This window comes from Malaclemys terrapin, chromosome 12 (genome assembly GCF_027887155.1).
Source record: "Malaclemys terrapin pileata isolate rMalTer1 chromosome 12, rMalTer1.hap1, whole genome shotgun sequence".
Classification (NCBI taxonomy): Eukaryota; Metazoa; Chordata; order Testudines; family Emydidae; genus Malaclemys; species Malaclemys terrapin.
Genome location: NC_071516.1, coordinates 41,462,473 through 41,534,561, shown reverse-complemented (window position 1 = coordinate 41,534,561; position 72,089 = coordinate 41,462,473). Strand labels below are relative to the sequence as shown.

At 44.2% G+C, this 72,089-nt stretch overlaps 3 protein-coding genes and 1 pseudogene across 3 annotated transcripts; 2 read left to right on the top strand and 2 right to left on the bottom strand.

Moving 5' to 3' along the window:
* Nucleotides 1–1,290: 1,290 nt before the first annotated feature.
* On the bottom strand, nt 1,291–2,232 carry LOC128847050 (olfactory receptor 14A16-like). The gene has a single exon (XM_054046378.1). The coding sequence runs from the start codon at nt 2,224–2,226 to the stop codon at nt 1,291–1,293; it is 936 nt and encodes a 311-aa protein (XP_053902353.1). The 5' UTR covers nt 2,227–2,232.
* A 15,572-nt stretch (nt 2,233–17,804) lies between these two features.
* Nucleotides 17,805–18,422, top strand: LOC128846041 (olfactory receptor 14A16-like). The gene has a single exon (XM_054045125.1). It carries the CDS (start codon nt 17,805–17,807, stop codon nt 18,420–18,422), a length of 618 nt encoding a protein of 205 aa, XP_053901100.1.
* Nucleotides 18,423–25,540: 7,118 nt separating this feature from the next.
* LOC128846953 (olfactory receptor 14A16-like) lies at nt 25,541–26,482 on the bottom strand. The gene has a single exon (XM_054046238.1). It carries the CDS (start codon nt 26,474–26,476, stop codon nt 25,541–25,543), a length of 936 nt encoding a protein of 311 aa, XP_053902213.1. The 5' UTR covers nt 26,477–26,482.
* Nucleotides 26,483–43,539: 17,057 nt separating this feature from the next.
* Nucleotides 43,540–44,474, top strand: LOC128847129 (olfactory receptor 14A16-like; annotated as a pseudogene).
* The last annotated feature ends 27,615 nt before the right edge of the window (nt 44,475–72,089 follow it).

Sequence of the window (72,089 nt, the reverse complement as noted above, 5' to 3'; positions counted from 1 at the left end):
ATCCTCGTGTGGGTGAGAGTGACATTGGCCAGATCCCAATCTATCCTTTGAAGCAAATAGCTAAATCCCATTTGTTATGGTTTTGAGGTTAGAATAACCTCTGCTTTCTGCTCTGGTCTTTGAGTGCACACCCCATTCTCCGTCTTGCACCTGTCCTTCTCTTAGAGTTGAAACACGTGATTTTCCCTCTCAAATTGGGTCCCAGGCTATAGCAATTTGTGCACCCACCATTATTTCTCCCACTGTGCTCGGTACCTGCAGTTCTTCCCACAGGAGCTATGACCAGTAGTAAGTTGAGTGACTAGCTCAGCCTTCATCATACAAAGTACAAGTTATTTACCACTGTAGGAACAAAGCATAACATAAGAAAAAATATGAGCGATTCCAGATTGATCACTGCAGTTGTTTCGCAGGATAAACATTTATGTTTATTACTCAAACTCAGTTTGTCTTTAGGAAATATTGCAATAGCTTTCTCTTCCAAAATGCCTTTTCACCATAGCAAGAAGAATACAGTATTTATTTATTTAAATAAAAAAGATAATATACATCATTTTATAAGGAGTAGGTGTCCTATCCCATCATAAATAAGACAATACAATCCCATCAGCATTAAAACAATAATTTAAACAGGAATGCAGCTATCCACACACCTACAGAAACTTTTTTTAATTCTTCATCATTGGGGAAAGAAAAATTCCAAGTCACCCAGAAAATCCTTTCAAAGACATTATGACATTGACACCTTGAATAGATGATAAAATAAATGGATATCCACATTTAATCAAACATATTCCACCCTGCAAATTCCTACCCCCCCAAAAGTCACCTGGAAGAAAGAAGCAAGTCAACCAATGAATAAATAAAATGAAACAACATGAAAAAGAAACAATCAAGCAAACAAACAAGCCAAACCTCTCATACCCCGATCACAAATTTTATCCACCTCAAAAAGGAGAAGCACCAGAAAATTAATGAATTCCACTGGTGACGTAGCTATGGCTACTGATATTCTGTGCAACACGTTCAGATAGCAAAGTGATGTTAGCAGTATAAGACAGATAGATAGGTGCGTGTGTACATTTATGGATAGATATTTAGAGTCTTATCTTTTTTACACTGGTGTAATTCTAAATTAACTCATTTTACTTCAGTGGAGTTAGTCCACATTTTATGATTTCATAAACAAATTGCACACTATTTTCTCAAGGAGACAATTTTGTCATCAGTTGATTATATTCATAAAGAAGCTCAGAATGAAATCTCAATCAAGTACCAATGATGGACATTTTAATTCTTGGTGAATAGCCTCCACACAATCAGTTTCTTTAATGCAGCTTTGATCTCCTTGTTCCTCATGCTGTAGATGATCGGATTCATCACTGGAGGCACCAGGGAATAGAGAACACCTATCGTGAGATCCATATTTGATGCTGAGCTGGAGGTGGGTTTGATGTACTCAAAGAAGCCAGTGCAAAGTAACAAAGAGACCACAGTGACGTGAGGGAGGCAGGTGGAGAAAGCTTTACCCCGGCCCTGCTCAGAGGGGATTCTCAGCACTGCTTTGAAGATCTGAACATAAGACAGAATTATAAAAACAAAGCAGCTTAAACCTAAAATCATACTAAAGGCAATAGCCCAAACTTCACTGAGGTATGAGTCAGAGCAGGCGAGCTTGAGTAGGTGGGGGATTTCACAGAAGAACTGGTTGATGACATTGGACTGGCAGAAGGGCAACCTGAAAGTGTTCCCAGTGTGCAGTGCAGAGTAGACACTACCAGCAATCCAGGCACTGGCTGCCATTTGGACACAAGCTGTCCTGTTCATCACTGTCTCATAGTGCAGTGGTTGGCAGATGGCGACATATCGGTCATATGCCATGATGGTGAGTAAGGCAAGATCAGCTGCAATGAAGACTAATAAGAGAAAGACTTGGGCGACACATCCAGGATAAGAAATCGACCTGGTGCTCATGAGGGAGTTGGCCATGGATTTGGGGATGGTGACAGAGATGCAGCCGAGGTCTATAATGGACAGATTCACCAGGAAGAAGTACATGGGGGTGTGAAGATGGTTGTTGACAGCTATGGCCGAGATAATGAGAAGATTCCCCATCAGGCCTGCCAGGTAAATCAGTAGGAACATTACAAAGTGCAAAATCTGCAGCTCCCGAACATCAGAGAATCCCAAGAGAAGGAACGTGGTCACAGAGGTTTGGTTGGACATTGTCTTTCTCAGTTAATTGTGTGATGGCTGTGGAGGGAAGGACATAGACAGTGGTGGGGATTAGAGTGAGAGAGGGAGTGGCCCTGATTCCCTGCAGCAATATCTCATGATGTGAGTGTCAACGATGCACAGCACTCATCACTGCTATTAACTAGGAGTGGTGAGTTATCACACACGTGCAAATTGACATGGCTTCCTTAAAGTCAATGGAGCTGCATCAGTTTGCACCATCTAAAGATCTGCCCCAGGATGTGGCTTGATAAAATGCCGTGTGGAGGATGGAGCAAAGTACTATCGTAGTGCAATATTCTAGGCAAGCTGGATCCTTTCTTGCTACAAACAGCAGGCTCTGTTAAAATGCCAACACAGCCTGATATCCACTCTCTGGGGAAATATGACACAGACTTGCTAGCATCGTGTATGAGAGCTTGTCTTTAATGATTCCACTGCAGCACCACATAGATGACTTGCTGCCTGCGTACGTATTGATTTGTGACACAAGATCCCACTTCAATCTAAGTGTAACAATGGACTAGTAGCATCGCTCAGCTACCTCTTTGCTGCGACGTTTGTGTGGGTCACTGGCCATCAGGAGACTTAGGGTCTATTCTTTGCTCTGCCACTGACCTGCTCTGTGACCTTGGGCCAGTCACTTCCCCCCTGTGCCTCTGTTTCTCATCCCACCCTTTCTCTGTCTGGTCTGCTTGGACTGTGAGCTCTGTGGGGGATGGGCTGTATCTTGTTATGTGTATGTTTGATGCCCCCATTTACAGCATACGTGTTTAGCTGGCAGCAGTGTGGGACAGAGTATATGGCTCTAGAGCAGGAGATCTAGGTTACAATCACATTCACCTCCTCTATATCTAGGGGCAGGGTTAAGAGAGGCAGGCTTTGGCGTGGACTTCAATTCACTGTTCCCCATCTAAGGCATTAGTATGCTTAATAAATATGCTGTAGGCTACCAACTTTGCTGCTTACTCAGTATTGCCATTCAATAAGTGTACCTTTGAAACAGAAATATACACAGTTGCAATAGAGTGTCTGGGTTCAAATTTTACTATTACCAGATAATGTTAATATTCCCAACCTGATTGAAATCAAAGTTTCCAATCTGGAATATTCAGATATTTTCCATTTAAATTATTTCAAAGGAAAACTGGGGGTGTGAAGATGGTGGTCGAGGGCTATGGCTGTGATGATCAGAAGATGGCCCATCAGGGCTGCCAGGTAAATCACTAGAAAAACCAAGAAGTGTAAAATCTGCAGCTCCCGAACGTCAGAGCATCCCAGGAGAAGGAACTCAGTCATGGTGGTTGGTTGGACATTTTTTTCCTCAGTTCATTGTGTGATGAATGTGTTGGGAAGAACAAAGACAATGGTCGGGGTTACAGTGACAGAGGATATGGCCCTGATTTCCCTCAGTAATCTCTCACTGTAGGAGTGTGAAAGGTGCACAGCATTCATCACTGCCATTGACTAGGAGAGGTGAATTAACACACGAGTGTAAATTGGCATAGGCCCCTTAATGTCAATGGAGTTGCATCAGTTTACACTATTTGAAGGTCTGGCTCAGGATGCGGCTTGATAAAATGCTGTGTGATGGATGGAGCAAAGCACATCCAACCCAATGATCTAGCCAAGCTATTTCCCCTATTGGGGAAATATGCAAACTTGGATGTGGAGGTAATGTATTAAAAAGCAAATGCTGCCAGATTTCCAGTTTCTGAAGAAATATTACATGGACTCAGAAAGCATCCCCAATGACAGCTCAGTTGTAAGTATTCCACTGCAAGACCACAGAGACAGCCTGCTGCCTGTTTCCAAAATTGATCTATGGCACCAAATCCCAGCTGCATTTCCATCGCTGTGTGATGAGAGACTAATAGCATCTCTCAGTTACTTCTAAGTTTTGTCATTTCCCTCGGTGACTGTATATCTGGCCTTTGCCTTTCAGTGGCCATCAGGAGACTTGGTTGCTATTCTTGGTTCTGCCACAGATTTACTCTGTAACCTTGGGCCTTCCTGTACCTCTATTTCTTCTCCCTATCTTTTTCTGTCCTGTCTACTTCAGTTGTAAGCTCTCTGGGACACAGGCTGTGTCTTACTATGTTTGTGTGCTGTCCACCTGTTAAGAATATTTCCGGTTAGCAGGCATCAGTGTGAAACAGAGGATGCGGTGCTAGAACAGGAGATCTGGCGTCTAGCCACATTGCCCTCTTCTCAGTAGTTGAGCAGAGACAGGTTTTGGCTGCGGGCTTCACCTCTCAGTGCCTCAGTTTAAAGATGCCTTTATGTATAAAACATAGTCTGAGGATACTAACATTGCCACTTACTCAGTTTTACCATTCTGCAAGAATCTTTTTGAAAGAGCAATAAATGTGATTGGAATAGAGGGACATTGTTATTGGACAATATCAATGCTGGCCCACTGGCTTAAATATTAGTTTTCAATATGGGGAATTCAGATATTTTCTATTTAAATTATTTCAAAGGAAAAGTGGGCTTTAAATTGAAAAAAAATATGATAGGTCTGTGCTATCCTTAAAATCAATGTATGTATTGGAAAAATCTTTTTCTTTTTTCAAAACATTCAGTGAAAAATTTTCAGTTTTCAGTATTTTTTTCCAGCAATTGTTTGGTTCTCGATTCACAAAACCAAAAAAATGGTTTCTACAATTTCAATGACAATAGAAATTTTTATGCTGGAAAAAAATGAGCAGCTCTAAATATTTCAAAGAGTTCCAATTGTAACTCATAGTTCTAATATTACATTGCTCCAGTATATTAGCACCCACACATATTTAACTGAAATAGCAGACTTACAGTATTGGTCTTTGTGGAATGTTTCCCTGCCTCTGAAGCATTGGACAGTCCAATGCCAGGATTCTTCAGTCACTGTCTCTCTTTGCACCTGTCAGTAATGCCTCATCACTGTGTTATCCAGCTGCTGTCTCCAAGTCTCTTCGCGATATTCACTGAGTTGCTGGGTCTCTCTGCAGTTCCTAGCAGACAGGGACCTACTCCACAGATGGGTGCCCCTCTTTGGGCAGTCTTGGCTGAAAAGTGAAGGACTAAATGGAATGGGGATTGGAAACCCCTCACATCTCTGAAATTGATCCTTGCCTGTGCAGAATTCAGACTCAGTCATAGCCAAGGATATACCTTGTCTGGAGCTAAATAGCTAAATCTGATCTCACCTCAGGAACAAACCACCCTGACAAGCTGCCCTAGCTGACCCTAACCCCACAGAGGGGGAAGAGCACCCAGCCTGAATCTCGCACAATGGCAGCATCCCTGAAAGGACCCTTGGTTAAAAACAAGGCAGGGCTGAGTCCCATGTGGCATCCCAAGGAGATTGCAGAATAGAATAAATATTGGTAGCACAGATATCTGACCTACAATAGCTCAGAGCCCAGTGGCACCAGAGCCCCAGCTGGCCTGTAATAGCCTGTTCCTTCATTAATGCCACATGAACAGCTCTGGGGGAGGAGAGATTTTTTTTCTCCTGCATTTTGTCAGCAGCTCTTGGGATGCAGACACCAGAAGAACCCACAGCTCAGGCTGCTCTGGCTGTTTGATGTTGGTCACTAAGAGGTAGCCGGAGGCAAACATTAATAGCTCAGTGCAATGTCCTGAAATGGTGTAAATTGATATAGTTCCGTTGAGTTCCAATGAGTTAGGGCTCTTTACACCAAGTGGAGATGTGGGCCTTTGATTTCAATGGAGCTACTTTGTTTCACATTAGCTGGGGATCTGGCCCTAAAACAGCGATGAAGCTATGTCAGTTTTCACCAGTTGGGAATCAGGCCTCATTAACTCCACTGGAGCTACTGCTGATTTACACCAGCTGGGGATATGTCCTCTAAAACAATTTAAAATCAATTTTATTTGCCTGTGAATCTGAACTGAATGAAAGACAAAAGTTTCTATCCAGTCAACATATTCTCAGCTCTTTGCCCATGGGATTAATTGCCAGAGTGTAACTTTTAATGGCTAAGGAGCGATTCATTTCCACTGGGGACAGAACTTTGGAGGAATTCAGTGTTGCAGAGATTTTCTGTATCTGAATTTCAATTTTTATAGGGCTTGATGGCCCGACCTTTCTTTCTTTCTTTCTTTCTTTCTTTCTTTCTTTCTTTCTTTCTTTCTTTCTTTCTTTCTTTCTTTCTTTCTTTCTTTCAGCAATTCTATGAATGCGAACACGAAAATAAAAGGCACATCAGTCTGCAGGTGAAATGCTGTATGCCATCTTAAAACTGTTTATTTCACACTGATTGTAGGTATGTCAGAGAGACTGAACAAATAAGAAGGGTCAGATCCCCATGTGGTGTAAATCAGTTGTAGCTCCAATGGAGTCAAAGGGGCCAGATCCATATCTGTTGTACATCAATCCTGCCCACACACACCCTTTGTGTAAATCTGTCACAGTACCATTGGAGTCAATAAAGCCAGATGCCCAGATGGTATAAATTTGCCTAGTGCTATGGAGCTATTCCAGTTGACGTGACCTGAGTATCTGTAGCATGATGCCTAGTTTTATGTTTGTTTCTGTATTTGAGATTCTTATTGCTTAGAACCTCCATCCCATTTTAATAGCCATGAAATAGTCTAAGATCTTGAGATCATGGTTCATAGAAAGAAATGTGTGAGGTGGGCACTCAGCTGGGAAATTGGCTGATGAATATATACACATTAGGTCTGCGGCGGATAGATAACATAACAGGGATATTGAGAGATAAGAGAGTGGGGAAAGGCCCAGACATAGACATCCACCCAGAGAAAACACCTACTTCAACATGAGACAGGCAACTTCAGAGGTACTCCCAGAAAGAGTGGGGAGAAGTGGTGGCACATATGTAAATAATTGGGTTGTATCTCCCAGAATTGATCCATGTGGTAGTGTTAACTCCCCATCTGGAGTTAACATTTTCACAGTATCAGGCTCTCTGCAGACTCAGGCAGAGGTTGTATTAGTTACGTTTGCTATCATCTCAGTTATGGGTTGTTTTCAAGCTTTCTAGCCCATAAAGAATAGAAAATTACATTTGTTTAAAAAAATAAAACACTGAGATTCGGCTGTAATTTCATGACTTCTGGAGCTGGGGCCCTGCACTAGGTCTACAGTGCTTAACCCTTAATCCAGTTACTAATGCTATCCTAATGTCACATTTCCATATGAACAATTTCTGTAGCTTGTGCTGGGATGTTATGTGATGTTGAATGGGCAACGTGGATAGTCCCCATACTTTCATCTGGATGGAGAGGCAGTGGATCACAAATGAGAGAGAAACCTTCCACAACACAATCTCTCTACTGGTGTACAGTCCATGTGCTCTAAAAATAGTCTGAGAAATTCAAGACAGAGAAGTCTGCAGAGGTGGGTCACTTTTCAGGATTGGGACCAAAGAAGAGCAACATTTGAAAATAGGGCTCAAAATAATTATTGCAAATATTGTCTTACTATTAACAAGATGGCAAATGCTAACGCTGAAGGTTCTCTAAAAAGACGTGGAATAGGCTGCAGCTATACCGCTGTAGTGTTAAAAGCGTAAAGAAGTCCTTAGACTTCCAAGTTACTAAGGCCAAGTTTTAAAGATATTTAGATGCCTCTAGGAAATTATTGGGGCACTTTTGAAAATGGGAGTTCAGCTCCTTAAAGCATTTGAAATTTAGAGTAATAAGTAACATTTTTACTCAGCAGCGTGGTGTCTGAAGCCATGGAGACACCAAGGTCCCAGAAACCTAATTGTTCACAAAGGCCAGAGAGAAAAACTGAGCAACTGTCCCAACTACCAAAATGTAGTGGTGCAGTAGCACGCAGTGAGCCAAATCCAGTCATGGTATGAAAGGGCTCATCACCACCTGAGTGTTGCCAGGTCAGTTTACCTGAGATATGAATTTGTGCTGCTGTGCAAAAGGCCAACAACTGCAAGTCTGGAGTCACCTCTAAAACACACAGGTGGTGGAATGCCATAGAATCCAGGGACAGCACTATCTGCATTATTTATTTATACAGACGGATAAGAAAGCACATACTCCAAAGTGTAGGCCTCTGTACAACATCTTGTGTTGTCTGATCTATTGATTAGGTATTGATCAGCCAAATTATTTGGTGTTCCCATTTAAAACTTGAATTAGTTAGCTTCTTGTCCCAAGATCAGGCCCAGTATTATCAGAGTTACTGTTTAGTTGGGAGCCCTACACCTACGTAGCCTTGTCTTCTGTTGCCTGGTCTATTGATTAGTTACTGATCACTCTAATTATTTAGGTTCCGAATTAACACTCCAAAATATGGTATTTTCTTGTCCAAGATCAGGTTGAGTATTATCAGTATTACTGTTTAGTTGGGAGCCCCATTGTGCATGTCAGTGACAATAACACCAACATGCTGGGAAGACATTTTGGGATTGCAAAATTTTTATTATCACTATGATTTGTCTTGAAAGTAAAACAATCCACACATGTAAGGAGAAATAATTCAACTCTGTAATAATGTCCAGCACCATTACCTAGAGTATATTCACTGTAAACTCTGAGAGCTCTGGAAGGGTTGAGACAGATCCTAGTTTGACTCTAGAATGCCGATTGAGAATTCCAATGAGCCTACCCATGTCAAGAATTTATAGGCCTTGCTATTCATCATGAATATGCATGAATAATTTCTTCCTCTTTTACCATATCTAAACCGCCTCACCCTCATAGGATTGGGGTATTTTCATCATACAGGTTAGTGGATTGTTAGGAGCGTCAGTGATGATAATGTAGTATTCAGGCCTGTATATTTGACTGAGATAAAAGTTTGGGTCTTGATTGCCCAATAAAAAGAACAAAGACACTGTATGTTACATCTGCCCACAAGCAGATGGGGTGAAAAGAGATAAGAGATACAGCTAATGTGTTCCTGGGAAGAGTAGGAGTTTAATATACAAGTGTACACTTGAAGCACAGTCCTCCCTCAACTCCTCTCACGAGATAAGATCAAGCAACCAGTTGGGAGTGGTCAGGGGGATTGGGCGGAATGTATAAGAAACACTAAAACCAAAGAAATGGCTGTCCCTGACTGAAGCATAACCTCACTCCTTACCCCCCCATGGGATACAAAAGAGGTGTTAATGAAGACCCCAGACTCACAACCCTCCAAAACGGAACATGACCATAAATTGTAAGGGGTGTGACCAGGGATGTGCACTGGAGGTGTAATTATTCCTGCTAAGTAAGTTGAGGGGGACACAGGGAAGGCTCTGTGGCATGTATAGCTATGGATATGTTTTCTTGATTAACCCCAATAAACATCACATTGCCTGCACTTCAGACTTACCATCTTCTGCTTTCTGTCTGCATGAAAGAACTAGGGCAGGGTGAAGGGAAAACTCCCTAACATCTTGGTGCCATGATTTGGATGCATCACGCTGGACAAGTGAGTAGCAGCAAAGTAAGTCCCTCTCACCAATTGTCCGTGCAGCTGCATGGCAGGGGTATGGAGAGCTCTCATGATGGTACTTGTAGGTTCTTGCAGGCCAGGGTAATGGACTTTTTAAATAAATGGATATGGAAGAATCAGGGACCATACAAGATATGGGGGTCCACCTGGGATGAGATTGAAAAGGAGATGGGGTAGATTTTGGGGGACCCCAAGGGAAAGGAATACTGGAAAAAAAGAATGGTGTTACATGGTCTGTGTGCTGGGGTGGCATACTTGGTAAAATGGTAACCTGATCGCCTCCAACATATGAAAGCTTTGTAGGGGATAGTGGACCAACAATGGATTTTAATGGAAAAGTCCATACTAGCAGTGGAGGTAGCTAATTTAAAGACAAGGGACACTGCAAGGGCAGAGAAGTCCTGTGAGGCAATTCAGCAGGAGAGGGATGAACGGATGGGGATGGTTGCAGATTTACAAAATGAGCCGTATCGGTGTAAGCATGGAACATAAGAACATAAGAAAGGCCGTACCAGGTCAGACCAAAGGTCCATCTAGCCCAGTATCCTGTCTACCGACAGTGGCCAATGCCAAGTGCCCCAGAGGGAGTGAACCTAACAGGCAATGATCAAGTGATCTCTCTCCTGCCATCCATCTCCATCCTCTGACAGACAGAGGCTAGGGACACCATTCCTTACCCGTCCTGGCTAACAGCCATTAATGGACTTGACCACCATGAATTTATCCAGTTCTCTTTTAAACTCTGTTATAGTCCTAGCCTTCACAACCTTCTCAGGTAAGGAGTTCCACAAGTTGACTGTGCACTGCGTGAAGAAGAACTTCCTTGTATTTGTTTTAAACCTGCTGCCTATTAATTTCATTTGGTGACCCCTAATTCTTGTATTGTGGGAATAAGTAAATAACTTTTCCTTATCCACTTTCTCCACATCACTCATGATTTTATATACCTCTATCATATCCCCCCTTAGTCTCCTCTTTTTCAAGCTGAAGAGTCCTAGCCTCTTTAATCTCTCCTCATATGGGACCCGTTCCAAACCCTTAATCATTTTAGTTGCCCTTTTCTGAACCTTTTCTAGTGCCAGTATACCTTTTTTGAGATGAGGAGAACACATCTGTACACAGTATTCGAGATGAGGGCGTACCATTGATTTATATAAGGGCAATAATATATTCTCAGTCTTATTCTCTATCCCCTTTTTAATGATTCCTAACATCCTGTTTGCTTTTTTGACCGCCTCTGCACACTGCATGGACATTTTCAGAGAACTATCCATGATGACTCCAAGATCTTTTTCCTGACTTGTTGTAGCTAAATTAGCCCCCATCATATTGTATGTATAGTTGGGGTTATTTTTTCCAATGTGCATTACTTTACATTATATAAATAATATATAACTGAACCATCTCCACCACCGATGGCAGAAAATGAAGCACACTTCCCCCTGTGTATATTGTACCCAAGACTGCCAGTGGATGTTATAAGTTAGTTATCCACAGTCAGAATCCTCTACTCCATAGGAGCTCCAGGAGTTGGGAATAATAGTCCCCAATGGGGGTTGGGGACAGGACCAGGCTCCTCAAATAGTAGTCCAGGCAGAGATTCATCCCTTGTCCCAAAAGGACCAGGATGCATTGCTGAGTCGGCTGGGGAAGGTGCCCCGGGATGATTGGGATCAGTTTGTGCTGCAGCTTGTAGATGTTGTTAGAGAGATGGAGGGTTTAACTCGTGAGGACCAGGTGGCCATATGGCACAGTCTGTTGGAACAGGGCACACTGGGCATTGATGTGGCAAGGTTGGGGAATATTTTTCTGATCCTGGGGCAGGTCATGAAACAGTTCTTCAGGGTGTACTTTCGTACTGCAGGGATGAATACGATAAGATGAGGAGAATCCACGGGGAAATAAAGGTGGGATATACTTAATCACAGACAGGCATAGGCACGGCCCTGGGTGGATCCCCTCGACGACCCATGGGCAATACCCAAGGTGGGGGTGCTGGGACCTGGTGTTGCTGGAGAAATGGTTGGAGCTGAGTGATCCGCAGTTTGTGGGACACTTATGACTGGAGCACCCTGAGCTGGTTCCCAACCAGCTGCCTCAGTTTTTGAAGCAGGTGGATGTGTGAAGGCAAATGCATCAGGGAGGAGAGCCAATCCATGTTATCACCCGGAGGGGTTAATCCTGGGTGGAAAGTAGTGGGTTGGCTCAGAGGGAAGGGTCTATGGGAAGGCGCTGTGGTTTCGGGGAGGGGGTAGTCAGGGATGAGCAGACAGCAATAGAACAGCAGATTCAGAGACTTCAGATAAACTGGCTACTCAGGATCTTACCAGATTGGAAGGCCAGTGGCAACAGAGACCAGGAGATTGGAATTTCCTGCAGTGAAAGGCACACAATTTTGCTAGGAGACAGTAGTGTGATTCCCCCCCACACACACAAAGCAGGTGCAATGACTGACATTTTAATTCTTGGGAAATAACCTCCACACAATCAGTTTCTTCAATGCAGTTTTGATCTCCTTGTTCCTCATGCTGTAGAAGATTGGATTCATCACTGGAGACACCACGGAATAGAGAACACTCACCATGAGATCCAGACCTGATGCTGAGCTTGAGGTGGGTTTCAGGTAGGCAAAAGATGCAGTCCACCTAACAAAGAGACCACAGTGAGGTGAGGAAGGAGGGGGAGAAGGCTTTATTCTGGCCCAGCTCGGAGGCAATTCTAAGCACTGTTTTGAAGATCTGAACATAAGACACAATTATAAAAAAGGAGCAGTTTAAACCTAAAAACGCACCTAAGGCAATGGCTCCAATTTCACTGAGGTATGAGTCAGAGCAGGCAAGTTTGAGTATCTGGGGGATTTCACAGAAGAACTGGTTGATGACATTGGAGTGGCAGAAGGGTAACCTGAAAGTGCTCCCAGTGTGCAGGGCAGAGTACACAATACCAGTAATCCAGGCACTGGCTGCCATTTGGACAGAAGCTCTCCTGTTCATCACTCTCTCCTAGTACAATGGTTTGCAGATAGCGACATATCGGTCATATGCCATGACGGTGAGTAAGGCAAGATCAGTCACAGAAAAAACTAAATAGAGAAAGACCTTGGTGACACATCCAGGATACGAAATTGACTTGATGTTCATAAAGGAATTAACGATGGATTTGGTTATAGTGACCAAGATGGAGCTAAGGTCAAGGATGGCTAGATTCACCTGGAAGAAGTACATGGGGGTATGAAGATGGTGATTGAAGGCTACAACCATGACGATGATTAGATCTAGGTTCTAATCCCATTCACCTCCTCTATGTCCTTGGGAAGGGATAAGAGATACAGGCTTTGGCTGCGGGTATCAATTCACTGTTTTCCATCTAAGGTGCTAGTATGTTTAATTCCTATGCTGTTGGCTGCCAACTTTGCTGATTACTCAGTTTTATGAGTCACCAAGTATGCCTTTGAAACAGAAATAAACACCATTGCAGCACAGTCACTAGGTTCAAATTTTACTATTATTGGACAGTATCAATGTTCCCACTCTGGCTTACATCTAAATCTGGGGTATTCAGACATTTTCTGTTTCGATTATTTCAAAGGAAAACTCATGTATGAGAAAACTCAAAATATTTGGTTCCTTATTTAGGTGAAAATGTTTCAGTTTCCAGCAGTTTACCTGAACTTGTCTGGTTCTCAATGAACAAAAACAAAAGAACAAAACAATTGGTTTTTACAATATCTTTGAAAAGTCAACAGTTTGCTGCTGGGGAAAAATAAATAAAAAACCCTCTGAGCAGCTCCAAATGTTTGATTACATTATATAAAAAGCCTTGAAGATTTCCAATTGTAACTCCTAGTTCTGTTATGAAATGTGCCCTGCATATAAATACCTAAACATGTGTGACTGAAATAACAAACTTACTGTGCCAATCTTTGTGGAATGTTTCCCGGCCTGTGATGCATGGGACACTTCACAGCAAGGATCCTTCAATCATTGCCTGTGTGTATACATAATGCCCCAATCACTGTGTTATCCAGCAGCTGTTTCCCTCTCGCTACACCATGTTTCCAAAGTTGCTGGGTCCAGGGCCGGCTCCAGGCACCAGCCCACGAAGCTTGTGCTTGGGGCAGCACCTGGAGGGGGGCGGTGCGGCGCTCCGGCTCCGGCCGGGAAGAGCGGAGCCGCAGTTGGCTCACCGCCCTCCCCCGGCGCTCTCGCTGCCGGGGGAGAGCAGAGCCCCGGCCGGGCTCGCCGCCCTCCTCCAGGCACTCTGGCTGCCGGGGAGATCGGAGCCCCGGCCGGGCTCTCCAGCCTCCTCCCGGCTCTCTGGCTCAGAGGGGCTGGGCTCGGAGCTGGGAATCAGGGCTGTAGGGGGATGGGGTCGGGGGGTGCCTGGCTCAGAGGGGCTGCACTTGGATCTGGGGGTCAGGGCTGTGGGGGGATGAGATGGGAGGGTGTTGGCTGAGAGGTGAACGACTAAATAGCATGGGGGTAGAAAGCCCCTCCCAGCACTGAAACTGATCCTGGCTTGTTCATGCTGCAAACATGGTCAAAGCCCAGGATGTCCCTGTTCTGGGGCTAAATAGCTGACAGGGCCACCCAGTGGATTCAGGGGGTCTGGGGCAAAGCAATTTTGGGGGCCCCTTCCATAAAAAAAAGTTGCAATACTATAGTAACATGTATTTGGAAATGTAAAAAATAACCAGTGAAATACATTCAAAAATTAATTTTTAATAATTTGAAAATACACTAAATACATTATTTAAAAACATTAAATGCTTTAATGGTATGTGTACATTTGCAATTACATAATGGGCTGTCCTTGGGTGATGATGATGGTTGGTGCCAATGGGCTGTCGCTGCCTGGGGGTGGCGCTACTGTTGCCCAGGGCTGGGTGGGGAGCTGGGCTCTGGGTCAGGGGGTGCCCAGCTCAGAGGAGCTGGGCTCAGAGCTGGCTGTCAGGGCTCTGGGGGAGGGGGATGGGGTTGGGAGGTGCCCGGCTCAGAGAGGCAGGGCTTGGAGCTGGGGGTCAGGGCAGCGGGGCATGGGGTTGGGGGGTGCCCAGCTCAGAGGGGTTTTACGCTGGCTGAGAGTCACTCTGGTCTAGAGAACAGGGTTGCATCATCCCCTTCGGGGGCGGATGCCCGGGGGATCCAGAGCAAGTGGACTTCCTGAGAGGGCCCATGGTGAGAGACAGATGTGCTAAGGCTCAGAGAGGTGCGGCTCCAGGAGGTGGTGGGGCCTGACCCCAAGAGAGAGTGGACCTCCGAGAAGGGCTGTCTCACTGAAAGGGGCACCCCCCACGGACCGTACGGGGCCAAGAGTGGGCACAATCTGTGAGTCCTTGACAACCGCTGCCTAGCCACTTGGTCCATAGTCTGTAGCAGTGAATGGGATTCTTCCTTCCTAAGCGCAGGACTCTGCACTTGTCCTTGTTGAACCTCATCAGATTTATTTTGGCCCGATCCTCTAATTTGTCTCAGTCTATCTGTATCCTATCCCTGTCCTCCAGTTTATCTACCACTCTTCCCAGTTCAGTGTCATCTGCAAACTTGCTGAGGGTGCTATCCACGGCACCCTCCAGATCATTAATGAAGATATTGAACAAAACCGTCCCCAGGACTGACCCTTGGGGCACTCCACTTCATACCGGCTGCCAACTAGACATGGAATCATTGATCACTACCAGTTGACCCCGACGATCTAGCCAGCTTTTTATCCACTTTATAGTCTATTCATCCAAACTGTACTTCTTTAACTTGCTGGCAAGAATATTGTGGGAGACTGTATCAAAAGCTTTGCTAAAGTCAAGGAAAAACACGTCCACTGCTTTCCCCTCATCCACAGAGCCACTTATCTCATCCTAGAAGGCAGTTAGGTTACTCAGGCATGACTTGCTCTTGGTGAATCCAGGCTGACTTTTTCTGATCACTTTCCTCTCCACTAAGTGTTTCAAAATGAATTCCTTGAGGACGTGCTCCATGATTTTTCCAGGGACTGAGATGAGGCTGACTGGTCTGTAGTTCCCCGGATCCTCCTTCTTCTCTTTTTTAAGTATGGGCACTACATTAACCTTTTTCCAGTCATCTGGGACCTCCCCTGATCGCCATGAGTTTTCAAAGATAATGGCCAATGGCTCTGCAATCACATCCACCAACTCCTTTAGCACCCATGGATGCAGTGCATCCAGTCCCATGGACTTGTGCATGTCCTGCTTTTCTAAAAAGTCCTGAACCACTTTTTTCTCCACAGAAGGTTGGTCACTTCCTCCCCATACGGTGCTGCCCAGTGCAGTAGTCTGGGAGCTGACCTTGTTCGTGAAGATAGAGGCAAAAAAAAATCATTGAGTACATTAGCTTTTTCCACATCTTCTGTCACTAGGTTGCCTCCCCCATTCAGTAAGTGGCCCACACTTTCCCTGACCTTCCTCTTATTGCTAACATACCTGTAGAAACCCTTCTTGTTACTTTTAACATCCCTTGCTAGTTGTAACTCCATTTGTGATTTGGCCTTCCTGATTTCACTCCTGCATGCCTGAGCAATATTTTTATACTCCTCCCTGGTCATTTGTCCAAGCCTCCACTTCTTGTAAGCTTCTTTTTTGTGGTTAAGATGAGTAAGGATTTCACTGTTAAGCCAAGCTGTTCGGCTACCATTTTTACTATTCTTTCTACACATCGGGATGGTTTGTTCCTGGAACCTCAATAAGGATTCTTTAAAATACAGCCAGCTCTCTTGGACTTCTTTCCCCCTCATGTTGTTCTCCCTGGGGATGGTGTCCATCAGTTTCCTGAGGGAGTCAAAGTCTGCTTTTCTGAAGTCCAGGGTCCATATTCTGCTGTTCTCCTTTCTACCTTTTGTCAGGATCCTGAACTCGACCATCTCATGGTCAGTTCCTCCCAGGTTCCCATCCACTTTTTCTTCCCCTATTAATTCTTCCCTGTTTATGAGCAGCAGGTCAAGAAGAGCTCTGCCCCTAGTTGGTTCCTCCAGCACTTGAACCAGGAAATTGTCTCCTACACTCCCTGGATTGTCTGTGCACTGCTGTATTGTTCTCCCAGCAGATATAGGGGTGATTGAAGTCCCCCATGAGAACCAGGGTCTGTGATCTATTAACTTCTGTTAGTTGCTGGAAGAAAACCTCGTCCACCTCATCCCCTGGTCTGGTGGACTATAGAAGACTTGGTGATTACCTGTTCTGCTCATTCCTTCTGGTGCACCTGGCATTGGTCACTGTAGGAAGATAGGATACTGGGCTAGATGGACCTTTGGTCCGACCCAGTATGGCTGTTCTTTTGTACTACTGATCTTACTGCTATTAAGAGCACTGTGCAGTATTTCTACAATATTTAACAGTGTAATCATATGGTGTAGTGATTAAGGTGGGTGGCTTGGAGTCAGGACTTCTTGGTTATATTCCCAGCTCTGGGCTCAGCACGTAAGCCAATGATTATGGGAGGGGCAGCGGGGTCATGGGGTGCTATAGGTTATAGAAGTGAGAAAGCAGCCTGGGACATTTTTCTTCTGTTTTGGGTAGATAGTGTTGTGTCATGGCTAGAACAGCTGACTGGGATTCAGGATCCGTTCTGCGTTCTGTTCCTGATTCTACAGCTCAGTCATTGCATAGCTGTGAGTGAGCTCTTTTGCCTCGGTGGTAGATTCTACTCCCATTTGCAGCAGTGTAAATGCAAAGTAATTCCACTGCTTTCAGTGACATTACCTGAGATTTACACTGATGTATCTGACAGCAAATTCTAGCTCTCTGGTCTGCATTTTCCTGTCTATGAAATGAAGATAAGGTTCACCTAACTTTATACTTCTTTGAGTGGAAAGGTATGCAGACCCCTACAAAGCAATTGGTGCTTATTCTGTTTTCCTTCAGCTTAGGGTAAATCTGCAGCAATCTCATTCGGTCAATGGGCCAGACTATCCTCTCACACTGCCCAGTGTAAATCCAGACTAACTCCGCTGGAGTCAATGGTTCCTACACTCCCCTTCCCATTTTACACCGATCTTCACAAACCAAGCATCTGACTTGTGTGAATTAAGGAGGTTTTCACAAAAGGAGAGTTATTTTACAGATGTAATCCTGACCATTGCCCTTCTCCTTTCCACCAGAGGCAGTGCATGATGTCTGAGGAAGAAAATGTCCAACCGAACCACCTTGACCCATTTCCTTCTCCTTGGATTCTCTGATGTTTGGGAGCTGCAGATTTTGCACTTTCTGGTATTCCTGGTGATTTACCTGGCAGCCCTGATGGAGAACCTTCTCATCATCCTAGCTGTAGACCTTGCCCACCATCTGCATACTCCCATGTACTTATTTCTGGTGAACCTGTCCCTTATAGACCTCAGATTGATCTCTGTCACCATCCTCAAATCCATGGTCAATTCTCTAATCAACTCCAGCTCAATTTCCTATGCTGCATGTGTTACCAAAATCTTTTTCCTCATCTTCTTGATGGGAGCAGATTTTTCCCTTCTCACTATCATGGCGTACAACCGATACATCACCATCTGCCAACCACTGCACTACGAGAGTGTGAAGAACAGGAAAGCTTGTGTCCAAATGGCAGCCAGTGCCTGGATCGGTGGATTTCTTTACTTTGCACTGCACACCGGGAACACATTTGCAGTAACATTCTGTGCAGGCAACATGGTGGATCAGTTCTTCTGTGAAATCCCCCAGCTCCTCAAACTTGCTTGCTCTAACTTGTACTTCAGTGAAATTCGGGCTCTCATCTTTAGTGCATGCATAGTCTGAAATTGTTTTATTTTTATAATTGTGTTGGATGTTCAGATCTTCAACATAGTGCTAAGAATTGTGGTCTCCTTGTTTGTTTGCACTGGCATCTTTGCCTACCCGAAACCCACCTCCAGCTCAGCATCAGGTCTGGACCTTGTGGTGGCTGTTCTCATTCTGTGGTGCCTCCAATGATGAATCCGGTCATCTACAGCATGCGGAACAAGGAGATCAAATCTTCATTGAGGAGACTGAGTGAGGGGAGGTTATTCACCAAGAATTATTTTTCTGTCTTTCTCAAATAAATACTATTTCAGTTTGTGTCTCTGCCAATCTGACTCCAAAGATGGTGATCTGTTAGACCTTGAGCATGTGGGCAAGACCCAGCAGGCAGATACCTGGGAAAGAATTCTCTGTAATAACTCAGACTTTTCCCCATCTAGTGTCCCATCTCCGGAAGTTGGGGATTTTTGCTACTGGCAGTTGCCGATGGCCAACATACCATTGTAGGCAGTCTCATCATTCCATCCCCTCCATATGCTTATCAAGCTCAGTCTTGAAGCCAGTTAGATTTTTTTGCCCCCACTGCTCACCTTGGAAGGCTGTTCCACATGGCGTCAAAGAATTCAGACTGGCATAAAAATGGCATATGTAAGAAAATAATCAGACCTTAATATTTAGGGCTAGATCCTTAGCAAACCAGTGTAGTTCTATTCACTTTGATAGCACTTAACCAATTTATAGCCTATGGGGATCTGGATTCCTAATTTCAATGGAGATACATCCATTTACATCTATCCTTGATAGAAGCTATGTACGTGTTGATTTTTAAGCATGATCCCATACTACCTATGCTACAAGCACTAAGTGAACTAGTACAGAGACAACAGCAGACTCATAAGCTGCTGTACAAGCTCTGACCAGTAGAGGGGGACAAGGAGCCACACTGTGTTAGTCTGGGTTATGTGCATTTTGATCTGAGTGAGGATCTGAGTGAACGTGTATACCTGAGAATAAACTGCAATAACAATGACATGGGAATAGTGGAAACGTCTGGCATCCAGGATGTGTGTGGTGAATTGAGTTCAGATAAAGCAGCCGCACAGAGTCACTTGTACAAATGCCACCCACTGGTCTTTGTATGTTACAAATCCCCTCTGCTTCCCAGCCCCAGAGCCCATGAGTCTGTCACACCCCTACCAGAGAGCCTGTCTGTTTAGTTCAAGCTGCAGGGACTCCTACCCTTACATCTGGAGATCCCTGGTGCAACCACAAGGTACCAGCCAAGATGATGACCATCATATAAGTGAAACAGGGGCCCTATTTCTATATTTATCATAGAATCATACAATCGTAGGACTAGTCCAGTCCCCTGCACATATGGCAGGGCTAAGTATTATCTAGACCATCCCAGATAGGTGTTTGTCTTACCTGCTCTTAAAAATCTCCAATGATGGAGATTCCACAACCTCCCTAGGCAATTTATTCCAGTGCTTAACCACCGTGACAGTTAAGAGGTTTTCCCTACTGTCCAAGCTAAACCGCTCTTTCTGCAATTTAAACCCATTGATTCTTGTCCTATCCTCAGAAGTTAAGGAGAACAAAATTTTCCCCTCCTCCTTGTAACAATCTTTTATGTACTTGGAAACTGCTATCATGTCCCTGTGACACTCTGTGCTCCAAAAGAGTACCCTGGCACCCCCATATTTTCCATGGGGATATGACTATGATAGGTTTTGTACAAAATATGCCTTGTGAGGTATCATTTCAAAAATCTTAATATCAAAAAAAAAAACATTAATATGCTGTTGCATTGTATGTGCTATCACTGTATGGGAAGTTACAAAGTTTTCTATGTGTGTGTTACTGAAATATATTGTAAGATTGGAAACACCCATGGCCAGCCTTTCAGGTACAACATTGAAGAAGCCAGCCAGTGTTGGTGGCCCATTAAGGGGAATCCACACTACCAAGGACTATCACAGGATCTGTATACAATGAAGGCTTTTCAGAGAGAGAACATAGAAAATGGAGGCTGCTTTACTCACATCATACCAAAGGAAAAGCTGGAGGAATCTATAAAGTGGGGAAGTGACATCATCACTTGGTCTCACTGCCCCCACAACTCAACACCTGGAAAGACATCTTGTGGACAAAGTCTTTGAAGTGGGAGGTGGTCCAAGGCTGAAAAGAGGAATCCCAGTCTGTGTCTGAAGGAACTATACCATCATGGTGAGACACTGTTTGAGTCAAATCCTGTCTAGTTTGTAGGCTCAGATTATAATTTTGCTTTTATTTCTTGGGTAACCAACTTTGATCTGTACATTTATTCCTTATAATCACTTAAAATGTATCTTTCTGTAGTTAATAAATCTGTTTTATGTTTTACCTTAAACTGTGTTTTGCTTGAAGTGCTTCAGGAATCTGCTCAGTGTACAGAAGCTGGTGCATGTTGACTTTCCTTTATAGAGTGGCGGACTGGGTAATAAACTTTCACCGGTGAGGATTCTGACCAGGTGTGATGGGGTGTACCTACCCTGAACCAGCCCCTAAAGGATTAACAGTGCTTTTCAGGCTGAGTAAGCCCCGGCTCTCTGACTCTGCTGGGCATGTTCAGCCTGGAGGCAGACTATAAAAGGAAGCAGCCCAACTCAATGTGGGCAGGTTGCTGAAGGGGGAGGATGCAGACTGCAGGCTCTCTCCAGGGAGCTGCTCCAGGATCCAAATACAGATCCACAGTATGCAGAGCTCCAGACTGACCCCAGACCACCTGAGGAGCCCAGAGAAGAATCCATGCCAGCAGGAGCTATGCCACTTGAGGACCCCAGAGACCCAGGGGAGCCGTAGAGCATCGCCGAGGGAGAAAGGGTAGGAAGCAGCCCAGGGGACTTAGACTTTTTCTCCGGTGAGTGAACTGGGGAACCAGTCAGCGTGTTTCAGGAGGATGCCCACTGACTCAGTGCTGAGTACCCTGACCACTGCCAGGGCCCAGGGCTGGGACTTGGAGAAGAAGAGAGGGCCCGAGTCCCCTTACCCTGGAAACCACACACCCCTGAGTGGTGCCTCACTTCCCCATGGGCCAATAGGCCACACAATTCCACAGAGTGGGACAAATTTATTGACTCTGGACACTAGGTCATGCTGCCCTGACTGGAAGGGCCACTTTATTGATTCTGGCCATATGGCTGCCTGACCTGGATTCCCAAAAGGTATACTGTCTGCCAGAGGCCTGTATCTGAGAGATTATGGAATGATTCTCGAGGATCATATGATCCTCTGATTACAACTACTACAACCATGTTGGAAGTAATGGTATCTGCAAGGTATGTCCCTGAGCAGATCAGCTGTGACTACTGGGATCTGGAAGTGAGACTGAAGGAGTTGGGGGCAGGTGATGTTATCTTTGATCCTCCAGATGAGGGTAGGGGCCCAGGCAAAGACAGATACATCCATGAGGTGAATGTCTGGCTGCATGGATGGTGTTGCCAGGAAAGCTTCAACTTCCTAAGCCATGGGATACTGTTCTGAGAAGAAGGACTGCTGAGCAGAGTTGGAGTCCATCTATTGAAGAAAGAGAAAAAGTATCTTTGGCTACAGACTGGCTAACCTATTGAGGCTGGCTTTAAACTAAGTTTGAAGGGGGCAGGAAACAAGATCCCACGGGTAGTCCAGAACATGGAGAACTGGGTGAAGGGTTGGAATTTGGGGGAAATGTGGGAACAAAGGAGACATGAACAAAGGAGACACAAGAGGGAACACAGAGGGGAAATCTAACAGACAGCTTAGATGTATGTCTTCTAATGCGAGCAATTTAGGGAATAAAAAGGAAGTACTAGAAATACAAGTAAAAAGATTGGTGTTGTGCATCAACTCCTTGGCATATCATGAGTGGGCTCATCAACCATCCCAACCATCCAAACTGGAACCATTCGACTCCATATGAGCAGCCGCAGCAGAGACCAAGGAGCAGTCCTGATCTGAAGGGAACACCTCAGAAGTGGGAGAGGTTAGTTCAATCTCCCAGACCCAGTCACTTCATCTTCTCTCCATGGAGACTGTGATATCCATCAAAATGGACAATTGTTGCCAATCAAACGTTGTGGTGGGTTATGTAGGGATGAGTTCAAAGCTGGGACATACAATACATCATTGTGTTCTGTGACACCTCCAGGTCATTTTAGGGATCTGTCAATGTTTGTATTTGATGTCTTGTTGTTATTAAGGCAATATTTGAAATAATTGTTTGGAGGCATATTTGCAAATGTAACTCTTTTGCAACACAAATTGCACCATATTTGCACATGCAAATTAAATATTTAGGCTGGAAATTCAAAGGAGGGTGAGGTAGTTTGTGCACTAGATAGGAATTCAGAGGAACTTGATTCATGCCAGGTCCTCAAAGGTTTTTAGCCACATAACTCCAAGTTTGCCTATCACACCTACATCCACAATATTGGCAATAATATTAGCCCTTCTGGTCTGTTACTGTGGAGAAGTCCAGGGTCATGAAGAAGGGAATCCTCAGACAGACATTATTTAAATTTCGATGTCCAGACAACTTGTTTATTTCTGCAACCCAAATTACACCATATTTGCACATGCAAATTAAATATTTAAGCTGGAATTTCAAAGGAGGGTGAGGTAGTTAGTGTGCTAGATAGGAATTCAGAGGAACTTGATTTAGGCTAGATCCTCAAAGGATTTTAAACATGTAATTCCCATGGGCCTTGGTTCCTTGTTTTGCAACTGGCATATTTAGAGACTTTGGGCAATAGACAATACCTAAGAGTTGGATGTCTAATTATGATAGGCCCAGCTGAACATCACATCCATACCCCAAAGCCCCCCCCCCAAAAAAAAACATAGGTTTAGCTGTAAGCCTTCAATGGGCCTTCTTTAATATTTAAAGTTAAGCACTCACTTATGCGTTTTTCAAGATTAGTACCTTAGTTCAGAATATTCAAAGGAGCTACATTTTAAATACATATGCAGTATACACAACCGTGCACAAACATGGTTTAATAAATGAATAATAATAATAACAAAAATAATGCAGCCAACTTCTGTGATCTAGACGCAATTGGATCCTTGTGTGGATGAGAGGCCAAATCCCAATCTACCCTTTGAAGCAAATGGCTAAATCCCATTTGATATGGTTAAAAGGTTAGAATAACCTCTGCATTTTGCTCTGGTCCTTGAGTGCATGCCCCATGTCTCCATCTTGCTCCTGTCCCTCTCTTAGAGTTGAATCACGTGATTTTCCACCTCAAATTGGGTTCCAAGCTATAGCAATTTGTGCACCCACCGTGATTTCTCCACCATGCTTAGGACGTGAAGTTTTTCCCACAGAACCTGTGACCAGTAGTCAGTTGAGTGACTAGCCCGGCCTTCACCATACAAAGTACAATTTATCTACCACTGTAGGAACAAAGCGTAACATAAGAAAAAATATGAGCAATTCCAGATTGATCACTGCAGTAGTTTTGTAGGATAAAAATTTGGGTTTATTACTCAGACTCAGTTTGTCTTTAGGAAACATTGCAATAGCTTTCTCTTCCAAAATGCCTTTCTACCATAGCAAGAAGAATACAGTATTTATTTATTTAAATAAAAAAGATAATACACATAAATATAAAAGGATGTAGGTACCCGAACAAATCATAAATAAGACAATAAAATCCCATCAGCATAAAAACAATCATTTAAACAGGAACTCAGCTATCCACACACCTACATAAACTTTTTAAATTCTTCATCATTGGGGAAAGGAAAACTCCAAATCTCCCAGAAAACCGTTCAAAGATATTATGACATTGACACCTTGAGTAGATGACAAAATAAATGGATATCCACTTTTAATAAAGCATATTCCACCCTGCAAATTCCTACCCCACTAAACTCACCTGGAACAAAGAAACAAGTCAACCAATAAATCTATAAAATGAAACAACATGAAAAAGAAACAACCAAGCAAACAAACAAGCCAAACCTCTCATACCCCAACCACAATTTTTATTCAAAAAAAGGAGAAGCACCAGAAAGTTAATGAAGTCCACTAGTGACTTAGCTTTGGCTATTGATATTCTGTGCAACATGCTTAGATAGCAAGGTGATGTTAGCAGCATAAGACAGATAGATAGTTGTGTATATACATTTATGGATGAATATTTAGATACTGATCTTATTTACACTGGTGTAATTCTAAATTAATTCATTTTACTTCAGTGGAGTTAGTCCAGTTTTTATGAATTCATAAACAGACTGCACCCTATGTTCTCAAGGAGACAAGTTTGTCATCAGTTGATTATATTCATAGACTCATAGACTTTAAGGTCAGAAGGGACCATTATGAACATCTAGTCTGACCTCCCACATGATGCAGGCCACAAAGCCGTCCCAACCCTTTCCCTTGACTCTGCTGTTGAAGTCCCCAAATCCTGTGGTTTAGAGACATCAAGTAGCAGAGAATCCTCCAGCTAGCGACCCATGCCCCATGCTGCGGAGGAAGGCGAAAAACATCCAGGGCCTCTGCCAATCTACCCTGGAGGAAAATTCCTTCCCGAACCCAAATATGGCGATCAGTAGAACCCCGAGCATGTAGGCAAGACTCACCAGCCAGACCCTCATTGGCCATTGATACTATTTACCAGCGATGGCACACTGTTCATTTGACTAAAATCACTTTATCCCATTAAACCATTCCCTCCATAAACTTATCTAGCTTAATCTTAAAACCAGACAGGTCCTTCGCCCCCACCGTTTCCCTCGGAAGGCTGTTGCAATATTTCACCCCTCTGACGGTCAGAAACCTTTGTCTAATTTCAAGCCCAAACTTCCCCACAGCCAGTTTATATCCATTTGTTCTCGTGTTCACATTAGTACTGAGCTGAAATAATTCCTCTCCCTCCCTAGTATTTATTCCTCTAATATATTTAAAGAGAGCAATCATATCCCCCCTCAGCCTTCGTTTGGTTAGGCTAAACAACCCGGGCTCCTCGAGTCTCCTTTCATACGACAGGTTTTCCATTCCTCTGATCATCCTAGTGGCCCTTCTCTGTACCCATTCAAGTTTCAGTTCATCTTTTTTAAACATCAGAAGCTCAGAATGAAATTTCAATCAAGTACAAATGATGGACATTTTAATTCTTGGTGAATAACCTCCACACAATCAGTTTCTTTAATGCAGCTTTGATCTCCTTGTTCCTCATGCTGTAGATGACCGGATTCATTATTGGAGGCACCAGGGTATAGAGAACACCCATCATGAGATCCATATTTGATGCTGAGCTGGAGGTGGGTTTCAGGTACTCAAAGAAGCCAGTGCAAAGAAACAAAGAGACCACAGTGAGGTGAGGGAGGCAGGTGGAGAAGGCTTTATGCCTGCCCTGCTCAGAGGGGATTCTCATCACTACTTTGAAGATCTGAACATAAGACATAATAATAAAAACAAAGCAGTTTAAGCTTAAAAACACACTAAAGGCAAGAAGTCCAACTTCCCTCAGGTATGAGTCAGAGCAGGCGAGCTTGAGTAGCTGGGGGATTTCACAGTAGAACTGGTTGATGACATTGGACTGGCAGAAGGGTAACTTGAAGGTGTTCCCGGTATGTAGTGCAGAGTAGACAATACCAGTAATCCAGGCACTCACTGCCATTTGGACACAAGATCTCCTGTTCATCACTCTGTCATAGTGCAGTGGTTGGCAGATGGCGACGTATCGGTCGTATGCCATGATGGTGAGTAAGGCAAGATCAGCTGCAATGAAGACTACGAAGAGAAAGACTTGGGTGACACATCCAGGATAAGAAATTGACCTGGTGTTCATGATGGAATTGACCATGGATTTGGGGATAGTGACAGAGATGGAGCCGAGGTCTATAATGGACAGATTCATCAGGAAGAAGTACATGGGGGTTTGAAGATGGTGGTCGAGGGCTACGACTGTGATGATGAGAAGATTCCCCATCAGGCCTACCAGGTAAATCACTAGAAACACCACAAAGTGCAAAATGTGCAGTTCCTGAATGTCAGAGAATCCCAGGAGAAGGAATTCGGTCACCATGGTTTGGTTGGACATTTTCTTTCTCAGTTAATTGTGTGATGGTTGTGGAGAGAAGGACAAAGACAATGGTGGGGACTACAGTGACAGAGGAAGTGGCACTGATTCCACGGTGCAATATCTCATGATGTGAGTGTCAATGATGCACAGCACTTGTCACTCCTATTAACTAGGAGTTGTGAGTTATCACACATGTGCAAATTGGCATGGGTCCCTTAATGTCAATGGAACTGTATCAGTTTACACCATCCGAAGATCTGGCTTAGGATGTGGCTTGATAAAATGCTGTGTGAAGGATGGAGCAAAGCACATCATACCCCAATGTTCTTGCCAAGATATTTGAACCATTGGGGAAATATGCAAACTTGGATGTTGAGGTAATGTATTATAAAGGTAATGCTGCCCGATTTCCAGTTTCTGAGGAGATATGACATGGAATAATAGAATCTTAGAATATTAGGGTTGGAAGAGACTTCAGGAGGTCATCTGGTCCAACTCCCTGCTCAGAGCAGGACCACTCCCCAACTAAATCATCCCAGCCAGGGCTTTCTCAAGCAGGGCCTTAAAAAGTTATGGACTCGGAAAGCATCCCCAATGACAGCTCAGTTGTAAGAATTCCACTGCAACACCACACAGTCGGCCTCGTGCCTGTTTCCAAAACTGATCTGTGGCACAAAATCCAAGCTGCATTTTTATCTCTGTGTAGTGAGGGGCTAATAGCATCGCTCAGCTACATCTGTGTTGTGTAATTTCCCGCTGTGACTGTATATCTGGCCTTGGCCATTCAGTGGCCATCAGGAGACTTCGTTTCTATTCTTGGTTCTGCCATTGACCTGCTATGTTACCTTGGGCCAGTTACTTACCCTCCTCATACCTCTATTTCCCTTCTCTCCCTTTATCTGTTCTGTCTACTTCAGTTGTAAAATCTCTGGGACATAAGCTGTGTCTTACTATGTTTGTGTGCTCTCCACCTGAGTATTTCTGTTTAGCAGGCATGAGTGTGAGACAGAGGATATGGTTCTAGAACAGGAGATCTGGGTGCTAGTCACATTGCCCTCTTCTATGTAATTTAGCGGAGACAGGCTTTGGCTGGGGGCTTCAATTCTTTGTGCCTCGGATTAAAGGTGACTGCTCTAGGTGTTTGCTTGAATGATAGTAAAGGTTTCAAAGAGTTCCAATTGAAACTCATAGTTCTAGTATTACACTGCTCCACTATATTAGGTCCCAAACATATTTAACTGAAATAGCAAACTTACAGTGTTGGTCTTTGTGGAAGGTTTCCCAGCCTTTGAAGCACTGGACAGTCCACCGCCAGGATTCTTCAGTCACTGTCTGTCTTTGCACCTGTCAGTAATGCCTCATCACTGTGTTATCAAGCTGCTGTCTCCCAGAAATGTAAAAAAAAATTCCTGAGTTGCTGGGTCTCTCTGCAGTTAATAGCAGACAGGGACCGACTCCACAGATGGGTCCTCACCTTTTTGGACAGGCTTGGTTGAAAGGTGAAGAACTAAATGGGATTGGGGATTGGAAGCCTCTCCCAGCTCTGAAATTGATCTTCAACTGTGCAGGATTCAGACACAGTCATAGCCTAGGATATACCTTGCTGGAGCTAAATAGCTGAATCTGATCTCACCTCAGGAACAAACCACCCTGACAAGCTGCCCTAGCTTACCCTAACCCCACAGAGGGGGAAGAGCACCCAGCCTGAATCTCATATGATGGCAGCATCCCTGAAAGCACCCTGGGTTAAAAACAAGGCAGGGCTGAGTCCCATGTGGCATCTCAAGGGGATTGCAGAATAGAATATATATTGGTAGTACAGACATGTGACCTACAACCGCACAGAGACACTAGAGCCCCAGCCGGCCTGGAATAGCTTGTTCCTTCATTAATGCCACATAAACAGCTTTGGGGGAGAAGAGATTTTTTTTTTTCTCCTGCATTTTGTCAGCAGCTCTTGGGATGCACCCACAAGAGGAACCCACAGCTGAGGCTGCTCTGGCTATTTGATGTTGGTCACGAAGAGGTAGCCGGAGGCAAACAGTAAAAGCTCAGCGCAATATCCTGAAATGGTGTAAATTGACACAGTTCCATTGAGTTCTGATAAGTTAGGGATTTTTACACAACTGGAGATGTGGGCCTTTGATTTCAATGGAGCTACTTAGTTTTACATTAGCTGGGGATCTGGCCCTAAAACAGCGATGAAGCTATGTTTTCACCAGTTGGGAATCAGGCTTCATTAACTCCACTGGAGCTACTGCTGATTTACACCAGCTGGGGATATGTCCCCTAAAACAATTTAAAATCATTTTTTTTGCCTGATAACCTGAACTGAAAGGACGACTAAAGTTTCTATCTAGGCGACATGTACTTAGCTCTTTGCCCCATGGGATTAATTGCCAGAGTGTAACTTTTAAACGTTAAGGAGCGATTCATTCAAACTCATGACAGAACTTTGGAGGAATTCAGTGTTGCAGAAATTTTTCTGTATCTGAATTTCAACTTTTATAGGGATGAATGACCCAGCTTTCTTTCTTTCTTTCTTTCTTTCAGCAATTCTATGAACGCAAACACGAAAATAAAAGGCACATCAGTCTGCAGGTGAAATGCTGTATGCCATCTTAAAACTGTTTATTTCACACTGATTGTAGGTATGTCAGAGAGACTGAACAAATAAGAAGGGTCAGATCCCCATGTGGTGTAAATCAGTTGTAGCTCCAATGGAGTCAAAGGGGCCAGATCCATATCTGTTGTACATCAATCCTACCCACACACACCCTTTGTGTAAATCTGTCACAGTACCATTGGAGTCAATGAGGCCAGATGCCCAGATGGTATAAATTTGCCTAGTGCTATGGAGCTATTCCAGTTGACATGACCTGAGTATCTGTAGCATGATGCCTAGTTTTATGTTTGTTTATGTATTTGAGATTCTTATTGCTTAGAACCTCCATCCCATTTTAATAGTCATGAAATAGTCTAAGATCTTGAGATCATGGTTCATAGACAGAAATGTGTGAGGTGGGCACCAAGCTGGGAAATTGGCTGATGAATATATACACATTAGATCTGCGGCGGCTAGATAACATATCAGGGAGGGTGAGGGATTAGAGAGCGCGGAAAGGCACAATCACAGTCACCCAGCCAGAGAAAGCACCTACTCCAGCATGAGACAGGCAACTTCAGAGGTACTCCCAGAAAGAGTGGGGAGAAGTGGTGCCACATCTGTATAAAACTGGGTTGTATCTCCCAGAATTGATCCATGTGGTAGTGTTAACTCCCCATCTGGAGTTAACGTTTTCACAGTATCAGCCTCCCTGCAGACTCAGGCAGATGTTGTATTGGTTACATTCGCTATCTCTTAGTTATGGATTGCTTTCAAGCTTTCTAGCCCATTAAAAATAGAAAATTATATTGGTTTTAAAAAATAACCTGAGATTCTGCTGTAATTCCATGACTCCTGGAGCTGGGGCACTGGGCTAGGTCTACAGTGCTTAACTCTTTATCCAGTTACTAATGCTATCCTAATGTCATATTTCCATAGGAACAATTTCTGTAGCTTGTGCTGGGATGTTATGTGATGTTGAATGGGCAATGTGGGTAGTCCCCATAATTTCATCTGGATGGAGAGGCAGTGGATCACAAATGAGAGAGGAACTTTCCACAACACAATCGCTCTACTGGTATACAGTGCATGTGTTCTAAAAAATAGTCTGAGAGCTTCGAGACAGAGAAGTCTGCCGAGGTGGGTTACTTTTCAGGATTGGGACCAAAGAAAAGCAACATTTGAAAATAGGGCTCAAAATAATTATTGCAAATATTGTCTTACTATTAACAAGATGGCAAATGCGAACGCTGAAGCTTCTCTAAAAAGACGTGGATTAGGCTGCAGCTATACCGCTCTAGTGTTAAAAACATAAAGAAGTCCTTAGACTCTCAAGTCCTTACGAAGACCAAGTTTTAAAGATATTTAGGTGCCTCTAGGGAAATATTGGGGTACTTTTGAAAATGGGAGTTCAGCTCCTTAGAGCATTTGAAATTTTGAGTAATAAGTAACATTTTTATTCTAACAACATTCCTTATCCTCATTCCCTTTAACTTAATAGATTGAGCTCCTTAAGTCTATCAATAGATGGCATTTTTCCAGTCCTTTAATCATTCCCATGGCTCTTCTCTGAACCTGCTCCAATTTATGTACAACTTCTTGAACTGTGGAGAGGAGAAGAGTATTCCAGCAGCAGTAGCACCACTGCCAAATGTACAGGTAAAACAACTTCTCTACTCCTAATTGAGTGTCCCTTATTTCTGCATTCAAGGATTGCATTCATCTCTATTGTAGTGGAAGTTCATGTTCCACAACTCGCAAATCTCAGGATAGAGTTCCCCATCCTGTCAGTATGGCCTAATTCTTTGTTCCTAGATGTTCCTATATATTTATATTTCGTCATATTGACATAATAGCCTATATAATATTGGATATTGATATAATAGGCATCACAGAAATTTGGTACAATGAGGATAATTAATGGGATACAGTAAAACCTGGGTACAAAATATATCAGTATGACAGAACAGGCTATACAAATAGAAAAACTCAATAATAATGATGGATTTCAACTATCTCCATATTGACTGGGTACATGTCACCTCAGGACAGGATGCAGAAATAAAGTTTCTTGACACCTTAAATGACTGCTTCTTGGAGCAGCTAGTCCTGGAACCCACAAGAGGAGAGGCAATTCTTGATTTAATCCTAAGTGGGGCACAGGATCTGGTCCAATAGATGAATATAGCTGGACCGCCTGGTAATAGTGACCATAATATAATTAAATTTAATATCCCTGTGGCAGGAAAAACACCACAGTGGCCCAACACTTTAGCATTTAATTTCAGAAAGGAGAACTACACAAAAATGAGGAGGTTAGTTAAACTTTTAGAAGACATGATATTAAAGGCTCAACTTAAATGTATATCCCAAATAAAAAAAAATAATAAGAGAACCAAAAAAGAACCACTGTGGCTAAACGACAAAGTAAAAGAAGTAGTGAGAGGCAAAAAGACATCCTTTAAAAAGTGGAAGTTAAATCCTAGTGAGGGAAATAGAAAGGAGCATAAACACTGGCAAATGAAGTGTAAAATTCCAATTAGGAAGTCCAAAAAAGAATTTGAGGAACAGTTAGCCAAAGACTCAAAAAGTAATAGCAGGAAGCCTCCTAAACAATCAGTGGGCCACTGGACGATCGAGGTGCTAATGGAGCACTCAAGGATGATAAGGCCGTTAAGGAAAATTAAATGAATTCTTAGCATCAGTTTTCACGGCTGAGGATGTGAGGGAGATTCCCAAACCTGAACCATTCTTTTTAGATGATGTATCTGAGGAAATGGCCAAGACTGAGGTGTCATTAGAGGAGGTTTTGGAACAAAACAATAAATTAAATAGCAATAAGTCACCAGGACCAGATGGTATTCACCCAAGAGTTGTGAAGGAACTCAAATGTGAAATTGCAGAACTACTAACTGTAGTCTGTAACCTATCATTTAAATCACCTTATGTATCAGATGATTGGAGGATAGCTAATGTGATGCCAATTTTTTAAAAGGGCTCCAGAGGTGATCCTGGCAATTACAGGCCTGTAAGCCTGACTTAAGTACCAGGCAAACTGATTGAAACTATAATAAAGAACAATATTGTCAGACATATAGATGAACATAATTTGTTGAGGAAGAGTCAATATGTTTTAGTAAAGGGAAATCATGCCTCACCAATATACTCAAATTTTTTGACGGGGTCAACAAACATGTGGACTAGGGGGATGCAAGGTCCCTCACCAAAGGCTCTTACGCAAAGTAATCTGCCATGGGATAAGAGGGAAGGTGCTCTCATGGATTGGTAACTGGTTAAATGATAGGAAACAAAGGGTAGGTATAAATGGTCAGTTTTCGGAATTGAGAGAGGTAAATAGTGGTGTTCCCCAGGGGTCTGTTCTGGGACCAGCCCTATTCAACATATTCATAAATGATCTGGAAAAAGGGATAAACAGAGAGTCATCAAAATTTGCAGATGATACAAAATTACTAAATATAGTTAAGACCCAGGCAGACTCAAAAGGATCACTCAAAACTGGGTGACTGGACAACAAAATGGCAGATGAAATGTAATGTTGATAAATGTAAAGTAATGCAGTAAAGTAATGGGAAACATAACGCCAACTATAAATATAAAATGATGTGGTCTAAATTAGGTGTTACCACTCAAGAAAGAGATCTTGGAGTCACTGTGGATAGTTTTCTGAAAACATGCACTCACTGTGCAACGGCAGTCAGAAAAGCAAAAAGAATGCTGGGAATAATTAAGAAAGGGATAGATAATAGGACAGAAAATATCATATTGCCTCTGTATAAATCCATGGTACGCCCACACCTTGAATACTGTGTGCAGATGTGGTCACCCCATCTCAAAAATGATATTTTGGAATTGGAAAAGGTTCCGAAAAGGGCAACAAAACGATTAGAGGTATGGAACAGCTTCCGTATGAGGAGAGATTAATAAGACTGAGACTTTTCAGTTTGGAAAAGAGAGGGATAAGGGGAGATATGATTGAGGTCTATAAAATCATGCCTGGTATAGAGAAAGTAGATAAGGAAGTGTTGTCTGCTACTACACCTCTACCTCGATATAACGCTGTCCTTGGAAGCCGAAAAATCTTACCTCGCTATAGGTGAAACCGCGTTATATCGAATTTGCTTTGATCCACCGAAGTGCGGCGCCCCACCCCCCCGGAGCAGTGCTTTACCGCGTTATATCCAAATTTGTGTTATATTGGGTCACGTTATATCGAGGTAGAGGTGATCATAACACAAGAACTAGGGGTCACCAAATGAAATTAATAGGCAGCAGGCTTAAAACAAATAAAAGGAAGTATTTCTTCACACAACGCATAGTCAACCTGTGGAACTCCTTGCTAAAGGATGTTGTGAAGGCCAAGACCATAACAGGGTTCAAAAAAGAACTCGATAAATTCATGGATGATAGGTCCATCAATGGCTATTAGCCAGGATGGGCAGGAATGTTGTCCCTAGCTTCTGTTTGCCAGAAGCTGGGAATGAGCTACAGTTTGGAACATTTGATGATTATTTGTTCTGTTCATTCCCTTTGGGCACCTGGCACTGGCCACCGTCAGAAGACAAGATACTGGGGTAGATGGACATTTGTCCTGACCCAGTAGGGCCTTTCTTATGTTCTTATATTCGTATTGTTTGCATGTCCCATTTAACAATTGATCCAGATAACTCTGTATCAGCGGCCCATCCTCTTCATTATTTATCGCTCATCCAATTTTTGTGTTACCTGCAAAGTTTATAAGTCATGATTATGTTAAATTCCAGGTCACTGATAAAAATGTTGTCTTGGGCCAGGAACCAATCCCTGCAAAATGTCACACGGTACCACCTCAAATGCCTTCCAGATGTCTAAATATATTAGATCAACATCCATCTCTTTATCAACCCAACTTGTAATCTCATCACAAAAACAGATCAGGTTAGTTTGACAGGATCTATATTCCATAAACCCATGTTAACAACGTTAAATTCTTTATTGAAATAAGAACAGGAGTGCTTGTGGGACCTTAGAGACTAACACATTTATTTGAGCATAAGCTTTAGTGGGCTACAGCCCACTTCTTTGGAGGCATTTTTGTGTAGTTCCCCTTTCTGAAATTAAATGCTACAGCGTTGATCCACTGTGGTGTTTTTCCTGACACAGGGATATTAAATTTAATTATATTATTGTCACTATTACCAAGCGGTCCAGCTATATTCATCTATTGGACTAGATCCTGTGCTCCACTTAGGACTAAATCAAGAATTTTCTCTCCTCTGGTGGATTCCAGGACCCATTTAAGGTGTCAAGAAACTTTATCTCTGCATTCTGTCCTGAACCCAGTCAATATGGGGATAACTGAAATCCCCCATTATTACTATTGAGTTTTTTTATTTTAATAGCCTCTCTAATCTCCCTGAGCATTTCACAGTCACTATAACCTTCCCGGTCAGGTGTTCGGTAGTATATCCCCAATGTTATGTTTTTATTATTCAAGCATGGAATTACTATCCATAGAGATTCTATGGTATAGTTTGGTTCATTTAAGATTTTTATTTCATTTGATTCTATGTTTTCTTTCACATATAATGCTACTCCCCCACCAGCACGATCTGTTCTGTCTTTCTGATATATTTTGTATCCAGGTATTACTGTATCCTATTGATTATCCTATTCTACCAAGTTTCTGTGATACCTATTATATCAATATCCAATATTATATAGGATATTATATCAATATTCATTTTGATATGGCTAAATGTAAATGTTAAGGAACATCTAGTAACAAAGAATTAGGCCATACTTACAGGATGGGGAACTCTATCCTGAGATTTGGGGGTTGTGGAGATACTCAGTGAAACATGAACTTTCAATACAACAGAGGTGAATGTAGTCCTTGGATGTCAAAATAAGTGACTCTCAATTAGGAGTAGAGAAGTTGTTTACCTTTGTTACCGACCGAGACCAGTGGGGTACAGGAGTCTGGTAGGGGGCAAATATACTGGTCACTGGATGAGTAGTTTTTTGTTCCCTGAGTGACCAGACCTATTGGGATCCTGCTAAAGGATCACCCCCAGCCTGAGGGGGGGTCCACAGGACCTGGAGACCAAAAAATTACGGGGGACAACTAATAAAAGAACAGGGACAGGAGTGAGGTCAAAGGGTCAAATGAAGCGAACCAGATGGGGATACCGAGCAGAGAACCTCGGACAGTGCCCACTGCTCCTCGAAGGCGTCAAGGGAGCCAGTGGACACTGCCCAGAGGAACTCTGCCCGGATACGTGAAAGAATGAAGGACCTGAAATATGCCCCACAGTCACAGGAAACTCCATCGGCCAACCTCCTTACTCTAGTTTTATAGATGTCCAGTTTCGCTAGGGCCAGAAGGAGGTTGACCAGGAGGTCCCGCGACTTTGTGGGGCGATGGATAGGGAGTGCATAAATAAAAAGGTGAGGGGAAAAGTGCAACCAAAATCTTAACAAAATATCCGTGAGGAGCCGGAATAGGGGCTGCAACCTGGCGCACTCCAGGTAAACATGCGCCAGGGTCTCCCTCACGCCGCAAAAGGGGCAGGTGTCTGGGATAGAGGTAAACTGCGCCAAGTACACGCCCGTGCTCACGGCTCCGTGAAGGAGCTGCCAACTGATGTCCTCAGTGGGCTTCAGGATCAGAGCAGAATAAAGGCTGGCCCACCGGAGCTCCTCACCCTCCTGAGGTGGCAGAAGGTCCCGCCACTTCGTATCGGGGCAGGACGCGAGGGTGAAGACATGAAGAACATGGAGCATGAGCGTGTATAGATGTTTCCTTGGCACGGTCCGGAACAGAATCGGCTGCAGATGGTGCAGCTGGCTCATGGCGAATGGATGGGGAGGGGGCTGGTTGGGTCCACGGGGCAGGGGTCCGATGAAAAAGTCTGGAGGGCTCGGAGTGGAGGGTGGGCGGGGTGTGCCCTCTCGCAGGACCCGGTCGAGATAGTCCCAAGCAGCGAGCGGCAAAGCGGCCCTCACCTCCTGAATACGCGTCGGAGAGTACGAGGTCTGGAGAGCCCCATGCGCTGAGCGAGCGTCAGGGGATCCAGCCAGTCTCCCCGGTCATAGTCCAGGAGGTCTCCGACTTTGGTGACTTCTGCTAGGACCAACCTCTGGCACACCATGGGGGACTCCGCCACCTGCACACGAAGCTGGGGGTTGTGTAGCAGGGGCTCCGCGAGGAGATCTGCCCCCACGGTGGCTGCCATGGACCTGGTCACTGAGAACAGTTTCCAGGTCCGGAGGAGGTCCTGGTAGAAGACCGGCAGCTCAGAGAGGCCTCGCGGAAGACCTCTCGGATGGAGACAAAGGAGCTGCCGGTCATATTGGAGCCCTCGGAAGCGGCGCAGGAAGGCGTGCGCCAATACGCTCCATGCCGGACTACCTGCACCATAAAGGAGCCTCTGCAGGGCCTGGAGGTGGAAGACGTGGAGCTGAGCGTGCAGACACTTCAGGCCCTGCCCTACTTCCTCCAGGGGTAGATGGAGAACCCCCACAGAGACCCAGTGCAGTCCTGACCAAAAGAACTCCAGAATCAACGTCCGGAGGGTGGTCAGGAAGCCCGGGGCCGGGACCAGGGTGTTGAGATGGTACCAGAGCATGGACAGGACTAGTTGATTGAGTCCCAGTGCTCTCCCTCAAAGGGAGAGACACCAGAGCAGTCCTGTCCATTTCCGGAGAAGCTCCGACACTCTGCCCTCTAAACCTAGCAAGTTCACTGGCGGAGACGGATGCGTGGCAGAATGGTAAACGCCGAGATAGAGCAGCGGACCCGCACTCCACCGGATGGCCTGAAGCGCAGGTGGGAGGGAGCTCCCCTGCCACCCGCCCCCTACCACCAGGCCAGAGCTCTTGACCCAGTTGACCCGGGCAGAGGAGGCCACCGAATAGATGGTCTGGCAAGCCTCCACCCGCACCAAGTCACCCGGGTCCTGGACCACGAGGAGCACGTTGTCGGCATACGCCGACAGGACCAGCCGCAGCTCCGGCTCCCGCAGCACCAACCCTGCCAACCTCCTACGGAGGAGACAGAGGAAGGGCTCGATCGCCAGAGCATACAGCTGGCCCGAGAGGGGGCACCCTTGATGTACTCCTCGCCTGAAGCTGACCGGTTCGGTCAGGCTCCAGTTGAGCCTGACCAAACACTCTGCGGAGGCGTACAGCACCTGGACAAAACCCACAAACTGGGGCTTGAAGCCAAACGCTCACAGAGTGCCCAAGAGATACCCGTGATCCACCCTGTCGAACGCCTTCTCCTGATCCAGGGACAGGAGGGTGAACGACAGACCATCCCTACACCCGAGTTCCAATAGGTCCCGGACCAGATACAAGTTGTCGAAGACGGTGCCGCCCGGGACGGTGTAGGTCTGCTCTGGGTGGATCATGTCTGCCAGCATGGACCCTAGCCGCAGCGAGATGGCCTTTGCTACAATTTTATAGTCCGTGATGAGGAGCGAGATGGGACGCCAATTCCGTAAATCGCGGAGGTCCCCCTTCTTCGGCAATAAGGTCAGCACGGCTCACCTGCATGAAAGAGGGAGGACCCCGCCCTGCAAGGACTCACCCAGACGGTGACAAGGTCCGGGCCGAGGACGTCCCAAAACACGCGGTAGAACTCCACGGTCAGCCCGTCCATGCCGGAGATTTATTGGTGGGCATGCGGCGGAGGGCTTCTGAGAACTCGGCCAGAGTGAGAGGCAGCTCCAGCTGGTCTCGGTCGCCCACGCTGACCGTCGGGAGTTCATCCCAGAGCATTCTGCAAGCGTTAGGATCGGTCGGATCCGGGGAGAAAAGGCCTGCGTAGAAGGCCCTGGCCCTCCCGCACATTTCTGCCGGATCCGTGAGGGGGGTGCCGTCCTCTGCTAGAAGGCAGGTGATGTGCTTCCTAGCCCCCCTCTTTTTCTCCAGGGCATAGAAGAAGCGGGAACCGCAATCCATCTCCCGAAGGAGGCGGATGCGGGATCGAACAAAGGCACCTCGGGCCCGATGGTCCTCGAGGGTCCGCAGCTCTTCCCGCTTTTCCTGGCATGCTCCACAGAGGGATGGATCACCGGGGCTGGTGGTCACTGGCTGAACAGTTGTCTGTTCCCTGAGTGACCAGAGCAGGAGCTGCACTAGAGTAATCAGGAACCTGCTAGAACCAGTTCAGGCAGGCAGGCTAATTAGGACACCTGGAACCAATTAGGAAGAAGCTGCTAGAATCAATTAAGGCAGGCCAATCAGGGCACCTGGGTTTTAAAAGAAACTCACTTCAGTTTGTGGTGCAAGTGTGAGGAGCTGGGAGCAAGAAGTTGAGAGTGAGAGGGTGTGCTGCTGTGGGACTGAGGAGCACAAGTGTTATCAGACACCAGGAGGAAGGTCCTGTGGTGAGAATAAGGAAGGTGTTTGGAGGAGGCCATGGGGAAGTAACCCAGGAAGTTGTAGCTGACATGCAGCTGTTACAGGAGGCACTATAGACAGCTGCAGTCCACAGGGCCCTGGGCTAGAACCCGGAGTAGAGGGTGGGCCCGGCTTCCCTCCAAACCTCCCAATTGACCTGGACTGTGGGTTCTTCCAGAGGGGAAGGTCTCTGGGCTGTTCCCCAACCCACATGGTGGATCTCTGAGTCAAGAAAATATGCCAATAAGTGCAGGACCCACCAAGATAGGAGAGGAACTTTGTCACACTGTATATTTTGCAGTGGTGCTACTGCTGCTGGAATACTCTTCTCCTGCCTACAGTACAAGAAGTTATAGATAAATTGGAGAGGGTTCAGAGAAGAGCCATGAGAATGATTAAAGGATTGGAAAACTGCCATCTATTGATAGACTCAAGGAGCTCAATATATTAAGTTTAACAAAGGTATAATTAAGGAGTGACTGTCAGAAAAGTTATTTTGTTTTGCTTTGTTTTGTTTTTTCTCTTAAAAACTCTCTTCAGCTAAAGGGAAAGAGGATAAAGAATGTTGTTAGAATAAAAAAAGTTACTTATTACTCTAAATTTCAAATGCTTTAAGGAGCTGAACTCCCATTTTCAAAAGTGCCCCAATAATTTCCTAGAGGCACCTAAATATCTGTAAAACTTGGCCTTAGTAACTTGGAAGTCTAAGGACTTATTTATGCTTTTAACACTAGAGTGGTATAGCTGCAGCCTATTCCACGTCTTTTTAGAGAACCTTCAGCGTTGGCATTTGCCATCTTGTTAATAGTAAGACAATATTTGCAGTAATTATTTTGAGCCCTATTTTCAAATGTTGCTTTTCTTTGGTCCCAATCCTGAAAAGGGACTCAACTAGGCAGACTTCTCTGTCTTGAAGTTCTCAGACTATTTTTTAGAACACATGCACTGTATACCAGTAGAGCGATTGTGTTGTGGAAAGTTCCTCTCTCATTTGTGATCCACTGCCTCTCCATCCAGATGAAATTATGGGGACTACCCACATTGCCCATTCAACATCACATAACATCCCAGCATAAGCTACAGAAATTGTTCATATGGAAATATGACATTAGGATAGCATTGGTAACAGTATTAAGGGTTAAGCACTGTAGACCTAGCCTAGGGCCCCAGCTCCAGGAGTCATGGAATTACAGCAGAATCTCAGGGTTTTTTTGTTTTTTTAAACAATTATAATTTTCTATTCTTCGTGGGCTAGAAAGCTTGAAAACAACCCATAACTAAGATGATAGCAAATGTAACCAATACAACATCTGCCTGAGTCTGCAGAGAGCCTGATACTGTGAAAATGTTAACGCCAGATGGGGAGTTAACACTACCACATGGATCAATTCTGGGAGATACAACCCAGTTTTATACAGATGTGGCACAACTTCTCACCACTCTTTCTAGGAATACCTCTGAAGTTGCCTGTCTCATGCTGAAGTAGGTGTTTTCTCTGGGTGGGTGTCCGTGACTGTGCCTTTCCCCACTCTCTGATCCCTCACCATCCCTGTTATGTTAATTAGCCGCCCCAGACCTAATGTGTATATTCATCAGCCAATTTCCCAGCTGGGTGCCCACATGATACATTTCTTTCTATGAACCATGATCTCAAGATCTTAGACTATTTATTCAGTCTCTCTGACATACCTACAATCAGTGTGAAATAAAGTTTTAAGATGACCTCCAGTATTACACCTGCAGTCTAATGTGCCTTTTATTTTTGTGTTGGCGATCCTAGAATTGCTGAAAGAAAGAAAGAAAGAAAGCCAGGCCATCCATCCCTATAAAAGTTGAAATTCAGATACAGAAAAATCTCTGCAACACTGAATTCCTCCAAAGTTCTGTCCTCAGTGGGAATGAATTGCTCCTTAACCATTAAAAGTTACACTCTGGCAATTAATCATAGAGTTAGAAGGGACCTCAGAAGGTCATCTAATCCAACCCCCTGCTCAAAGCAGGATCAATCCCCAACTATTTTTTTTTTTTGCTCCAGATCCCTAAGTGGCCACCTCAAGGATTGAAATCACAAACCTGGGTTTAGTAGGCCAATACTCAAACCACTGACCTATCTCTCCCCCCAAATTTTAATAATACCAGTATATTGAGATATACCTATCTCATAGAGCTGGAAGGGACCTGAAAAGGTCAACAAGGCCAGCCCCCTGTCTTCACTAGCAGGACCAAATACTGATTTTTTAGCAGGCCAATGCTCAAACCACTGAGCAGTCTCTCCCTTCCTCCCTCCTATGGGGCAAAGAGCTAAGTCCATGTCAACTGGATAGCAACTTTAGTCTTCTATTTAGTTCAGGTTCACAGGCAAATAAAATGATTTTAAATTGTTTTAGAGGACATATCCCCAGCTGGTGTAAATCAGCAGTAGCTCCAGTGGAGTTAATGAGGCCTGATTCCCAACTGGTGAAAACTGACATAGCTGCATCGCTGTTTTAGGGCCAGATCCCCAGCTAATGTAAAATTAAGTAGCTCCATTGAAATCAAAGGGCCACATCTCCACTTGGTTTAAAAAGCCCTAACTCATCAGAACTCAATGGAACTGTGTCAATTTACACCATTTTAGGACATTGCGCTGAGCTTTTACTGTTTGCCTCCGGCTACCTCTTAGTGACCAACATCAAACAGCCAGAGCAGCCTCAGCTGTGGGTTCCTCTTGTGGCTGCATCCCAAGAGCTGCTGCCAAAATGCAGGAGGAAAAAAAATCTCTTCTCCCCCAAAGCTGTTTATGTGGCATTAATGAAGGAACAAGCTATTCCAGGCCAGCTGGGGCTCTAGTGCCTCTGTGCGGTTGTAGGTCACATGTCTGTACTACCAATATATATTCTATTCTGCAATCCCCTTGAGATGCCACATGGGACTCAGCCCTGCCTTGTTTTTAACCCAGGGTCCTTTCAGGGATGCTGCCATCATATGAGATTCAGGCTGGGTGCTCTTCCCCCTCTGTGGGGTTAGGGTAAGCTAGGGCAGCTTGTCAGGGTGGTTTGTTCCTGAGGTGAGATCAGATTCAGCTATTTAGCTCCAGCAAGGTATATCCTAGGCTATGACTGTGTCTGAATCCTGCACAGTTGAAGATCAATTTCAGAGCTCGGAGAGGCTTCCAATCCCCTTTAGTTCTTCACCTTTCAACCAAGCCTGCCCAAAGAGGGGAGCACCCATCTGTGAAGTCGGTCCCTGTCTGCTAGGAACTGCAGAGAGAGCCAGCAACTCAGGAAATATGGTTAAGGTTCTGGGAGACAGCAGCTTGATAACACAGTGATGAGGCATTACTGCAAAGACAGGCAGTGACTGAAGAATCCTGGAGGTGGACTGTCCAGTGCTTCAAAGGCTGGGAAACTTTCCACAGAGACCAACACTGTAACTCTGCTATTTCGGTTAAATATGTGTGGGAGCTAATATAGTGGAGCAATGTAATACTAGAACTAGGAGTTTCAATTGGAACTCTTTAAAACCTTTACTATCGCTCAAGAAAACATGTAGAGCTGCTCATTTTTTCCCAGCATAAGAATTTCTATTTTCATTGAAATTCTAGAAACCAAACCATTTTTTTGGTGTTGTGTATTGAGAACCAAACTATTGCAGTTAAAAATGCTGAAAACTTAAAAATTTTCAGTTTTTTTTTAAAGAAAAAGATTTTTCCAATACTTACGTTGATTTTAAGGATAGCACAACCTATCATAAAAATGTTTTCAATTTAAAGCCCATTTTTCCTTTGAAATAATTTAAACAGAAAATATCTGAATTCCCATATTGAAAACTAATATTTAAGCCAGTGGGCCAGCATTCATCTTGTCCAATAACACCCTCTATTCCAATCACATTTATTGCTGTTTCAAAGAGATTTGTGCAGGATGGTAAAACTGAGAAAGAGGCAATGTTAGTATCCTCAGACTATGTTTTATACATGCAGTCACCTTTAATCCCAGGCACAGAGAATTAAAGCCCCCAGCCAAAGCCTGTCTCCGCTAAATTACATAGAAGAGGGCAATGTGACTAGCTCCCAGATCTCCTGTTCTAGAACCATATCCTCTGTCTCACACTGATGCCTGCTAAACAAAAATACTCAGGTGGAGAGCACACAAACATAGTAAGACACAGCTTATGTCCCAGAGATTTTACAACTGAAGTAGACAGAACAGAGAAAGGGAGGGAAGGGGAATAGAGGTATGAGGAGGGTAAGTAACTGGCCCAAGGTAACATAGCAGGTCCATGGCAGAACCAAGAATAGAAACGAAGTCTCCTGATGGCCACTGAATGGCCAAGGCCAGATATACAGTCACAGCGGGAAATTACACAACACAGATGTAGCTGAGCCATGCTATTTGCCCCTCACTACACAGAGATGGAAATGCAGCTTGGATATGGTGCCACAGATCAGTTTTGGAAACAGGCACGAGGCCGACTGTGTGGTGTTGCAGTGGGATTCTTACAACTGAGCTGTCATTGGGAATGCTTTCCGAGTCCATAACTTTTTAAGGCCCTGCTTGAGAAAGCCCTGGCTGGGATGATTTAGTTGGGGATTGGTCCTGCTCTGAGCAGGGGGTTGGACCAAATGACCTCCTGAAGTCTCTTCCAACCCTAATATTCTAAGATTCTATTATTCCATGTCATATCTCCTCAGAAACTGGAAATCGGGCAACATTACCTTTTTAATACATTACCTCAACATCCAAGTTTGCATATTTTCCCAGTGGTGGAAATATCTTGGCAAGATCATTGGGGTTTGATGTGCTTTGCTCCATCCTTCACACAGCATTTTATCAAACCACATCCTAAGCCAGATCTTCGGATGGTGTAAACTGATTCAGTTCCATTGACATTAAGGGACCCATGCCAATTTGCACATGTGTGATAACTCACAACTCCTAGTTAATAGGAGTGACAAGTGCTGTGCATCATTGACACTCACATCATGAGATATTGCACCGTGGAATCAGTGCCACTCCCTCTGTCACTGTAGTCCCCACCATTGTCTTTGTCCTTCTCTCCACAACCATCTCACAATTAACTGGGAAAGAAAATGTCCAACCAAACCATGGTGACCAAATTCCTTCTCCTGGGATTCTCTGACATTCAGGAACTGTACATTTTGCACTTTGTAGTGTTTCTAGTGATTTACCTGGCAGGCCTGATGGGGAATCATCTCATCATCATAGTTGTAGCCCTCGACCACCATCTTCACACCCCATGTACTTCTTTCTGATGAATCTGTCCATTATAGACCTCGGCTCCATCTCTGTCACCATCCCCAAATCCATGGTCAATTCCATCATGAACACCAGGTCAATTTCTTATCCTGGATGTGTCGCCCAAGTCTTTCTCTTATTAGTCTTCATTGCAGCTGATCTTGCCTTACTCACCATCATGGCATACGACCGATACGTCGCCATCTGCCAACCACTGCACTATGAGAGCATAATGAACAGGCGAGCTTGTGTCCAAATGGCAGCCAGTGCCTGGATTACTGGTAGTGTGTACTCTGCAGTGCACACTGGGAACACTTTCAGGTTGCCCTTCTCCCAGTCCAATGTCATCAACCATTTGTTCTGTGAAATCGCCCAGCTACTCTAGCTCGCCTTCTCTGACTCCTATCTCAGTGAAGTTGGGGCTATTGCTTTTAGTGTGTTTTTAAATTTAAGCTGCTTTGTTTTTATAATTGTGTCTTATGTTCAGATCTTCAAAGCAGTGCTGAGCATCCCCTCTGAACAGGGCAGGCGTAAAGCCTTCTCCACCTGCCTCCCTCACCTCACAGTGGTTTCTTTGTTACTTTGCACTGGCTTCTTTGAGTACCTGAAACCCACCTCCAGCTCAGCATCAAATATGGATCTCATGATGGGTGTTCTCTATACCCTGGTGCCTCCAATAATGAATCCGGTCATCTACAGCATGAGGAACAAGGAGATCAAAGTTGCATTAAAGAAACTGATTGTGTGGAGGTTATTCACCAAGAATTAAAATGTCCATCATTGGTACTTGATTGAGATTTCATTTTGAGCTTCTTTATGAATAAAATCAACTGATGACAAAATTGTTTCCTTGAGAACATAGGGTGCAATCTGTTTATGAGATCATAAAATGCGGACTCACTCCACTGAAGTAAAGTGAGTTAATTTAGAATTACACCAGTGTAAAAAAGATCAGAATCTAAATATTTATCCATAAATGTACATGCACACCTACCTATCTGCCTAATACTGCTAACATCACCTTGCTTTCTGAGCATGTTGCACAGAATATCAATAGCCATAGCTAAGTCACTAGTGAACTTCATGAACTTTCTGGTGCTTCTCCTTTTTGAGGGCGATAAAATTTGTGATCGGGGTATGAGAGGTTTGGCTTGTTTGTTTGCTTGATTGTTTCTTTTTCATGTTGTTTCATTTTATTTATTCATTTGTTGACTTGTTTCTTTGTTCCAGGTGACTTTCGGGGGGTAGGAATTTGCAGGGTGGAATATGTTTGATTAAATCTTCATATCCATTCATTCAATTTGGCAATGTCAATGTCTTTGAAAGGGTTTTCTGGGTGACTTGGAATTTTCCTTTCCTTAATAATGAAGAATTAAAAAAAGTTTCTGTAGGTGTGTGGATAGCTGAATTCCTGTATAAATGATTATTTTAATGCTGATGGGTTTTTATTGTCTTATTTATGATATTATAGGGCACCTACACCTTATAAAAGATGTATATTATCTTTTTTATTTCAATAAATATATACTGTATTCTTCTTGCTATGGTGAAAAGACATTTTGGAAGAGAAAGCTATTGCCATATTTCCTAAAGACAAACTGAGTCTGGGTAATAAACATAAATGTTTATCCTACCAAACAACTGCAGTGATCGAATTGGAATCGCTCATATTTTTTCTTATGTTATGCTTTGTTCCTACAGTGGTAAATAAACTTACTACTGGTCACAGCTCCTGTGGGAAGAACTGCAGGTACCAAGCACGGTGGGAGAAATAACGGTGGGCGCACAAATTGCTATAGGCTGGGACCCAATTTGAAGGGAGAATCACATCATTGAACTCTAAAAGAGGGACAGGCACAAGACGGAGACATGGGGTGTCCACTCAAAGACCAGAGCGGAAAGCAGAGTTTATTCTAACCTTATAACCATAACAAATGGGATTTAGCCATTTGCTTGAAAGGGTAGGTTGGGATTTGGCCAATGGTCTCTCATCCACAGGAGGATCGAATTATGTCTACATCACAGAAGTAGGCTGCATTATTATTGTTATTATTATTTATCATTTATTATACCATGTTTGTGCATGGTTTGTATACTGCATATGTATTTAAAACTCAGTTCCTTTGAATATTCTGAACTAAGGTACTAATCTTGAAAAACTCATAAGCCTGTGCTTAATGTTAAATATGAATCATTGGATCATAGAATATCAGGGTTAGAAGAGACCTCAGGAGTCCAATCCGCTGCTGAAAGCAGGACCAACACCAACTAAATCATCCCAGGACGGGCTTTGTCAAGCTGGGCCTTAAAAAGCTCTAAGGAAGGAGATTCCATCACCTCCCTAGGTAACTCATTCCAGTACTTCACTACCCCCCTAGTGAAATAGTGTTTCCTAATATCCAAACTAGACCTCCCCCACTGCAACTTGAGACCATTGCTCCTTGGTCTGTCATCTACCACCACTGAGAATAGCTAGCGCCATCCTCTTTGAAACCCCCCTTCAGGTAGTTGAAGGCAGCTATCAAATCCCCCTTATTCTTCTCTTCTCCAGAATAAATAACCCCAGTTCCCTCAGCCTTTCCTCGTAAGTCATGTGTCCCAGCCCCCTAATCAGTTTTGTTGCCCTTCGCTGGACTCTCTCCAATTTGTCCACATCCCTTCTGTAATAGGGGGACTGAAACTGGACACAATACTCCAGGTGTGGCCTCACCAGTGCCAAATACGGGGGAAAATCACTTCCCTCGATCTGCTGGCAATGCCCCTACTAATACAGCCCAATATGCCATTGGCCTTCTTGGCAACAAGGTCACACTGCTGACTCATATCCAGCTTCTGGTCCACTGTAATCCCGAGGTCCTTTTCTACAGAACTGCAGTTTAGCCAATTGGTCCCCAGCCTGTAGCAGTGCATGGGATTCTTCCATCCTAAGTGTAGGACTTTGCACTTGTCCTTGTTGAACCTCATCAGATTTCTTTTGGCACAATCCTCCAACTTGTCTAGGTCACTCTGGACCATATCCCTACCCTCCAGTTCATCTTCCTCTCCCCCCAGCTTAGTGTCACATGCAAACTTCCTGAGGGTGCAATTCATCCCATCATCCAGATCATTAATAAAGATGTTGAACAAAACTGGCCCCAGAACCAACCCCTGGTGCACTCCACTTGATAATGGCTGCCAACTAGACATCAAGCCATTGATGACTACTCCTTGAGCCCAACAGTCTAGCCAGCTTTCTATGCACCATATAGTCCATTCATCTAATCCATACTTTTTTAACTTGCTGACAAGATTACTGTGGGAGACCGTATCAAAAGTTTTCCTAAAGTCAAGATATATCACATCCACCACTTTCTCCATATCAAAAGAGCCAGATATCTCATCATATAAGGCAATCAGGTTGGTCAGGCATGACTTGCCCTTGGGGAATACATGTTGACTGTTCCTGATCACCTTCCTCTCCTCAAAGTGCTTCAAAACGGATTCCTTGAGTACCTGCTCCATGATTTTGCTGGGGACTTAAGTTTGGCTGACCGGTCTGAAGTTCCCTGGATTCTCTTTCTTCCCTTTTTTAAAGATGGGCACTGTATTTGCTTTTTTCCTGTCATCCGGGACCTCCTCCGATCACCACAAATTTTCAAAGCAAATGGCCAATGGTTCTGCAATCACATCAGCCAAACTCCCTCAGCACCTTTGAATGCATTAGATCTGGACCCATGGACTTGTGGACATCCAGCTTTTCTAAATAGTCCTTAATATGTTCTTTCACCACTGAGGGATGTTCACCTCTTTCCCATTCTGTGTTGCCCTGTCCAGCAGTCTGGGAGCTGACCTGGTCTGTGAAGACCAAGGCAAAAAAAAGCATTGAATACTTCAGCTTTTTCCACATCCTCTGTCACTATGTTGCCTCCCCCATTCAGTAAGGGTCCCACACTTTCCCTGACCTTCTTCTTGTTGTTAACATACCTGTAGGAACTTTTCTTGTTGCCCTTCAAATCCCTTACTAGCTGCAACTCCAATTGTGGCTTGGCCTTCCTGATTACAGCCCTGCATGCTCTAGCAATATTCCTCCAAATTCCTCCAAAGTCAGCTGTCCAAATTCCACTTCTTATAAGCTTCCTTTTTTAATTTAAGCTCACCGAAGATTTCACTGTTAAGCCAAGCTTGTCGCCTGCCATATTTTCTACTCTGTCTGCACATTGGGATGGTTTATTCATGCAACCTCAATAAAGATTCTTTAAAATACAGCCAGCTCTTGTGGATTCCTTTCCCCCTTATATTAGTCTCCCAGGGGATCCTGCCCATCAGTTCCCTGAAGGAGTGAAAGTCTGTTTTTCTGAAGTCCAGGATCCGTATTTTGCTACTCTCCTTTCTTCCTTTTGTCAGGATCCTGAACTCAACCATCTCATGGTCACTGCTGCCTAGGTTGCCACACACTTCTACTTCCCCTACCAATACTTTCCTGTTTGTAAGCAGCAGAATAAGAGGAGCATGGCCCCTAGCTGGTGTAGTAAGATGAGGCCCTGAAATATAAATTATTGTGTCAGAGGCCTAGTCTGAGGCCTGAAGCCTGCACCAAAGTACTTCCAGGCACTGCTAAGCAAAAGCTGGGCTGTGAGCCAGAGGCAGGCCCCGCTCACAGAAGTTGGCGAGAAGAAGGTTGTTAGAAGCAGGTGCTTAATGTGTAAGTGCTAATAAGAGGAACTTGTGCCAAGATGGCACCTGGACAGCCCGATACAAGGACACTCCATAGACATAAGAAGGAACAGGCAGGTGAATCTTAAAGACAGGACAGAATGATGGATAGATCTGTATGTCTGGAACAACATGATTAAAGGGGAGACAGCACCCTAATGAGCCAAGATGCTGTACCTCAATACGTCAGGAGGGATGAGTAATTTGTCCTACAACTGTATAAAAGTAGGTCCCGGAGTGCGTATCTTTGGCCAGCCTAGGGGGCAGTGGAAAGTCCCTCCACTGACTGAGCTGTGTCCATTGCCAGGGGGCACATATTCGTAGTGTGTCCTGTAGAGTCTATAGGAAACTATTACTGTGCTTCATTTAACAATAAACCTGGCTCGGGTTCCTTCGTACCTTCCTAGAGTCTGTGGTGATTGGGGGTTCTCTCGGGGTCTGCTGTGTCAGCTATCTGCACAGAGCTGGGGCAGCACACAGAGGGAACATGCACGGAGCCGACTGTTATCATCATTGAACAAGAGCAGAGCACCACACTGGTAGCTGCTGAAAACAGTTGGTTCCTCCAGCACTTGTACCAGGAAGTTGTTCCCATCACGTTCCAAAAACTTTCTGGATTGTAATAATAATTAATGGAAATAACCCATCTCCTAGAACTGGAAGGGACCTTGAAAGATCATTGAGTCCAGCCCCCTACCTTCACTAGCAGGACCAAGTACTGATTTTGCCCCAGATCCCCAAGTGGCCCCCTCAAGGATTGAATTCACAACCCTGGGTTTAGCAGGCCAATGCTCAAACCACTGAGCTATCCCTCCCCCAATTGTCTGTGTATTGCTGTATTGCTCTCCTAGTAGATGTCAGGGTGATTGAAATCCCCCATTAGAACCAGCACCTGTGATCTGGAAACTTCAGCTAGTAGTCCAATGAAAGCCGCATCTACCTCATCCTTCTGATCTGGTGATCTATAGCACATGCCCACCACGACATCAACCTTGTTGCTCTTGCCTCTAAACTTAACCCAAAGACTCTTAACAGGCTTTTCTCCAGTTTCATACTGGATCTCTGAGCAATCTTACTGCTCTCTTACATACAATGCAATTCCTTCACCTTTCCTCCCCCACCTGTCTTTCCTGTACAGTTTATATCCATCCATGACAGTGCTCCAGTCATGTGAACTGCCCCACCAAGTTTCTATTATTCCAATCACATCAGAGTCCCTTGATTGTGCCAGGACTTCCTACTCTTTCTGCTTGTTTCCCAGGCTTCTTGCATTCGTCTACATTCACCTAAGATAACTAGCCAATTGCCCTGCTTTCTCAGTATGAATCAGGAGGTTTCCGGTCTTGTACCCTCCTCCTTGTGTTTCCTCCTGGTATCCCACTTCACAACTTAACTCTGGGCTTAGGTCACAATCCCCAGAGAACCTAGTTTAAAGCTCTCCTCACTATGTTAGCAAGCCTGCCTGCAAAGATGCACTTCCCTCTCTTCGGTAGGTGGATCCCATCTCTTCCTAGCAATCCTTCTTCCTGGAACAACTTCCCATGGTTGAAGAATCCAAAGCCCTCTCTTTGACATCACCTGCGGAACCACACATTCACCTCCACAATTCAACAGTCCCGACCTAGTCCTTTTCCTTCAACAGGGGGGATGGACAACAACACGACTTAGAATCAAAGAATCATAGAATCAAAGAATATCAGGGTTGGAGAGACCTCAGGAGGTCATCTAGTTCAACCCCCTGCTCAAAGCAGGACCAATCCCCCACTAAATCATCCCAGCCAGGGCTTTGTCAAGCCTGACCTTAAAAACCTCTAAGGAAGGAGATTCCACCACCTCCCTAGGTAACCCATTCCAGTGCTTCACCACCCTCTAAGCGAAAAACTTTTTCCTAATATCCAACCTAAACCTCACCCACTTCAACTTGAGACCATTACTCCTTATTCTGTCATCAGGAACCACTGAGAACAGTCTAGATCCATCCTTTTTGGAACCCGCTTTCAGGTAGTTGAAGGCAGCTATCAAATCCCCCCTCAGTCTTCTCTTCTGCAGACTAAACAATCCCAGTTCCCTCAGCCTCTCCTCATAAGTCATGTGCTCCAGCCCCCTAATCATTTTTGTTGCCCTCTGCTGAACTCTTTCCAATTTTTCCACATCCTTCTTGTAGTGTGGGGCGAAAAACTGGACACAGTACTCCAAATGAGGCCTCACAAATGTTGAATAGAGGGGAATATTCACGTCCCTCGATCTGCTGGCAATGCCCCTACTTATACAGCCAAAAATGCCATTAACCTTCTTGGCAACAAGGGCACACTGTTGACTCATATCTAGCTTCTCATCGACTGTAACCCCTAGGTCCTTTTCTGCAGAACTGCTTCCTAGCCATTCGGTCCCTAGTCTGTAAGAGTGCATGGGATTCTCCTGTCCTAACTGCATGACTCTGCACTTGTCCTTGTTGAACCTCAGCAGCTTTCTTTTGGCCCAATCCTCTAATTTCTCTAGGTCCCTCTGTATCCCATCCCTACCCTCTAGCATATCTAACACTCCTCCCAGGTTAGTGTCATCTGCAAACTTGCTGAGAGTGCAGTCCACGCCATCCTCCAGATCATTAATGAAGATATTGAACAAAACTGGCCCTAGGACTGACCCCAGGGGCACTCCACTTGAAACCAGCTGCCAGCTAGACATGGAGCCGTTGATCACTACCCATTGAGCCCGACAATCTAGCCAGCTTTCTATCGACCTTATAGTGCATTCATCCATCTCATACTTCTTTAACTTGGTGGCAAGAATACTGTGGGACACCTTATCAAAAGCTTTGCAAAAGTCAAGGAATAACACATCCACCGTTTTCCCCTCATCCACAGAGATAGTTATCTGTTCATAGAAGGCAATTTGGTTAGTCAGGCATGACTTGCCCTTGGTGAATCCATGCTGACTGTTCCTGATTACTTTCCTCTCCTCCAAGTGCTTCAGAATTGATTCCTTGAGGACCTGCTCCATGACTTTTCCAGGGACTGAGGTGAGGCTGACTGGCCTGTAGTTCCCCGGATCCTCCTCCTTCCCTTTTTTAAAGATGGGCACTACATTAGCCTTTTTCCAGTCATCCAGGACCTTCCCCGATCGCCATGAGTTTTCTAAAGATAATGGCCAATGGCTCTGCAATCACATCCGCCAACTCCTTTAGCACCCTTGGATGCAGCGCATCTGGCCCCATGGGCTTGTGCTCATCCAGTTTTTGAAATATTCCTGAACCACTTCTTTCTCCACAGAAGGCTCATCACCTTCTCCCCATACTGTGCTGCCCAGCAGGAGCTGACCAGTCTAGGAGCTGACCTTGTTCATGAAGACAGAGGCAAAAAAATTGTACATTAGCTTTTTCCACATCCTCTGTTACTAGGTTGCCTCCCTCATTCAGTAAGGGGCCCACACTTTCCTTGACTTTCTTCTCGTTGCTAAAATACCTGAAGAAACCCTTCTTGTTACTCTTAACATCTCTTGCTAGCTGCAACTCCAAGTGTGATTTGGCCTTCCTGATTTCATTCCTGCATGCCTGAGCAACATTTTTATACTCCTCCCTGGTCATTTGTCCAATCTTCCACTTCTTGTAAGCTTCTTTTTTGTGTTTAAGGTCAGCAAGGATTTCACTGTTAAGCCAAGCTGGTCGCCTGCCATATTTACTATTCTTTCTACACATTGGGATGTTTTTTTCCTGCAACCTGAATAAAGACTCTTTAAAATACAGCCAGCTCTCCTGGACTCCTTTCCCCCTCATGTTATTCTCCCAGGGGATCCTGCCCATCAGTTCCCTGAGAGAGTCAGAGTCTGCTTTTCTGAAGTCCAGGGTCCTCATTCTGCTGCTCTCCTTTCTTCCTTGTGTCAGGATCCTGAACTTGACCATCTCATGGTTACTGCCTTCCAGGTTCCCATCCACTTTTGCTTCCCCTACTAATTCTTCATGGTTTGTGAGCAGCAGGTCTAGAAGAGCTCTGCCCCTAGTTGGTTCCTCCAGGACTTGAACCAGGAGATTGTCCCCTACACTTTCCAAAAACTTCCTGGATTGTCTGTGCACCTCTGTATTGCTCTCCCAGCAGATATCAGGGTGGTTAAAGTCTCCCATGATAACCAGGGCCTGTGATCTAGTAACTTCTGGTAGTTGCCAGAAGAAAGCCTCGTCCACCTCATCCCCCTGGTCTGGTGGTCTATAGCAGACTCCCACCACAACATCACCCTTGTTGCTCACACTTCTAAACTTAATCCAGAGACTCTCAGGTTTTTCTGCAGTTTCATATCGGAGCTCTGAGCAGTCATACTCCTCTCTTACATACAGTGCAACTCCCCCACCTTTTCTGCCCTGCCTGTCCTTCCTGAACAGTTTATATCCATCCATGACAGTACTCCAGTCATGTGAGTTATCCCACCAAGTCTCTGTTATTCCAATGACATCATAGTTCCTTGACTGTGCCAGGACTTCCAGTTCTCCCTGCTGGTTTCCCAGGCTTCTTGCATTTGTGTATAGGCACTTAAGATAACTCATCGATCGTCCCTCTTTCTCAGCATGAGACAGGAGTCCTCCCCTCTTGCACTCTCCTGCTTGCGCTTCCTTCCAGTATCCCATTTCCCCACTTACCTCAGTGCTTTGGTCTCCTTCCCCCGGTGAACCTAGTTTAAAGCCCTCCTCACTAGGTTATCCATCCTGCTTGCAAAGATGTTCTTCCCTCTCTTCATTAGGTGGAGGCCGTCTCTGCCTAGCACTCCTCCTTCTTGGAGCACCATCCCATGGTTGAAGTATCCAAAGCCTTCTCTCCAGCACCATCTTCATAGCCATTCGTTGTGCCTCAAACTCCTTTATCCTTCCTTCCAGAGCCACATAGTATGCAGTGAGATGCTCAGCATCATTCTTGGAAGTATCATTGGTGTCCACATGGAGAAGTAGGAAGGGGTAGTGGTCCGAGATCTTGATCAGTCTCGGCAGACACTCCGTCACATCCTGGAGTCTAGTTACAGGCAAGAATGAAATGAGAGAAGTCCCATTGAAGGCTTACAGCTAAACATACGTTAAGTGCCATTTTTGTTTGTTTGTTTTTGGATTAGTGGTATGGATGTGATTTTCAATTGGACCTATTGGAATTAGAAATTAGTATTGCCTAAAATCGCTAAATATGCCAGTGGCAAAACAAGGAGCCAAAGCCCATGGGAGTTACATTTGGGGGTGCAGAACAAAAGTTACATTTGCAAACATGACTCCAAACAATTATTTCAAATATTGCCTTAATCACAACAAGACATCAAATACAAACATTGATGGATCCCTAAAATGACCTGGAGTTGTCACACAACACACTGATGTATTGTATGCCCCAGCTTTAAACTCATCCCTACATAACCCACCACAACGTCTGATTGGCAACAATTGTCCATCTTGATGGATATCACAGTCTCCATGGAGAGAACATGAAGTGACTGGGTCTGGGAGATCGAACTAACCTCTCCCACTTCTGAGGTGGTACCTTCAGATCATGATTGGTTCTTGGTCTTTGCTGAGGCTGCTCACATGGGGTCGAAAGACTCTAGTTTGGATGGTTGGGATATTTGGTGAGTGAACTCATGACATGTCCAAGGAGTTGATGCACAACACCAATCTTTTTATTTGTATTTCTAGTACTTCCTTTTTATTCCCCATAACTCTCACATTAGAAGACATACATCTAAGGTGTCTGTTAGATTTCCCCTCTGTGTTCTCACTTGTGTCTCCTTTGTTCATGATTCGATGTCCCACCTTTCCCCCAGAATCCAACCCTTCACCCAGGCCTCCATGTTCTGGACTACCTGTGGGATTTTGTTTCCTGCCCCCTTCAAACTTTGTATAAACCCAGCCTCACTAGGTTAGCCAGACTGTACACAAAGATATTTTGCTGTTTCTTCAATAGATGGACCCCAACTCTGCTCAGCAGTCCTTCTTCTCAGAACAGTATCCCATGGCTTATTGAATCTGAAGCCATCCTGGTGACACCATCTGTGCAGCCAGGCATTCACCTTCTGGACGTATCAGTTTCTGCCTGGGCCCCTACCCTCATCTGGGAGGACCAAAGATAACACCACCTGCCCCCAGCTCCTTCACTCTCACTTCCAGAGCCCAGTAGTCACAGCTGATCTGCTCAGGGTTATACCTCGCAGATATCATTACTTCCCACATAGATGTAGTAATAGTGATTAGGGGGGCGGATAATCCTTAAGAATCATTCCATAATGTCTCAGATACAGGCCTCTGGCAGACAGTACACCTCTTGGGAATCCAGGTCAGGCAGGCAGATGGCCAGAGTCATTAAAGCAAACCTTCCAGTCAAGGCAGCATGACCTAATGTTCAGAATCAATACAGTTGCCCCACTCTATGGGATTGTGTGGCCTATTGGCCCATTGGGGAAGTGAGGCACCACTGAGGGGTTTGTGGTGCCCAGGGTAAGGGGACTCGGGCCCTCTCTTCTTCTCCAAGTCCCAGCCCTGGGCCCTGGCAGTGGTCAGGGTACTCAGCACTGAGTCAGTGGGCATCCTCCTGAAACACGCTGACTGGTTCCCCAGTTCACTCACCAGAGAAAAAGTCTAAGTCTCCTGGGCTGCTTCCTACCCTTTCTCCCTCGGCGATGCTCTACGGCTCCCCTGGGTCTCTGGGGTCCTCAAGTGGCATAGCTCCTGCTGGCATGGATTCTTCTCTGGGCTCCTCAGGTGGTCTGGGGTCAGTCTGGAGCTCTGCATACTGTGGATCTGTATTTGGATCCTGGAGCAGCTCCCTGGAGAGAGCCTGCAGTCTGCATCCTCCCCCTTCAGCAACCTGCCCACATTGAGTTGGGCTGCTTCCTTTTATAGTCTGCCTCCAGGCTGAACATGCCCAGCAGAGTCAGAGAGCCGGGGCTTCCTCAGCCTGAAAAGCACTGTTAATCCTTTAGGGGCTGGTTCAAGGTAGGTACACCCCATCACACCTGGTCAGAATCCTCACCGGTGAAAGTTTATTACCCAGTCCGCCACTCTATAAAGGAAAGTCAACATGCACCAGCTTCATTACACTGAGCAGATTCCCGAAGCACTTCAAGCATAACACACTGTTTTAGGTAAAACATAAAACAGATTTATTAACTACAGGAAGATAGATTTTAAGTGATTATAATAATAAACATACAGATCAAAGTTGGTTACCCAATAAATAAAAGCAAAATTACAATCTGAGTTCTATAAACTAGACAGGATTTGACTCAAACAATGTCTCAACCTGATGGCATAGTTCCTTCAAACACAGGCTGGGATTCCTCTTTTCAGCCTGGGACCATCTCTCCCGTTCAAAGCCTTTGTCAACAAGATGTCTTTACAGGTGTTGAGTTGTGGGGGGAATGAGACCAAGCAATGATGTCACTTCCCCCTTTATAGCTTCCTCCAGCTTCCTGGAAAGATCCTTTGCTGTGATGCGCGTAAAGCAGTCTCCATTCTGTAAATGCTTCCTCTGAGAAGCCTTCATTGTATACAGAACTTGTGATGGTCCTTGGTAGTGTGGATTTCCCTTAATAGGCCATCAACAATGGCTGTCTTCTCCATTCTTCTACCTGAAATGCTGGTTGTGGGCATTTCCAATCTTAAAATATATTTCAGTAACACACACACAGCAAACTTCATAACTTCCCATACAGTGAAGTTATAATATCCTGTTAATATTTTTTTTGACATTAAGATTTTTGAAATGATACCTCACAAGGTATACTTTGTACAAAACCTATCATAGTCATATCCCATGGAAAATATTGGGGTGCCAGGGTACTACTTTGGAGCAGAGATTAACAAGGACATGATAGTAGTTTCCAAGTACATAAAAGATTGTTACAAGGAGGAGGGAGAAAATGTATTCTCCTTAACCTCTGAGGAGAGGATAAGAAGCAATGGGCTTAAATTACAGAAAGGGTGGTTTAGGTTGAATATTAGGGAAAACTTCTTAACTCTCAGGATGGTTAAGCACTGGAATAAATTTCCTAGGAAGGTTGTGGAATCACCATCATAGGATATTTTTAAGAGAAATGTATTCAAACACCTGTCAAGGCAGGTCTAGATAATACTTAGTCCTGCCATGTATGCAGGGAACTTGACTGGTCCTACGATTCTAGGATAAATATAGAAATAGGGCCCCGTTGCACTTATATGATGGTCACCATCTTGGCTGGTACCATGTAGTTGTATCAGGGACCACCAGATATAAGGTTGCAGTTTGATCTAAAGAGGCAGGCTCCCTGGTAGGGGTGTGACAGACTCACGGGCTCTGGAGATTGGGCGCAGAAGGGATTTGTAACACACAAATACCAGTGGGTGGCATATGTATGAGTGACTCTGTGTGGCTGCTTTATCTGAACTGAAATCACCTCCCATATCCTGGAGGCCTAGGCAGTCCAGACATTCCCACTAATCCCATGTCATTGTTATTGCAGTTTATTCTTAGTTACACATGGTCACTCAGATTCTCACACTCCAGAAACATGCTCGTTACCCAGGCTAACACAGTGTGGCTCCTTATCCCCCTCTACTGGTCAGAACTCATTCAGCAGCTTATGAGTCTGCTATTTTCTCTGTACTAGTTCACATAGTGCTTGTAGCAAAGGCAGTATGGAATCCTCCTTGAAAATCGACAGGCCCTGTGTTCAAGCCATACGTAGCTTCTATCAAAGGACATTGTCACCTAGTGCCACACAATAGAGTACAGCCAAACACACACACTACTGCACAGCCCACATATACACAAACACACATTAGTGTGTCTGCATGCAAGCACACAATCATGTTCAGGTCACGTACACATGCAAAACCACAACAGTGTCTACTCTAGATTTACACTGGTATAATCAGCATGCAGCTCTAAAGGCTTATCTGCAAAGTGGGAGGCAAGCCTAACTCATAACAATGTGGCTGTTAACCAAGAGTATTAATAGATTCCAAGGCCAGAAGGGACCATTGTGATCGTCCAGTCTGACTTCTTGACCACAAAACGTGGTAAATAGTTCCAGTGGTATTGAATTTACACCTTATTTGTAGTCTGAATTTGTCTAACTTCAACTTTCAGTCTTTGGATCATGTTATACCTTTGGCTGCTAGACTGGAGAGCCCATTATGAAGTATTTGTTTCTGTGTAGATATTTGTATATTGTGCTCAAATCAGCCCTTAACGTTCTCTTTGTTAATCTAAATAGATTGAGCTCCTTGAAAAATGTGCATGTCACATCCACAGCTTGTTTAAATTGGCATGATAGCATTGGCGTCAATAGGCCCAGTCCCTGGCAGGTGTAAATGTATGTAGCTCCATTGAAATGAGGAAACCAGATCCTCATAGGGGGTAAATTGGATAAGCGCTATCAAAATGAATAGAACTACATTGGTTTGCTAAGAATCTAGCCCTAAATGTTAAGGGCTCATTATTTTCTCACATATGCCAGTTTTATGCCAGTCTGACTCCATTGATACCATGTGGAACAGCCTTCCTAAGTGAGCAGTGGGGACAAAAAACCTAACTGGCATCAAGACTGAGCTTGATAAGCTTGTGGAGGGGATGGTATGATTAGACTGCCTACAATGGAATGTGGCCCATCTGCAACTGCCAGTAGCAAAAATCTCCAACTCCTGGAGATGGGACACTAGATGTGGAAGAGTCTGAGTTACTACAGATAATTCTTTCCCAGGTATCTATCTAGTGGGTCTTGCCCACATTCTCAAGGTCTAACTGATCACCATATTTGGAGTCAGACTGGCAGAGACCTTGGGGGATTTTCATCTTCCTCTGCGCCACAGGGCATAGGTCACATGCAGGTTTAAATTAGTGTAAATGGTGAATTCTCTGTAATTAGAAGTGTTTACACCATGATTTGAAGATGTCACTAATTCAGGCACAGACTAAGCATCTATTACAGGAGTGCATGGGTGAGGTTCTGCGGCCTGCAATGTGCAAGAGGTCAGATTAGATTATCACGATGGATCCTTCTGACGTTAAAGTCTCTGGGTCCTGATTTATATGCACAAGGGAAAGAAGCTCCCATCATTGCTTTCTGGTGTCCATAGAACAGGTGTAAGTGGCAACACAGTTTAATAGGCATTGCTTGGAAATAGAATGAAAGGCTGATTCTTCCCTCCCATGAAATGCACACCAGCTGAACTCCAGGATTGGGTAAAATCTTTTGCTGATGTAAACCAGCCCAATTGCATTGACATCAGTGAAGATAATCTGGATTTGCACTGGGGGCAACTGAGAGCAGAATCTGGCCCACTTCTGCATAAACTGTGTTGTCATGGGAAATAACTGACATGGACTGGGAAACACAAACTGAAAGGGTATTTATTGGAGAAAGACAGACAATTAATTATTGTGAATAACCTCCCCACAGTCAGTCTCCTCAATGAAGTTTTGATCTCCGTGTTCCTTATGCTGTAGATGATCGGATTTATCATTCGAGGCACTGCAGAATAGAGAGCAGCCATCATGAGATCCAGACCTGATGCTGAGCTGGAGGTGGGTTTCAGGTAGGCAAAGATGCCAGTGCAAACAAACAAGGAGACCACGGTGAGGTGAGGGAGGCAAGTGGAGAAGGCTTTATGCCAGCCCTGCTCAGAGGGGATTCTCATCACTGCTTTGAAGATCTGAACATAAGACACAATTATCAAAAAAAAAATAGCTTAAGACTATGCAAGCACTAAAACTGAGAACCCCAATTTCACTGAGGTTCAAGTCAGAGCACGCAAGCTTGAGGAACTGGGGGATTTCACAGAAGAACTGATCCACCATGTTGCCTGCACAGAAAGTGACTGTAAATGTGTTCCTGGTGTGCAGTGTAGAGTAAAGTATTCCACTGATCCAGGCACTGACTGCCATTTGGATACAAGCTCTCCTGTTCATCTCTCTCTCGTACTGCAGTGGTTGGCAGATGGCGACTTACAGGTCATATGGCATGATGGGGAGAAGGGAAAAGTCTGCTCCCATCATGAAGATGAGGAAAAAGACTTGGGCGACACATCCAGCGTAGGAAATTGAGCTGGAGTTGATTAGGGAATTGACCATGGTTTTGCGGATGGTGACAGAGATGGAGCCGAGGTCTATAATGGACAGGTTCACCAGAAAGAAGTATGTAGGGGTCTTAAGATGGTGGTCGAGAGTTACGGCTGTGATGGTGAGAGAAGGTTCCCCATCAGGGCCACCAGGTAAATCACCACAAAGTGCAAAATCTGCAGCTCCCAAACATTAGAGAATCCCAGGAATAGGAACTGGGTCACGGTGGTTCAGTTGGACATTTTCTTCCTCAGAACATTGTGCGCTGCCTCTGGAGGGAAGGAGAAGGGCAATGGTCAGGATTACATCAGTAAAATAACTCTCCTTTTGTGAAAACCATCTTAATTCACTTGAGTCAGACCCTTGGCTTGTGAAGATCGGTGTAATATGGGAATGGGAATGCAGGAACCATTGACTCCAGTTGAGTTAGTCCAGATTTACGCTGGGCAGTGAGAGGATAGTCAGGCCCATTGACTGAATGAAAATCGCTACTGATTTACACCAAGCTGAAGGAAAACAGAGTAAGGACCAACTGCTTTGTAGGGGTCTGTAAACCTTTCCACTCAGAGAAGTATAAAGTTTAGTGAATCTTATCTTCATTTCATAGAGGGGAAAATGCATACCAGAGAGCTAGAATCTGCTGTCAGATACACCAGTGTAAATCTCGGGTAATGTCACTGAAAGCAGTGGAATTACTTTGCATTTACATTGCTGCAAATAGGAGTAGCATCTACCACTGAGGTGAAAGAGCTCACCCATGGCTATACAATGACTGAGAAGTAGAATCAGGAACAGAACGCAGGATGAGTCCTGAATCCCAGTCACCTGTTCTAGCGATGACCCAACACTATCTACCCAAAACAGAAAAAAAAACGTTTTCCAGGCTGCTTTCTGACTTCTATAACCTATAGAATCCCATGACACCACTGCTCTCCCAGAAGGGGGGATTTGAACCCAGGAGTCCTCATACTGCCCAGCTCCTCCCATAATCATAGAATATTAGGGGTTGGAAAGGACCTCAGGAGGTCATCTAGTCCAACCTACTGCTCAAAGCACATCCAGTCCCCAGACAGATTTTTACCACAGTTTCATAAATGGCCCCCTCAAGGATTGAACTCACAACCCTGGGTTTAGTAGGCCAATGCTCAAACCACTGAGCTATCCCTACATATATATTGAACCCAGAGCTGGGAATAGAACCAAGAAGTTCTGACTCTAAACCACCCACCCAAATCACACCACCATATGATTCCTCTGTTAAAAAATGTAGCAATACTGCACACTGCTCTGAATAGCAGTAAGATCAGTAGTACATAAGAACAGAAGAATGGCCATACTGGGTCAGACCAGAGGTCCATCTAGCCCAGTGTCCTGTCTTCCTACAGTGGCCAATGCCAGGTGCTCCAGAGGGAATGAACAGAAAGATAATCACCAAGTAACACATCCCCTGTTGCCCATTCCCGCTTCTGGCAAACACAGGCTAGGCACACCATCCCTGCCCATCCTGGCTAATAGCCATTGATGGACCTTTCCTCCATGAATTTATCTAGTTCTTTTTTGAACCCTGTTATGGTCTTGACCTTCATAACATCCTCTGAAAAAGAGTTCCACAGGTTGACTGTGCGTTGTGTGAAAAAAAAATCCTTTTTGTTTGTTTTTAACCTGCTGCTTATTAATTTCATTTGGTGATCCCTAATTGTTGTGTTATGAGACAAGGAGTAAATAAAACTTCCTCCTTTACTTTCTCCACAGAAGTCATGATTTTATAGACCTCTATCATATCCCCCCTTAGTCATCTCTTCCAAGCTGAAAAATCACAGTTTTATTAATCTCTACTCGTATGGAAGCTGTTCCATACCCCTAAGCATTTATGTTGCCCTTTTCTAAAACTTTTCAAGTTCAAATATATCTTTTTTGAGATGGGGAGACCACATCCCCTGCAGTATTCAAAATGTGGGTGGGCCATGGATTTATATAGAGACAATATGATATTTTTTTCTATTATCTATCCTGTTCGCCTTCCTCCGCAGCATGGGGCAGGGATCGCTAGCAGGAGGGTTCTCTGCAAATTGAAGTCACCAAGACACAGGATTTGGAACTTCATCAGCAGAGTCAAGGGAAGGGTAGGGATGGTTTTGTGGCCTGCAGCATGCAGGGGGTCAGACCAGATGATCATAATGGTACCTTCTGACCTTAAAGTCTATGAGTCTATGAGTCTTTTCCTAGTGATTCGCAACATTCTGTTAGCTTTTTAACTGCCGCTGCACATTGTGTGGATGTTTTCATTTAATTATCCCCAATGACTCCAAGATCTCTTTTGATTGGTAACAGCTGATTTAGTTGGGATTATGTTTTCCAATGTGCATTACTTTGCATTTATCAACATTGAATTTCATCTGCCATTTTGTTGCCCACCTCACCCAGCTTTCCAAAGGTTCTTTGTAACTCTTCGCAGTCTGGTTTGGACTTAACTATCTCTTGTCACCTCACTGTTTACCCCTTTTTCCAGATCATTTATGAATATGTTGAATAGAACTGGTCCCAGTACAGACCACTGCAGGACACCATTATTTACCTCTCTCCATTCTGAAATTTGACCGTTTATTTCTACCCCTTTTTCCCCTTCTTTTAACTGATCCATGAGAGGACTTTCCCTCTTATATCATGACAGCTTACTTTCCTTAAGAGCCTTTGGTGAGGGACTTTGTCAAAGGCTCACAGAAAATCTAAGTACTCAAAATCCACTGGACCTCCCTTGTCCACATACTTGTTGGCCCTCTCAAAGAATTCTAGTAGATTAGTGAAGCATGATCTCCCTTTACAAAAATCACATTGATGCTTCCCCAATCAATCACGTTCATCTATGTGTCCAATCGTTCTGTTCTTTTCTGTAGTTTCAACCAATTTGCCCGGTAATGAATTAATGCTTACCAGTCTGTAATTGTCAAGATCATGTCTGGAGCCTTTTTAAAAAATTGGCATCACATTAGCTATCCTCTAGTCATTTAGTACAAAAGCTAATTTAAATGATAGGTTACAGACTACAGTTAGTAGTTCTGCAATTTCACATTTACGTTCCTTCAGAACTCTTGGGTGAATCCCATCTGGTCCTGGTGACTTATTTATGTTTAGTTTATCTTTTTTTTTCTAAAACCTCCTTTGATGACATTTCAATCTGAGACAGTTCCTCAGATTTGTCACCTAAAATTATAGCAGAATGCTGCAGGATCAAGATCCAGTAAAGATCAGGATGCCACCGAGCTGGGCTCTCTTGAATTGTCCCGCAGTTTACTTCCTTTGATATCAATGATGGTCTGTCTTGTGTTTGAACTCCAAGATTTAGCACCATCCTTTTCTTTCTCTCTTTTCCTCCCACCCAATCAATTAATGCATCGACAAGGAAGAAGATAAATGAGATTTCAGAAGGACTAATGATTACCCATTCTGGAACACTCATATCCAAGGCCACCCAATCCATCCCCCTGTTAATGTCATTGGGGTACACAAAATATTTGTCATTTGGGTATTGATTGACATTATCCTAGGTGGGACTGGTAATGCTGCCTCATTAATGTTGCGTGACACTTCTCATTATAAAGCTTTGTTTTCTGTCGCTTATAACTTTACCAAACTTTAACCACTGAAATTGCTATTTTCTATGTCAGGTGTCTAGCTCAAAACACTTGAGACATTTCCAAGAATGAAGCCAAGGGAAAATATGCTGTTCTGCTCATTTTAAGCTCTAGTGTGACCAGGCTTTGGAGACTGGAGTTGACATTTGGCATGAGGAGTCATTTTATAAAATAAAAAAAGGTCAGAAAAACAATCTAAAATAAGATATAAACTAAAATAAAATATTGAAAATTGAACAAAATGCTTCAATTTTACTGACACGTAATATTTGAACTGACACCCAAATTTAAAAAAAAAAATCATTTCAAAGGAAATTTTGAAATTTGATTACAATTTGGAATGAAAACAATTTTTTTAAATCACAGCCTATCCCATGAAATGGACTTGCTGGTTCCTGGCCAGCTCTCTAACAAAGCAATCAGATGCTGTATTGATGAGCAACATAGAAAATGGCAAGATAAAAATCAATTATTTTGTCTTTGGAGCAAGGTTACTGTAGTGTGTGGTGAATAAGGCCAGGGGCCACACACTAAAGAATGAGGAGCAAACAAAATACTGAAAAGCAGCTTACTCAGTGAGCCCTGTCCATCTTGTGCACTGAACAAGGCAGTGGTTCTGTGGAAAATGTAATACATGGTCGTATAATTAAAGACTGCATTATAACTTCATTGAAGAGGAACTAAAATTTGTTTGTTGGAAACTAGACCTAACTGGTGGACAATATAATAAGTCAATGGGGTAGTCTGACCATAATCCCATTTTGTGGTCCTTAAAAAGATGAGGGGCTCAATTGGGGAACAGACTCTTGGGAGATTCCCAGGGGACAGACTGACAGGCCTTTCCTTCAACTCCAGAGACTCTGTCCTTTGGTCATGAGCCCTTGTACAACCAGACCATAGATCATCAGTGGATATGCCTGGCCATCAGCACTGGACCAGTGATGATCACAGACTGATAGATGTGAGCTCCTGCTCTCGTTCCCCTCCATTTCCCTCCCCCAATATCATCCTCTCTGTCGGCTTTTCACCTGATCCTGAAACCAACTGCACCATACAGCATGAGCACAGTGAGCTGAGATGGCCCATCCAGCTGGGCCCAGGCTAACAAGAATCAGCTAAGAATATAGACCTGACCAGGGGAGTGAGCCAGAATCCAGAGCAACAGGTGTCCTGGCTGACCTGCCACCAACCCAAAACATCCATCTGTGATGGGGCAGCCACCGGCTATGCTGAGATGTATTTTTCCTACCTTTATTATCCTATATCTTCTCCTTGCTAGGTGTGAAGGTAGTGAACTTTTCAAGATATCTAGAGAGACTTATGTGCAGAAGGAGTCAGTGGTCATGGTACATGTAAGTACCAATGACTTAGGGAAAGGAAGGAGAGAGATCCTGGCTGCCAACCATAGGCTGTAGGTAAGAGAGTAAAGTCCAGGAGGGCCATTGTAGCATTCTCTGAAATTTTTCCAGTTCCACATGCAGGGCTAGGAAGAGAAGCAGAACTACAGGATCTCAATATGTGGATGAGATGATGCTGTTCAGAGATAGAATTTAGGTTTATTAGCAACCACACAACCTTTAGAGAAAGGAGGAGCATATACAGGAAGGATAGGCACCACCTAAACCAACACAGAACCAGACTGCTGAATGTAAAATAAATATATACTTATTCATAAGCTGAATTTTTTTAGTAAAAAAGGGAAGCACCAGAGAAGGGTGTCAGCTTATGAATGGGTATAGAGAGAGAGAGGTGGGACACAGCTCCTCCCCGCAACAGAGGGAGCAAGGAGAGGCAGCACAGTCAGCAGAGACAGAAGGGAAGAGATGGGGCCAGAGTCTCTCCACTTCTGGCCATGCTGCCCTCCCCTCAGCCTCCAAAGCAGGCTGTGGCCACGCTGCTAGGCCCCACTCCCCAGAGTAGGGTTTGGCCGTGCCACCCGGGTGCCGGAACATGCTGTGGCCATGCTGCCCGGCCCAGCCTACTGGAACAGGCTGTGGCCCCATTCCCCAGTCTGGCCCACTGGAGCAGGCTGCAGCCGCACTGCCCAGCCTGCTGGAGCAGCTCCAGCCAGGTCAGAGACATCCTCCCCTGGCCCTCCTCAGATAAAGTGGGAAGGGATGGAATGGGGATAGTGTGGGGATCCCAGGATAGAGGTGGGGTCATGTGGGGGGTGGTCACAGGGGTTACTCTCCTGACTCCCAGCTTCTCCCCACAAATTTTCCCCACCAGTTCCTGTCCCGGCCCACCAGGGTAAGCAGCTGGCATGCTGGGACACTTTGTTTACTTAGGTTTACCTCCATGCCTGCGGACACTCGAGGTAAACAAACCTTCTCAGACCACCAGTGTCTTATCCTGATGGTCTGGGAGCCAAAGTTTGCTGACCCCTGAATTATAGGGTCGGCTCATGAACTGGTTACAAAAAAATTCCATTTTTACTTATCCATCTTGGGAGGGGTCGGCTTATAAACGAACCGGCTTATGATCGAGTATATACAGTAGGCTGTTGAGAAGTATTTAATCTAAGGGCAGGGGGAAAGGCAACAGGACCAGAGGAGCACTGAGTTTGGAGACACACATCCCGTAGGGGAGGATTTATTAATGGGGATTCTCTGTATTTTCATAAAGAGGAGAGGATAAAAGTTGATAAAGTTCATAGAAGCTGGAGGTACAGGTAGATACGCTGAAGGGTAGGGACAGAGTCCAGAATGACCTAGAAAAATTGGAGGATTGGGCCAAAAGAAATCTGATGAGGTTCAACAAGGACAAGTGTAGAGTCCTGCACTTAGGAAGGAAGAATACCTTGCACTGCTACAGGTTGGGGACAGACTGGCTAAGCAGCAGTTCTGCAAAAAAGGACCTGGGGATTACAGTGGATGAGAAGCTGGATATGAGTCAACAGTGTGCCCTTGTTGTCAAGAAGACTAATGGCATATTGAGCTATATTAGTAGGAGCATGCCAGCAGATCGAGGAAAGTGATTATTCCCCTCTATTCGGCCATGGTATTGCATCCAGCTTTGGGCCCCCCAGTACAGGAGGGATGTGGACAAATTGGGGAGAGTCCAGCAGAGGGCAACAAAAAGTATTAGGGGACAGGGTCACATGACTTACCAGGAGAGGCTGAGGGAACTGGGCTTGTTTAGTCTGCAGAAAAGAAGAGTGAGGGGGGATTTGATAGCAGCCTTCAACTACCTGAAGGAGGGTTCCAAAGTGGATGGAGCTTGGCTGTTCTCAGTGATGGCAGATGACAGAAAAAGGAGCAATGGTCTCAAGTTGAAGAGGGGGAGGTCTAGGTTGGATATTAGGAAACATTATTTCACTAAGAGGGTGGTGAAGCACTGGAATGGGCTACCTAGGGAGATGGTGGAATCTCCATCCTTAGAGGATTTTAAGGCCCAGCTTCACAAAGCCCTGGCTGGAATGATTTAGTTGGTGTTGGTCCTGTTTTGAGCAGGGGTTTGGACTAGATGATCTCCTGAGGTCTCTTACAACCTCAGTCTTCTATGATTCTATGGCAGGTAGGAACTGAACAGAAACAGTCAAGTGTAAAAGAGTCCCATTCAATTATATCACATGAAGGCAGACAACTATTTACAAATGTTAAAAGCGCTCATATACAAATGCTAGAAGTCTAAATACCAAAATTGGTGAACTTGAATGCCTGGTATTAAAGGAGGATATTGATATAATCGATATAATTGACATCTCAGAAACTCGGTGGACCAATGAGAATCAGTGGAATACGGTAACAACAGGGTATAAAATATCAAGGAAGGACAGAGTAGGTCATGCTGGTGGGGGAGTGTCACTACATGTGAAAGAAAGTATAGACTTAAATAGAGTAAAAATGTTAAATGAATCAAACTGTACCATAGAATTTGCATAGATAGCAAATCCATGTTTAAATAATAAGGGTATTTCAGTAGGAATATACTACAGAGCACCTGACCAGGATGGTGATAGTGACTGTGAAACGCTCAGGGAACTTAGAGTGACTATAACAGGAGAAAACTCAGTAATGAAGAGGGATTTCGAATTATCCTCTAATTGACTGGGCACATGTCACCTCAGGACGTGATGCAGAGTTAAGTTTCTAATCACCACTAATGACTGCTTTTTGGAGCAGCTAGTCCTGGAACCCACAAGGGGAGAGGCAATTCTTGATTTAAGTGGCACACAGGATCTGGTCCAAGAGATGAATATAGCTGAACTGCTCAGTGATAGTGACCATAATATAATTAAATTCAATATCCATAGGTTGGTGGGTGGGAAATACCAAAGAAGTCCACCATAGTAACATTTAACTTCAAAAAGGGGAACTACTCAAAAATGTGGAACCTAGTTACACTTGAAAATTGCCCTGTTCTGTTCATTCCCTCTGAAGCATCTGCCACCGGCCTCTGTCAGAAGACAGGTGTCATAAACAGATAGTTAAGGGTTAATGCCTCTTTTACCTGTAAAGCGTCAAGAAGTTCACCTAGCCTAGCTGACCCCTGAGACAAAGGGAACCAGATAGTTAAGGGTTAATGCCTCTTTTACCTGTAAAGGGTTAAGAAGTTCACCTAGCTTAGCTGACACCTGACCAGAGGAACCAATAGTGGAACAAGATGTTTCAAGGGGAAGGAGGGAAGTTCCCTTTGTCTCAGTTTAGTTTCAGTTTTGGCCAGAGTGGAAAAGATCAAGAATTCCATCCTGTCGTGTTTCTCAGCAAGAAACTGTTTGAGAGGGAAAGCCACTGGTCAATCAGCGAAAGAGAATTCTTCACCATTGTGTACACCCTGGAAAAGCTATGCCCATACGTTTGTGGAAGGCGTTTCCAGCTACAAAGCGACCATGGTGCGCTACAGTGACTTCATACTGCCAAGGGAAAAAAAAACTTCTTCGGTGGAGTTTAGCTCTCCAAGATTTTGATTTTGAAATTCAACACATTTCAGGGGCTTCTAACAAAGTGGCTGATGCACTCTCTCGTGAAAGTTTCCCAGAATTAACTGGTTGAAATTGTCCTTGAAATGTGAAAAATCTTGTAGTTTTTACATAATTAGTAGTATATGTAAAGTTGCATGTGTTTTATTAATCTGTTTATTCTAAAGTTCTAGGAAGAAATCACAGCCAGTGAGGTCCAACACTGTCTGAGATTTGGGGTGTGTGTGATAAACAGACAGTTAAGGGTTAATGCCTCTTTTACCTGTGAAGGGTCAAGGAGTTCACCTAGCCTAGCTGACACCTGACCAGAGGAACCAATGGAGGGACAAGATGATTCAAAAGGAAGGAGGGAAGTTCCCTTTGTCTCAGTTTAGTTTCAGTTTTGGCTGGGGTGGAAAAGATCAAGGAATCAGCCTCTTATCAGGATAGTGAGTATTACTGAAGGAATTAGCTTATGTTTCTTTTCTTTTGTAACTTGTCTTGTGCATAAAAGGGATACTCAAATTGGGTATTCTTTTGTGTAACTAAGGTTTTGCCCAGAAGAACATCCTCTGTGTGTTTGAATCTGTTGTCTGTGAGATCAGCTTGTATGCTATCTGCCAGAGGTTTTTCTTTTACCTTTCTTTTCTTTAATTAAAAGCCTTCTTTTTAAGAACCTGATTGATTTTTCCTTGTTTTCAGATCCAATGGGAAAGTGGGGGAATGATTAATTCCTCCTTGTTTTAAGATCCAAGTGTTTGGATCGGTGTTCATGAGGGAATTGGTGGAGGAGTCTCTCAAGGCTACCCAGGGAAGGGTTATAGTACTTGGGAGGGAGATATTCTGGGGGGGGACATAGACAGAGTTTCCCAAATGACTCAAATAATTTGGGTGGGGACAGCAAAACCAGATCTAAGCTGGTAGTTAAGCTTAGAGGTTCTCATGCAGGTCCCCACATCTGTACCCTAATGTTCAGAGTGGGGGTAAAACCTATGACAACAGGGTACTGGGTTAGATGGACTATTGGTCTGACCCAGTACAGCTGGTCTTCTGTTTCCCCACTTTGTGTCTGTCAGTCTTTTCAAAAGCAGGAAAAGTAACCACCATTCACAAGGGTTTGCTTGACCTTCAGCAATTAATTGCCTGACAGAATAAGAGACTCTGAGGACTTGTCTATATGGTGCCTTAGGCTGCAGCAGAGGGGTGTGCACTAACTGGCCCATGTGGACTCTGCTGGCCTGCACTAAAAGATCCCTAGTGCATATTAACATAGTATTGTTTGAAATAGAACTACATCAGTGTACCCTAGGGTCCTCTGGGAGTATGACAAACTAGTGCACAGTAGAGTATACACCCCTCTCCCGTTGACTACAGCACCATGTAGACAAGCTCTAATTAATACCCTCTCTCTGAAAAAAGGAACTTGGGTGAGTTTTAATTACGGTTGTTTTACAGAACCACTCTGTTTCAATTTCTATATGCTTTATGTCTTGCTTTGATTCCTTTCCTTGTGTATCCTAGTCAATACATTTCTAATCTTTGGTGCAGATTTTCCCAGTCATGTGCCATGGGACTAAACAGGCTGCAGACTGTACCCAAAATCCAGAACCATGTTTGACTGTTCAGTGTTGTACAGTGACAGGGAGAATTCAACGCATTTGACTCTCTGGGACAATTTATGCAAACAAAATGAACATAATATACATCAGACAAATAGAAAGGAATTGAAGTAACAGCACATAGCTAGCAAGTTAGGTAAAAGTAACAACAAATTAATAGAAGAAATAAGAATAAAGATAAATAGAGAGAAAGATGTAACAACAAATAATTATATGAATAGATGGATTCTGCATGTGTTTTTCATTTGTCCCTGAGAGACAGTCAGTGAGAGAGAGAGCTATTTTTTTTATCTCTGCCCCGATTGTCATGTATTGGAATTGTTCCCTCTTTCCCTACCTCTCTGCTCAGTCACTGCTAAATGGACCCCATAATATTTCCCATGAACTATCAAACCCAAGACACCAGTGTGTAATGCTTACAGACAATTTTCATTCAGGATTCTTTATCCATTAAAAAAAAAATCTGTGTTATTTTGATTAATTCCCCCACTTTCCATGGGAGGGAATTGAGGCACAAACATTCTATCATCACTTTCCTGAAGTAACCCCTGATCTGGGCTGCTTCAGTCTTCCATGGCCAAACTCAAAGTCTGAAAAAATACATAGGGTCCATTTACGTTTTTTTCCCCCTTAAAATGCAGCTCTGTAAACCCACATGTATTTCATTGCAACAACAAATTTACTGCACCGGTGTGTGTGAAATCCTCCCAGCTCTTCTCTCCTCCAACCCCAGCCTTCTTTTAGCTATTTATCTATCAATCTAAATGCCCCTATCACTGTATTAAGAGAGACCATTTTCTGCTCACACTGGGCCTGGCCTGCTGGAAATATACTGAGACCTGTTGCTCTCTGCAGATGAGCTGTGTGTGGCTAATTGTTTGAAGGATATTTATCCTTATCTATTCCCCTAAGGGCTTTCAAGCACTCAGTCCCTGGAGCCCTGCACAGCACAGGAGCAGAGGCAAAGTTACTGTAGTGTAAAAAGAACAGGAGTACTTGTGGCACCTTAGAGACTAACAAATTTATTAGAGCATAAGCTTTCGTGGATTACAGCCCACTTCTTCTTACTGTAGTGTGTTTTCCTGAAAGTTCCCAGAAACTCAAGTGATCACAATTACAGAGAGGCAGTAGGGTATAGGACAATGAGTCTGATCTAATTGGTAGGGGCACAGGCCTGGTACTCAGGCAACCTGGCATCTATTCCTAGACCTGCCACTGACCTGCTGTGTGACCTGCCCAAATCGCATCACTCTGTGCCTCAGTTTCCTGACCCTTATGTTTTGTGTTTAGATTACAAATTCTGTGTGACACAGGCTGTCTCACACTAGGTGTTTGTGCAGCAGTTAGAAGAATGGGGCCACCAGGTAAATACAAATTTTACAAGAAATGTCTCTCAATAAAGTAAATGATTCTGTGTGTCTACGCGCATAATCTTTTGACACTCAGTGTGTCCCTCTCTGTATACACTCCCACACATACTATGTGATGAAAATAAATACCATTTAAACCTTTTATAAGATACTCATACTCAAAAGTCAGAGAGAGCTCAGACTAAAATCATATAGAGATGGGAGTTTCTAAACTTCTGTGTTAGTATTCCTGGGTTCTATTCCCAGCTTTACCTACTGGCTGACCTTAGGTAACAACCTTCAGCTCAGGGTCTGTTTCCTTTCCCATCCTGGCCCCCCTATTTAGACTACAAGCTATTTCTGTGTTACCCAGTGCAGTGGGCCACAGGTCTCTGGGGCACTTATCATACATATTTTTATTATTGTTATGCCTCAGTATTACATCACGGAAAAGTTAGTTATTATTATGAATTTGTTTTGTTATTTTTTTTCATAGATTCACCAGGCCAGAAAGGATCACTTGGATCACCTGAGGACACAGGCCAGACAGCTGCCCCAAAGTTCTGTATTTATTCTTAAATAGTCTTCACAGAACACGAGATGTTTAAGCAGACAAAGGGGAAAGCTACTGTGACACTCTGTACCTCGGGGGAACAGCCAGCACCCGAATGTCATCCTTGTAAAGTGATTGTGTGGTATCTAATGCAAGTTTGTCATGTTGAGTGTCTTCAGAAAGCTCATGATGCACTGAGCATTGTTGTTATAATGATGTTATAGTAATTGTTATAGTAATGGTCTAGGTTATAATTTCATGTATATAGTTATGAAGCTGAAAATGTATAGTCATGGCTGAAAATAAGCCCAGGCCAAAACTCTCCAAGAGCAGAGAGGCAGTTCACACTGACAAACCCAGCCCAATCTCACAGGAACCAAGGATGCTGGCCTGGGGAGCAACAAAAGGATGTGTTCGAGTGAGTCACACCCATTCCTTTGGCAGTATGGGACTGCAATGAGTTAATGCTCACTTGACTATTGGGGGGTCGGGAGGGGCAAAGCCAAGAGAGAAGAAAGAACATGATAAAATGGAGAGACTTTGCCATGCTCTTCGTCTCTCTTTCACCTACATCTACAG

Coding starts and splice junctions, on each gene's coding strand:
- LOC128847050 (XM_054046378.1), bottom strand. CDS start 2,226: ATGTCCAACCAAACCTCTGTGACCACGTTCCTTCTCTTGGGATTCTCT.
- LOC128846041 (XM_054045125.1), top strand. CDS start 17,805: ATGTCCAACCGAACCACCTTGACCCATTTCCTTCTCCTTGGATTCTCT.
- LOC128846953 (XM_054046238.1), bottom strand. CDS start 26,476: ATGTCCAACCAAACCATGGTGACCGAATTCCTTCTCCTGGGATTCTCT.